Here is a 51154-nt window from a genome sequence, read left to right as displayed (position 1 = left end):
GAATGATAATTAAATATATTGATGCATCTACATTTGATTTTGTGCCTCTAGACTTTGTATTTATTCTCCAAATTATCGATTTTGTTCTTGTACTGCCGTAAGTAATGTAGGACATTCTGTTAATTATTTAACTTTGATCTCACAGTAAAATTATATTAAAGCTAAATAATTTTTTTTATTCAAATAAAACACTTTAAACCTTAAAAACTAAAATAAGATTATGCTCAAACATAAAAAAACGAATTAGTACCTTATCCTTTTTTTGTTAGGATTTGAATCTTCTAAAGTTTGAATTTTACTTTGGAGAGTAAGGTGTGATCTTCTATCCTTGATTAGTTTTTCTTTTATATTTATTCTTAGTCTTACCTATAAAATAAATAGTGAGAGATCACATTTTACTTTTTAAACTTTAGGGGATCTAAATTTTTTTAAAACTCAAAAACTGAAAACATTACGAGCCTCGAAAACAATACTTACAATAGGCAGCTAGTCAACAAATCATGCCGACTAAGTGAGAGAGTAGAGGAAGGGAAATAAAAGCATGTGCAGCACGGTGCTTCATGGACCGGTTATTTATCAGACTCACAATCTAACAGCCCAGAAACAAACAACGAGGTAGGGCCCAATGGATATTACTTTTATTTCTTTTGTTTGTGTGACCCTGGCAGCTTGGAAAAGAATAAGACATTTTTTCCGATCCATTAAATTGTTATCTGTTTTTCCAAGTTATAATATTTTGTCCAAAACTGCTCGGTGAATCTTGTTTGTACTTTGTAGTTGGCCTAACACTATTAATGGAGATACACGTGATTGTATGATGATGATGTATCACTGATGTGTGGTGACTCTCGGCGAAAATTTTTCTATCGTATATTATCCAGTTCAATAGTATAATTGAAACAACAAGGATAAAATATAGGACCATTCACATAAAAAAACAAAATGACAATTAATTTTACGTAAATCTCTTAAATCTGTGCATGTTTTTATTCATAATTATATATAAATCGAATTTACTAAATTTAATTAACTATTTTAATAATAAATTGAATCAAGTAAATTCAAATTGTTAGATATATACATAAATTGAATTTATCACCTTCAATTTAACAAGGTTTGAAATTTACATATAGTAAATTCATAGTTATCAGAACCGAACCGGTAATCAACCCGATCATATGACCGAGTTACTGAATTATTGGTTTAATCGGTGGCACGAGTCTCGTCTTCTTTTTTCTAATAGGATCAGTAGTCCGCTAGTGGGCTTGGGGTCTTTCTGGATGAGCTTGAAGCTTAGGATTGTTTTAGGGCAGTATCCGGTTTTAGCTTTATTGAGAGGGGTACTAGGGGTCTGTAGAGGTTGCTGCGAGGGGGGAGAAGCCGTTTCCAGCTTAAGGTCGTCATAAAGCTCTTGGAGGACATGCCCTGGGGTCCTTCTGCCCCTAATTGTGTAGAAGACCTTTCGAATTAGGTCTTGTAACTCAATAGGATAATCCGGTCATAACTAAAAAAATATAAAATTATATTAATAAAATTGAAATAATGTCTTAAAACTTAAAATGCGAGTCTTACAAATATTAATAATCAAATATCAAGTCTTAAACATAATTAATAATCTAAAAGAAGAGTTAATAAACTTATTTCTAGTATAAAATATGTTATCAATTTAAATCAACAAGAACAAGTTAAAGATAACACAATCATTAAATCAAGTCCAAAGGGTGAGTTCAAAGTCGGCATCATCTTCATAGGGCAAATTAGGAGCTTGATCAACATTTTCCTCATTTTGATTTGTATCCATATCTTCCATAGCATTGTTACTTGGTCCATCATTATCTTGATCATCTTCCAAATTTAATTGATCTACATTTGTGTATTTTTGACAAATCATGAAATCAATATCAAGAATAATTCGTCATAGCAACTGACAATTAAAATATTCAAGCAATTGAAGAATTTACCAAGATCATTCAAAGTTGGTTCAATGGACATATTTGCCAAATCATTTCGTAGAGCATCAACCTCTTCAGGAGTTAAAAACGGTAGTGAATCTTCCAATATCCAATCCGAATGGTCATCAAATGTATCAAGACAAATTGGATCATAACTTTGCTTTCTCATTAGATTCCTATGTTATCAAGTTATGTAATTACTAAACTAAAGATTAAATTTTAATGAACAATGCTTTTTAAAATTAAATAAATAATTATAGAAGATACCTTTGTTGTAGCATCAAGTTATAATGAACGAAAACAAGATCATTAAGTTTTTGATGTTCTAACCGATTCCTCTACTTTGTGTGGATGTGTTCAAAAATACTCCAATTTCGCTCACAATCAGAAGAACTACAAGTTTGACTTAAAACACGAATGGCTAACTTTTGTAAATTTGGTGCTCCAGTTCCATAAGATTCCCACCATTGGTCTTAAAATCAAAAGAGGCAATGCATTACAAATAGCTTTTTTAAATAAATAAACGAATAAAGAAAGATAGAACTAAATAAAATATTTACCTGGCATCACTGTGCTTTGTTCACGCAGTGTAGATTGTCTTCCAAAATCATCTTCAGCATTAGAATATATTCTCTTCTCACTTGTCAACTTAATATTCAATTCTGGATCATCATATGAATATTTCTCAATTACATCTAGGAGGCCAGAAGTGGTTTGCTTATGTTTTTCAAATTCAGCAGCATTGAATCGAAAAACAGGGTTTAACCAATAGCCAACAGCATGAAGATTTTTTTTAAGTTGTGAATCCCAACGAGTAAAATACAATAGCAATTAGCAGTAACTAGCAACTAAAAAACTATATATCAAATTACTAACACAGCAACCAGCAACAGCATCAGGGAGAATACAGCAACCAGCAACAATTCAACAGATTTTAACCAGCAACATTACAAAGATTTTAACTAATATACCAACCAGCAACCAGCAACAATACAATTCAAGAATAATTTTAACTAAAATTCAAGAACAAATTAAACTAATATATCAACCAGATTTTAACTAATATACCAATTCAAGAACAGATTTTAACTAATACCAACCAGCAACCAGCAACCCGCAACAATACAATTCAAGAACAGATTTTAACCAATATCAACAGATTCCATAACAATAGTCAATAGATCAATAGCAGAGGCACTGACCTGAGGGAGCACAGGCTCTGAGCTTTCTGAGGACCAGGTGAGGCACCGAGAAAGAACAGAAGCAAAAGCAGCGAAGCAGAAGCACAAGAAGCACAACCCACAAACGACCAATATAGCAACGAACACGGCGAGGTGAGGGAAGAAGCAGTGACGGCCGGGAGAAGGAATGACGCCACGGAGAGTGACGACGAGGGTGACGGAGAGACGAGGTTGGCTGAGGGGGGGTATCGGCGATTCGGCGGTGACTGGTGACTTCGGCGTTGACTGATGAGGCCGATTGATGAACTCAGAGCACGGCGAGGTGAGGGGAGAAGCAGTGACGGCCGGGAGAAGGAACGACGCCGCGGAGAGTGACGACGAGGGTGACGGAGAGACGAGGTTGGCTGAGGGGGGTATCGGCGGTGACTGGTGAGTGGTGACTTCAAAGATACTGCATTACTGCCATTAGGGAGATCAGAGATGTGAGGTGAGGGCAATGACAGTGAGCCAGTGAGGCAATGGGGGAAGGGGGGATACCTAGGGTTAGGTTTCTCATTTCAACGAAAAGGGGGGGAGATATTAGAACGACGCCCGTTTTAGCATCCAAAAAAAAAAAAATTTGCACAGTCCGGACCGGGTCAAATAACCCATCCGGGTCATCGGTTTTTATCAAGATCCGACCGGGTGAACCGGGTTCCTCCGAGTCAATTGCATTTTCGGTTCAATGTATAGCTCGGCTCGGCCAGGTGACCGGGTGACCGGGTTTTCGGTCAAACCGGCCGAATCGAGTCGGATCTGATAACTATGAGTAAATTAATGTTATTTGTTTCGAATTACATCCATGGTATGTGTTTGTAGTAATTCGAATTGAATGGATTCGAATTAGACTAAAGTAAATCAAATTGAATAATTTCGATTTACTTATAACGGATGCTTCAAAATAAGTTGTTTCGATTTAATATATATATATATATATATATATATAAAAAGAATTCGAATTTACTTGTTTCGAATTACATTTCACCAAAATCATCCACCTCCAAACCCACAGAAAATTTGCACCAAAAAACTATGCTAATTTTAAATTGCAGATATAAAAGACGATCCAAATCGTATTTATCGGTTAGTTGGACGGCATTGCTATATTGTTGGTTCCATCCATAAAGAGATTAGTAAATAAAATTTAATATCTTTAAAAAATAAATAATATTTTTTTATATTAAATTGCTTAGAATTTCATTATATGCGCTATTGAGATTTTTAAATTACAAATGGTAGTTAGAACAATAATTTATTGGTTTGTTAAAATTTTAAAAGTACAAATACAAAGTGAAAAAGTGATAAACAACGCTTAGCTAAGTCACAAAAAAAAACTTAATTAAAATTGTGATTAACTAGACTAAATTTTTTTTGGAGATTTGAGTAAATCTAATAAGGATTTAATTTTGTTTAATTTTTTTAAAATTTAATTTAATTCTTAAACATTAAGTTAATGGATCACGAATCTAGTTTAAATTTAATTTATTTAAAATTAATGTAATTAAACCCTTAAATGTTAGTGTTTAAATTAATGTAATTTAATTTAGTTTAAATTTTTATTTTACATCTTGAATATTATATTAATTATGTACGGTTAGAATTTAATTTAATTAAATTATTAAATGTTAGGTTATTTATATCCAAGATTGCAATATAATTTACATAATCTATTCTTTGTGTAAATAAAATTATTTTGATTCAAATTACATATATCAATCTTTTTTAATGCAATTCGAATTATATGATACTCTAATAAATCGAATTTCATTACTTCGATTTACATGAAATCATACTAAATTGAATTAGATTGTTTCGATTTAAATAAAATAAAAATAAATTAAAATAAGTTAATTCGATTTATATAGAATTAAGACACTAATATTTACTTTTTACATTTAAAACATCTATATAAATTTTAAACTTTAATAATTTATTTATCTGATTTGTCTTAAAATATATTAAAGCACCGGATTTCAAATAGTGAGAGCCAAAGTCTGATAGTTCTCACAAAAATGTGAAAGATGTTTTTAAAAGACCAAAATTTTTATGATTACATTCTTCAAAAATCGGGTTTCAAATATATAAACATAATAGAAACAACTTTGTTGGAACTTCAAACAGTAAACTACCAAAAGAACGCTAAATTTAAAAATAAACACAATTTGCAGAATTTAATCCAATTTTTCCTTGAGCAAAATTGATAATAAATAAAAAAAAGACAAAGATTGAAATTAGATGAAAAAGATAAATTGAAATTAAAATAAAAAACAAAAGGAGTGAATTGAAATTAAATACAAAAAGAATTATTCTATTTTTTATCCAATTTTTTGATACAACAAAAAATCGACTCTAACTTAATTTGTTCACATCATAGTTTAAAAATTAAATTAAAAAGACTCACTCAATCTTTTACCTAATTCCGTGATGTAACAAAGGAGGGACTTGATCAACCTTACTTGTCTATAGCATGTGATTTCATCATCAAACCAAAAATTACTTTGATAGTACTCTAATTATTCTATATAACGACTACAATAGTTTATGAGGTATTTTATAACCTCTTATTACGTTAAAACAAAAAAAACTCTAAATCCACAAATATAAAGTCAAATTTAGTAATTAAATAAATAAAATTAAAATACATGAAATTAAATTGAACATTTTTAAAATATAAACTAATAACTTCTAAATAATACTTAAACTCTTCATATTACGAATATTTAAAACACGTATCATTATTTTTCTCTTTAAAAAAGATTCATTCTCGAATTTAGTGTATGTAAAAAACAAATATAAAAAAGATAATTTTTGTTTTTTTTTATCTTTTTACACAGTATTTTTTATTTTTTTTAATAATAAAACCAACAAGAACGACAAAATAATAATGAAACATAACAAAAAAGATAAAGATGACAAAAACATAAAGAAATAGACGTGAAAGACACTGAACTCTTTTTTTTTTCTTTCTACACCGCATATATTTTTATTTTTTTTAATAATAAAATCAATAAGAATGACAAAATAATAAGAAACATAACAAGAAAAACAAAAATGACAAATACAGGATGCAAAAAATACTAAACTCTTTTTTTTTATACCAAAAGAATAAATATAGATTATTAATAAAAATTAATTTAATACCCAAAATTTGATACCAAATGATAAAAAAATAAAGGATAAACCAAAAGATAAAATTCAAATTGAATAAAAATATACATTAAAATTGAAATAGAAACAAAAGAGATAAATTGTAACTGAACAAAAAAAAAATATTTTATTTTTTGTCCAATTTTTTGACACTCCTTAACTTAACTTGTCTCAATTTTCCAATACAACAAGAGAGATTCACTCAATCTTACTTGTCCACATAATGGTCTCATCACGAAACCAAAAGCGAGATTTTCACATCTCTAAACATTGAACGACGACTAGCATAATTTATGAGGTATTTATAACATCTTTAGGTTAAAATAAAAAAAATTCTAAGTCCATAGCATAAAGTCCAATATATTAACTAAATAAACAAAATCAAAATATATCAAACTAAATTGAACATTTTAAAAATATAACCTAATAACTTTTAAATAATATTTGATTTCTTCATATCACAAATATTTCAACCATGTATTATTCTTCTCCTTTTCAAAAAGATCTATTCTTGAATCTTGTTGATGAAAAATTAGTGTATGAAAAGAACAAATATAAGGACATAAAAAGAATAAATATAGATTAATAAGAATTAATATAATATATGAAATCTGATACAAAATGATAAAGAAAAAGAGGATAAACAAAAAGATAAGAATTCAAAAGGAATAAAAAGATACATTGAAATTAAAATAGAAAATAAAATAGATAGATTGAAATTGAATATAAAGAGAATCACTCTATTTTTTACTCAATTTCTTGACGCAACAAGAAAAAGACTCCTAAATTTTCTATCCAATTTTTCGATGTAACAAGAGAAGAATTAACTCAACCTCACTTGTGCACAAAGAAAATCACTTTACTTTTTACCCAATTTCTTAACGCAATAAGAAACGGACTCCTAAACTTTCTATCCAATTTTCCGATGTAACAAGAGAAAGACTAACTCAACCTCACTTATACACATCATGATTTCATCACGAAAATCACATCTCTAATCACTGAATTACGATTATCATAATTTATGATATATTTATATCCTCTTATTAAATTAAAATAAAAAAATTAAATCTATAATATAAAATTCAATTTAATAATTAAATAAATAAAATTAAAATATATCAAACTAAATTAAATATTCTAAAAATATAATTTAATAATTTTTAAATAATATTTAATTTTTTCGTATCCCAAATATTTAAAGCACGTACTAAATATTTAATGAAACACTTGACATTTTCATGGAGAGAGCTCATCTTTTTAGCTAAAATTAGGTGAACCAAAGGAAATAATTCTCTTCTATATCACACTGATATCATTTTGTAGTGGATTTTTCAGATTGAAATTTATTGTGTTTTTATCTATTTTTATAATGATAAATAGAGATTATTATTGTTGTTGTGGAGAGAGCGCATAAGAGATTATTGTTGTTGTGAAGAGAGCGCATAAGAAAATAGCAATGGATGATTATGTAAAGGTGAATTCTATTATACTTATATTATGGTGCCTAACTTTTGTCTAATTTATTTGATATAATAAGTTTTGAATATTTAATAATTTTTTATTTTTATATTTTTAAAATTAAATATTAATTTTTAACCCTTTTAAGAAGTTAGACAAATATTTATAGATACCATAGCAATCACTTTATGTAAATTACCAATTAGTCAATTACTGTTCCATACTATTAATGGATGATTAAGTACATTAATCATTAATCAATTACAATAATATAAGAGAGAGAGCGAGCGAGCTTGATTCACAAGACATGGCGGCGAGCTCAACGACTAGTTATTATTTGAATTTGTTGTGCATGGACTATATTGCCCCCTGTGAGTCACTATCTTGCCATGTGCACACCTTCGTTGATATCAATTATTGTATGTATATTAAAAGTACAAGGACAATTTAGTCATTTAAGATTTGAAGCTAAAAGGAGATTTCTCATTTTTCATAACGGTAACGTTCACCTTAGCCACTTCCTCACTCTTGAGTTCTTCTTCCCTCTCTAATTGTTTCACATCAAAATTTGAATCCAAACACTTACTTAGTTCTTCTCCCACTCATACAAACACACAGTTTCTCTCACTCTCTTCATAGATCCACCATTTTTGCAAGCTCAGCAAAGAAGCCATGAAGCAAAACAAGGCAGCAACAACAGAGAATGGTTTCTTGGGGAGCATTTCTTCCTCCTCAATCAGAAACCTCATCATTCCAAAATCATTCTCTTCCACTCGAAACAAATACACTTCAATTTCTTCCTCAAATTCAAATTCAAACCCTAAAGTCCCCAAATCCAACGCTGAAAACACTCCCCCAGCAGATCCAAACATCATCAACCATCAACAATCTCAGATCAAGGCTCCAATTTCTCACACCCAATTGAACGACGATCCTACCGTGAAGGTTCCATTTTGAACTTTGAAGCTGTGATCTGTAACCCTAGTAGTGATTTGCTGTGATCAAAGAAGCACTCATAGATTTTTGACACTCATATTTTTCGAGCCTTTAATTATTTGAACTTCTTGATGCAGGTTGTGGTGCGAATTAGACCTGAGAATAAAAATAACAATGCGAAAGAAGGAGATTCGAAAATTGAGAAGGTTTCTTCTGATACATTGTGTTTGGGGGATGCACTATTCACCTTCGACGAGGTTTTTGATACCAACTCCAGCCAGGTAAAAAAAACTAGAACTTTTATGTGTAAAATTGTGTTTAGAATGCAGGAATTGCTTTACTTGATTAGCTTCAGTGTGACTTATTTGTAAGTTGAACTTCTATGTGTTATGTTCTTATACTATAAATCTGTGTTAAACGGGTGGTTAATTTGTACTTAAATTGCATGAATTGTCGGTTAGAATGCAGCAATTAGTACTTAACTTATTTGTTGCATTTTCAAATCAATCAAGGACTTATTTGTTGTTTGTATCTTTAAGGGCTATTTTTGTCACTATGAACTTTCGGATACTATTTTAGTAGTTTACCCAATATAATAATACAAAGAAAGAAATTAGGTTATCCTACCATGGAAAAAAGTATGAAGTGGCACAATAAAATATTAAGTGTTTGAGAATGAATATCAAACTGGCTTGGTAATAGATAGATAGATATGTGCTAAAGGTTGTTTAATTACTAAAAGCTACTTACGTGAATTGCCTGTTAGAATGAAGCAATTAGTACTTTTACCTTCCTTGCTTCAATTATATATATAACATTCTGATTTATGTTTTGATTAATCTGAGTTAAAAAAGGGTAATAAAGTGTACTTCATGAATTTCCTGGTATAATTAATTAGCAGTAGTAGTAATTTTTCTTCTATACTTCAGTGTGATTTATAAGCTTTTTGGTTGTTTAGGAGGATGTTTTCCAGTCTGTGGGTCTACCGTTGGTTAGAAGCGCTTTAGCTGGTTACAACACTTCAATTCTGACATATGGCCAGGTATATGTTATCGATGTTAGCTATGATTTTTTAAACTTTTGTGGAAAAAGAAAATGTGTTGCAATTGCACAAATATTGAGGACTAATTTTTCACCTCATCTGTGCTTTGTTTACTAGTCTGGAAGTGGAAAGACTTATACAATGTGGGGTCCCCCAAGTTCCATTGTTGAGGAGCCTTTGAGTCAAAGTCAACAGGGAATTGCTCCTCGGATCTTCAGAATGTTATTTACTGAGCTTGAAAGAGTATGTTTCTGTTTTCTACATTAACTGATAATTATCAAAGGTGAAGCATCTTGGTTTTCAAATTTTGAATGACTATTTCAGGAGAAACGTATGTCAGATAGGAAACAGTTCAACTATCAATGTCGTTGTTCTTTTCTTGAGGTAACTGAACCTGAATTCTTTATAAAACCCTCTCAATTTGCTCAGGAGATTGTTCCTTCGTGTTACTAACTTTTTCTTTTTTTTTTTTTGGGTCTCTTTTTGGTGTTTGCTAAACAGATTTGCCACGATCAAATTAAAAATTTACTCAATCCAATCCAGCAGAACCTTGAGGTAGGTATCATTTTAATCACCAGTGGTATTAGGGAATTTACTCAATCCATCTTTTATAGAAAACACTTTTTCCTAGTTTCTGTCACTTCAGTTTCTGCATGCTTATGATAATTATGCCTTGGTCAAAACTATTGCAGGTGAAGGAAGATTCAAAAAACGCACTGTATATTGAGAATTTGATTGAGGAATATATCACAAGCTACGATGATGTAGCTCAAATCATGATCAAGGTAGAGAGAAGCATTTAAGGAGTATACTCAAATTTAGATGTCTACATATTCATAAAATAAATGCTTATGTTAACTGAGATTTTGGTCAAAAATTATGTTTTAGTCTCAGTCAGCTAAGTTAATTTCTCAATATATGTTGCAGGGCCTTTCAAACAGAAAATATGGAGGCTTTAAGTCTAATGGGTCCAAATCACACATCATTTTCACCTTTGTAGTTGAGTCTTGGTGTAAGGTATTGCCAAATTCTTCATTTTTAGGTAACAGCTCTAAAATTCGTGTTGATACTTTGGTTCCATATTGTTAATTTATCTCTATTATGCTGCTGCAGGGAATTTCAAAAAGCTCCAATGGCTTAAAAAGTAGTAAGATCAGCCTTATTGATCTTGCTGGGCTTGACAGGGATACAACTGATGATGCAGGCCAATATCATACGGAAACCATAAATTTAAAGAAGTCATTATCTCAGCTTGGGTAAGATGCCATGACTAAATTGTCAAAGATGGTCAAATATTAGGGATTTAGAATATCAACAACTTAAACAACTTTAATAGAAGACTAAGGATTTAGAACACCAAAATGTAAAGAACATCAATATATTTGTACATAACTCTTGAAGCCATATTACTATGCGAAATCAATAGCAGATGTATATACATCTGGTACATCAAAGACTAATTCTACCTATCAAAGGTTTTAGGTCATCCAGGGTTCTTACGCCATTCAAAATTGATTGGATTTTTATCTTTTATCATTTTGGAAGTTGAATGTAGTATATTATGTTAATTTTGTCAGCCTGTTGTTACATGCTTGAATATTTCATACTGCAAAAATAATGTTATTTTCTTTGTAGAACACTGGCCATCACTTTTGAATCAGTTTCTTGTTTCATGCTAATGACCAAGTACATGAACATAAAATTATTTTTATTTCTGACCACTGTATAAGTTATTGGTACAGCCATTTTGTGGATGCTCTGATTAAAGAACCTCAATTTGCAAAAGATGAAGCCAACCCACACAGGAAATCTTGTTTAACACATTTACTACGAGACTCACTTGGTGGAAATTCGAAGCTCTCAGTAATCTGTTCGATCTCCACTGATAACAAGTATTTTTACTTAGATCACAGTGTTTACTTGGATCACAGTCTTCAATTCACTAGTTTATTAAAATTGAATTCAGATATAAATATTCTATTTGTTGATTGTAGGAGTAATAGTGAAACACTCAGCACACTCAGATTTGGACAACGAGTAAGATCCGTTAGAAATGAGCCAGTTATCAATGAAATAAAGGAGGCTGATGTTGATTTCAGTGATACAATCAAGAACTTGAAGGTATATTCTAGGACTTGTTATTGCAGATAGCTTTTGAATGAACACAATAGTGCAAATTATGAGGGTCAAAATGTCTTTCCTTTGGTTTAGGAAGAACTTATCAGGGCAAAGGATGATGGGGGTAAAAAGGGATCCTTCCAAGGGTGTAATGCACAGGAAAGTCTTAATCATTTGAGAATCAGCGTAAACCGCTCATTGATCCTTTCTAACATGGAGAATGACACCAATGAGGTGGTAAATGTCAATGAGGATGACATAAGGCAATTGCAGCAGCAGATTGATGAATTGTACAGCTCATGTGAAGGGAGTCCTAAAGACATTTCTGTCACTGAAGATTGTGTCCAGTTTTCTTCTGTTGAAAATTGTGATGCAGACATGCTCAATGACAGGGACATTGTGATATCAGCAGATAACATTGATTGCATCGAAAACACTTCAGAAGGCATTAAATCAGTCCATTCGTGCAGTCCATCTCCAATACTTGATGGACCAAAGTTGTCTGATTCCCCAAAATTTAGCAATAACCTAAGGAAAAACGTGACTTTTGCATCAAGTAATCTTGGACGTTGGAACAATGTGGCAGAGAATTCAAATTTAGATGAAGATTTGTCAAGAAAATCATTTAAAGAGTGTCAGCATATGCAATCCTCTTTACGGTCTAGCAAGGCTGAATCGTTGGCAACTAGCCTCCAGAGGGGATTACAAATAATTGACAAACACCAGAAGAACTCAGCATTGAACAAATCCACAACCTCCTTCTCATTTGAGCACTTAACCTTGATGGCATGCCCAGAAAATGACCAGGATGAATCTTCTGATCAAACAATACCGAATAAGCCTTCCAGTGATGGAGAATACACCTCCCTTTGTGCATCTTGTCGTACAAAATTATGCGATAAGGATTATGCTGAGGTCCAAAATAGCTTGAAAGTCCCAAAAGTATGTTTTCACATGATTTCCACATAGAAGATTCTTTCTTAATTTTTTTTTTCTTCTCTCATTTATTTCCTTTTTTCCCCCCTGAAGCACTTGGATAATGTGTGCATGGAGCAAGCAGCTAGAATCAAGCAGCTAAATGAAATGGTATTAAGATTCTCTAACCTTAATGAATTATGTTTGGGATGCACTTTACATTATTGATAATTATTCTGTTTGTTTCCAGGTGGAGAAATTGAAAGACGAAAACAAGGTCAGTTGGTTTTTTAATATAAAAATATGAATTCTATTCGTTTCATGGTACTTAAAATTCCCATTCTCAAATGTTTTCGATGTCATTTTCAGATTCTGAAGGGGACATCCTCAATTGGTCATTTCCCATATATTACAGGGGAAGAATGTGAAATTAAAGAAGTACAGGAAGAGTGTGCCAAAAAAGATAGCTCTTTTGATGCTAATGAGAAGGAATTGCTTCTTGAAGAAATTAAGAATCTAAGGAGCAAGCTTCAATCATATGGTGATGCACCGGTCAAAAAGTCAACAGATATACTTAGATCTTCTTTAATGTCAAGATCCATACAACTGCAGAAGAGTGGTGTGTTTTCTCATGAAAATGATGGTGAAGAGCTAGAGAATGAAAAGCATAGATGGACCGAAATGGAAAGCGAATGGATTTGTCTTACGGACGAACTTAGAGTTGATCTTGAGTCCCAGCGCCAGCGTGCAGAGAGGGTGGAGGCAGAACTGAGATCTGAGAAGAAGTGCACAGCAGAGTTGGATGATGCACTAAATAGAGCAGTCACTGGTCATGCTAGAATTGTGGAGCACTATGCTGAGCTACAAGAGAAATATAATGACTTGGTTGTTAAGCATGAGGCAGTAATGGAAGGGATAGCAGAGGTGAAAAGGGCGGCAGCAAAGGCCTCAAAAAAGGGACATGCTCGCTTTGCCAAATCTCTTGCTGCCGAGCTTTCTGTCATGAGGGTGGAGAGGGAAAAGGAATCAAAATTGTTGAAAAAGGAGAACCAGATTTTGAAAAGTCAACTCCGAGATACTGCGGAAGCTGTTCAGGCAGCCGGAGAACTACTTGTTAGACTAAGAGAAGCTGAACATGCTGCATCTGTTGCAGAGGTAACTTTAGAGACCATTAAAATTTGTTAAAATGGTGGCTTTCATAAAATAATAATCACTGGATGCAGAATAAACTACTTAAGAGAGTATATATCCTTCTATTATCAAATACTTGCATGTTTTAGTTTAGAGCCTGTTCTAGAAACATTTATATTATCTCCATTAGGCATATATAATAATTAACTGAGTTGAAAAGATTCAGCACTGTGGTATTCATGTTCTAATGTTATGATGCAGGAAAACTTTGCAAACGTGCAACAAGACAATGAGATGTTGAAAATGCAAATTGAAAAGTTGAAAAGTAAACACAAGACAGAGGTTAGTACCATGAAGCAGTACCTTGCAGAGAGCAAATTACCAGAATCTGCACTGCAACCACTGTATCAAGAGGATTCAGAATTGGCACACAACAATGCCACTTCATATACTTATGATGATCAAGCATGGAGAGCAGAATTTGGAGCATCATATCATGATCATCATTACTACTAATTCAATTTCTAGCATCAGATCCTACTTGGATCTAGGAGCTCCCTATACTGTAACCCATATATGCATATATTCTTTGTATTCCTACAAACTATTTTTTGTGTGTTGTAACCTTGCTATTGCTTTATCATCACCACCTCTGTACTAAATTCTTGAATTTTTTTTACTGTTGTTTAGCAATGTCGTCTTTTGTCATTTTTAGGGTAAAGTAACAAATTGGTCTCCTACATTTAGGCGTAATCCTCTTTTGGCTCTTAAAGTTTAAAGTGTCCTATTTAAATCCAAAAAAATTTTATTTAGCTTCAATGTAGTCCCATCGTAAGGTCAAAGTTAAATAATTAACGGAATGTCCTACGGTTGATTTTGTGCCTCTGAAACTTGTACTTGTTCTCCAGATTATCGACTTTGTTCTTGTACTGCCGTCATGTAGGACATCTTGTTAATTATTTAATTTTGACATTACGGTAGGACTACATTGAAACTAAATAAAACTTTTTTGGATTCAAATAAGACACTTTAAACCTTAAAGACCAAAATGGAATTACACCCAGGGTACTAATTTAGTATTCTAGCCGTTATTTTTTTCTCAAAGATAGATATTATTTTATTATTATAAAATAATAATGTTTCCATAAGGAAGTACAAAAAAAGTTGGGTATTTCCAATTATCACCAAATGTGATTGGAAGACAAATAGCTTAAGAAAGAGTAAAGTACGAATAAAGAGAAATTGTTAGCATTCATCAGGTATATTGCTGGCTTCTTGCACTATCTCCGGCGATGGGCTTATTAGCTTCTCAAAGACATACTTATTCCTCGCTTTCCAAGTGTTCCAACACACAGCCGCGATAAAGAGGATTTTTTGTCTACTTTCAATTTGAGCCGCTACCCAAGATAAGGCTCGTTGCCACCAATTGATGAAGGTCTCCTCTTCTCTCTGCCATAAGTCAGGGGTTATTAAGTTTAGACTCCAGATTATTGAAGATAGAGGGCATTGGAACAAGGCATGAGAAATTGATTCATCTTTCAGCATGCATCTTGGGCAAGTGGCAGGGGTGGATGCAAACCGGCTATGAATTTGTTGCAAAATCGGAAGCTTTTCATGAAGACTCTTCCATAAAAAGATCTTAATTTTATGAGGTAATTTCAATTCCCAAATGCTAATCCATACTCTGTTGTTCTGTATGTTCTGAGGCAATGAAGTAGGAGAATTAAAGAACTCATAAGCAACTTTGTATCCTGACCCAACTTCGTATATACCAGATTTTGTCCAGCACCAATTAACTTCATCCTCCTTCTCTATTGGTTTGATGGAAAAATTTTTATTGCATATAACAACTAGAAAAATTGATTCAATCAGGTTTCTGTTCCAGCTTCTATCAGGATTTAGTAGCGCACTAACATAATACACTTACATATTCGGTGGGATTGTCACTGCAGCTTGAGGGACATTAAAGGGTAATAGTGGTGGGAGTCAGGGATCATGGAAGATGCGGACATTAGCACCAGAGCCTATTTTCCATAACAAGCCCTTTTCAATCACCTTGCGGCCTTCAAGAACACTTCTCCATCCCCACGACGGTATGCTTCCTATCTCTGCATGTAAGAAATCTGTATATCTCTGAAATATTTAGCTTTGAACATTCCTGACAGTGTAGAGTTAGGATATTTCATTAGACGCCAACATTGTTTGCCCAATAAAGCCAAATTTTGTGTCCTTAGATATTTGATTCCCAACCTTTCATCTTTTAGTCTAATAATTTAATAACAGACTTTTAATCCACATTTTTAAATATTGTTGATTAACTAATAATAAAAAATAATAAATTCTACTCATCTTCAAACATTCTTCATAAAAAATATAAACAAAATCATAAAAAAAAATCGTGTAAAAATTTTTATATTAAATATTTTAATTTTCAATAGATTTTTATCACACTAAACAATATTTAGATAGATTGATTTATCGGTAAGGAGTAATTTGTCTTATCCAGTCCGGCTAGTACGCTACGGTATTATCACAAACGGATAGATAGAGTTATAGAATATACAGATATTTACTCCTCCCTTCGCTGGATATTTTTCTTTCACTTTTGATTAACGGAAAAAAACTAACACCGTTTTACCGTCGAAAACCCATGGCGACGGCGAATAATCCCGTTACCGATTCCGAGTACGAGTCCGACTCGGACTCAGCCGTTAGGCCCGCTTCTGACGTCACCACCAGCTCTACTACCCCTTCTTCAAACGCCGTCGTTTCCGCTTCCCCTCCGTTCACTGCTCCCACCGTTTGCCTCCTCCGCTTCGCCGCAGACTCCGCCAGTGGCGCATTGTTGGGCTCCATCTTTGGCTATGGTCCTCTTTCTCTCTCTCTCTCTCTCCACACTCAGAGTTTTGAATTTCTTTAATCAATTTTCGAAATTACTAATGATGGTTAATGTTTCAGGTTCTGGATTGGTTAAGAAGAAAGGGTTTAAAGGATCCTTTGCAGAAGGTGGATCTTTTGCAAAGGTTACACTTGAGATTTGAGAACTCTCTCTCTCTCTCTGCATATTTATCTTTTTACTAAATAAATAATATATTTTTTTAATCTTGTGGTTGCGTCAATAGACATTTGCAGCTTTGTCTGGTGTTCATAGTTTGGTTGTATGTATCTTGAAGCAACTTCGTGGAAAGGATGATGGTATTAAAATTAAAATCTTTACCTATTATAGGAAAATTTTAAATTGCTTTCATATGATTTTTCTTTTTTTTTTTCCACTGATTTTTTTTTTAAATTATTATTATTATTTATGTGCAGTCATTAATGCTGGGGTAGCTGGATGTTGCACTGGCCTTGCTCTAAGTTTTCCAGGTTTCATTTTCTTTTTCTCTGTATTCAGTTTATGAATTACCATTTTTCTTTGAAACTGATCTTCTTAACTTATTTGGAACCTCTTCAATAAGATGCAGATTATTTTTTATATTGGGGTGGGAATGGTATTTTTCATATCATGGGCAGTTAAGGGTGTTAATCTCAGATGTGGCCCAGTTTGATTTAGACTTAAAATCAGTGATGTCTGTGATTGGGTTGATAGGAGGTTTGATGAGGGAATAAATGTTCAATTTGGTGCTTGCAATTGCAAACGATTTATTCTTGAAATTCCAGAAATGAACTATTGAGCTCCTAAACTTACATTTACCAAGTTATTTAGTGTTTAGCTATAAAGTACGGACATTTCGTTGAGTTACCACGACACGACACTCATCCGACACGGGTGTTTGCTGTATCCAACGGTATTTTAATAAAAAATAAAAAATTCTTCTCGAGACACGCTTGGACACACCTAAATACCATCACTGTCAATGTGTCCAGCCTTATTCTTAACATGTATTCTTAAAATAAATTTAAAAATAGTATATATTATTATTTATTATAACAAAAAATATTTTAAATATTTTATATAATTAAAATAAGACATTAAAAATAATTAAAAAAATTAATTTATTTTTTAATATCAATAAAATATCAAAATATTATTACGATTTATCAAAAAAATATTTTATATTTTATATATGTGTGTCCCCGTGTCTTGTAAAATTTTAAAATTTGTGTGTCGACGTGTCCTGTGTCGTGTCATGTCCCGTGTTAGTGTCTGTGCATCTTAGGTGTCACTATTTTTCTACATGGCATGTCATGTTAATGGTTGACTGGATAGGGACCAAATAGTTACTTTTGAAATTTTAGTGACTAAAAGTAAAACACAGTTGCAATTTTATGAACAAAATTGAACCTTTACACTCTTTTGGCGTGTGGATTTTTCATCATTGAATGGCTTCCCAGAATCTTATGACTCAGCATTTAGACGACAATGGTGAAAATATGAATATAAATGATAAACCACTATGGAGTTGCTTAATCTATGTAGCCGACCCTGCTCTCTTTTCATGTACTCAAATTTTCTTTTTCTTTGTTTGCTTGTTTGATATTTGTAAAAGTTGAAGCAATGCTTGCTTAAATTCATGTTCCAATTTCATTTTCTGTGCTTGGTATTTGCTTTCTTGGTTTATTATGTCTCATCTTCAAGGATTCTCTAGGTGCACCACAAGCTCTTTTGCAGAGCTGCGTCACTTTTGGGGCATTTTCTTTTATCCTCGAAGGGCTAAACAAGCAGCAACCGGCAATAGCTTTTCCCATTTCAACGAAATCAAGCACACAAAACAATATACGTTCTCCGTTGTCACTCCACCTTCAGTTTCCTCTTCCAGATGAAATGAGGAGTGCCTTCTCCAATTTCTATGAATCTCTTAGAAAACGCGGAAAAGGAACTTTCCCTACATTATAATTTTTTCACCCCTTTTTTTTCGACATAGTAACAAGGACCATGACTTCTGTACATTGCTCATTGAGTGTCAAATGCTGCATCATGGTTGTATCTTGTACTTCATTTGTGCTTAGTTTGAAGGTTTGTGCTATAATAAAAGGGTAGAGGATGATTGGTTGACTCAGTGCATATGCTGACTCAAATGTTGGCGCCATGATTGAGTTAGAAAGTTTTGTGTAGGAAGGTCTGCCATTATTTGTAGGCAATGATGCCGTTTGTGTTTTATTTGTAATTGTAATTTGTACTATCTTTTAGCAGTCAAAATTTCCCGGTGTTTTTGCCTTTAATATGGTTGATCAGATCTAGATCATTTTACTATCTGTTATATGCCTAATACTTGACTACCTCTTACCTAATGGTTGGTTGCAGTGAAAATATACAGAAATTTCAGGTGAACTTCAACTGCAATGTTATTGTTAAGAGTTTGAATTTATGAATTTTGAAACTGCCACTTTAAAGAGTTTGTGTTCAAATCCATGGTTCTAGCCTAAAAATTAGGGGAAAAAAGTGAAAATTTAAAGAAACGCGAAGTGTCTTCCTTTTTGTTTTACTTATAATCTGATAAACTCATGAATTATTAGTCTACTAATTAACTCACTTTTCAATCTGCAAGTCTTGTCAAGCTGGTATGATCATCAGACTAAGCATGAATTTCTACTACTTCACAAACTCAGTCTCAGACATTCAAATATTCATCAAATATGAAATCTAATAAATAGCTTAATGATCCACAAATTGAGATGAGATAACCACTTGGGTTGACCTATTAGGAGCACACAATTAAAAGTAGTTAAGGTCAAAATTTTCACCATCATTATTAACTTGATAATATATCATCAACGCATTGTTTTGATCATTTTTTCCTCCAACATATAACTAAAGAAATATCAAAATGAAATAAAGCAAAGTAACTACCTGAAAATGAAAGAGAGAATATTTCAATTTTTAACGGAAAAAGATGCCTCACAATCCTTGAAAGACAAACTCCCATACATGGGTACATAAATCACAAACTAATTGAATCTAAGAGTTTAAAAAGCTTAAAAATATCTGCAGCCAATTACATTCATTTTGAGATTTCATGTGCCTTGGTTAAAGAGCTAAACTCAGAAAATATGCTTAATTCGCACTCACCAAAGCATTTAAGAAGAGCAGCAATGCCATTGTTGTGAAGGGGCCTCGTGGAGAATCTGAAATTTCTGGACAATTCAGACAAAATATTATTACAGAGCTGTATGCCTGTATATAAGGTTCAATTGTTTATATTGAAAAAATTACAAATAAATAGCTCTTCAGAACCTTCTGCTATCTAAGTCATGATTAAAAGGAACATGAAGCATAAAAAAATAAATAATATAACCAAAGAAACTGAAATGCAAAAAGAGAGAAAAACTATTCCAGGAGTTAGATGAAGCTTGCATACTAAATTATAAACAGTGGCAACAGAAAATTTCAAGTTATTCGGAAGAAAGCCGCTTGCACCTTCTATTTCCAGAGTTGGAAGTTTAACGATTTAACTGCGCCTTGAATGACGAATAACGCGAGTGTCAAATACAGCGAACTTTGGACCAACTTTGTGTCTGACATAAACTATGGGAACATGCTCTATGATCCAGTGCTGTTGACCTCCAATAGGATCAATGCTTTCAACAAGCTCATTTTGCATGTCAACAAAATATAGATCTTCAAGATTGACTAGGTGGCGAATACCAAAAGGAACCTTCTTCATTTGAGGGATATTTTCTAACTTGACCCTTTTGAGATTAGGCAGGGATCCTTTATCAATAAGAATTGAATTCAAACCATACAAGTTTTTGAGTGTCAGTTCCTTCAACTTTAGAAACCTTTTTTCTCGAAAGTGCAAGCTTTTGCCCTCATACGCAGCATCATACATCAAGAGGTGCATCAAATTTGGCATATCTTGAAGCGCCTTCAATGGATCATCACCTAACTTGGAGTATGACAAGGACAACCTGACAAGATACCAAAGCTGTTGAATACCATCTGGTAACTTCTCTAACTTCCCCCTTAGGCGTAGATGCTGAAGTTGAGGCACAGATGACACAAGAGGAAAATCAATGACTTCATTTTCGTCTATAGCAGTTATTTCTAGCGTCTCCAAGTGATGCATCTCACGTATCGAGACATGTAGCACACTTCCATATTCCTGCTTCATGCGACTCAAGGCCAATGATCTCAACTGCTTCAACTTTCCTAGCTCGGAGAGTAGCTCTACTCCACCATGATTTGCCTTCACTAAACATAGTGTTTGCAGTGATGTCAAGCTTCCAACAGCACCATTAATCTGAACACCCTTTTCCCAATCCCACGACATGCGAAAGTCAACTTTGAAGTTTAGATGGTATGCTATGAGATGTCTAAGCTTTTTCAGCTTGTTAATCTCTTTCGGTATCTCTCGGATGCGTGTTTGCCTTAGATCCAAGGTCTCTAAGTTCTGCAGCTTGCCAATGGATTTCGGAAGAGTTCTTATGTCTGTGTTGCGCAAGCTTAAATACCTCAAGTGGAGCAATTTTCCCAAATTTTCAGGAACTTGACCAAGTGGAGCATCCCTGAAATTTAGTACTCTCAGCAGCCTGCACTTTTTGACAATGCTCTTCACAAAGGTTTCTGACAACTCCTCAACTCTAAAAACATGCAGCGACCGGGTACTTGAACTTAAACTTCCGATGAAATCATCGGGACTATTTGCTATCGCCAGGCGCCGAGTTATGCCAACAATGGGTGATTGATCTTCTTTAGTAACAAACCTAGCGAAACTTAAATCCTCCATATTTCTCACAATCAAGTCACGAAATAAATCATGAACTTGACAACTTTCAACTTTGCCATCAACTTCAATTGAGGCTTGGACCAAACTTCTGTGGATCAATTCTGTTAAATATTGTTCTGCAACTTGTTCCAGAGTTTTTCCCTTCTCATGTTTAACAAATCCCTCTGCTATCCACTGCCAAATGAGTCTCTCTGAATTGACTAAATAGTCTTCGGGATATAATCCAAAGTACAAGAAGCATGCCTTCAAATTGTAAGGTAAATCATCATAACTAAGAGCTAGAATCTTCGTTATCCCACTCAAATGGGGATTTTTCTCAAACTCCAAGCTCAGATTTTCACTCAACTTTCTCCATTGAATTGCCTTCTTTTCTTTTGTAGATAAAAGACCGCCGATTGCCACGATCGCTAGCGGTAATCCCTTGCATTTCTTAACAATCTCGAAGGAGATATCTGCGAGTTCCTCCGGACAACATCCATCCAAGTCGAATCTAAATGCCTTCTTGCAGAATAGCTCCCAAGATTTTTCTTGACTTAAAGGTCGCAAGTTGTGTAAATTAACAAAGGAAGATCTCTTACAAAACTCAGCAACATTCATGCTCCTAGTAGTAATCATTACCCTGCTTCCTTTCTTATTATCATACACAGCAAACTCAATTTGACCCCAAAAGTTTACATTCCATATATCATCAAACACCACCACATACCTCTTTTGTTGCAAGTAACTCCTCACTTCTTCAATCAACGACTCTTGATCCATTCTCGAAAGATCTACAGCAGCAGGAACAGGAGCCTCTCTTCTTTCTTTGTAAAACTGGTCTAGCATGTTCCTCAACAATTCTTCTATTGTGTAAGACTGAGACACTGTGATCCAAGCACGACATTCAAAATTCGCAATCACATTAGTGTCGTCATAAACCTTCTTGGCGAGAGTGGTTTTTCCCAACCCTCCCATTCCCACAACTGAAATAACTGTTCTGTCTGTTGTCCCTTCAACTAACCAACCAACCAGTTCATCTCTCGCGGCTTCAACTCCCACGACCTCAGCTTCCTCCATGAAAAGGGAGGCCATTCGAGTGTCATGGCACTTCGCACTATGGCTCTCTCTTGAGCTGCAATGGAAGCCATATCTTTCGCTTCTTTCCTTGATCCCGCAAACACGTGATTTGATGTCTTGCGCATCGGAGGCTAGTCGATGGCTACGCTTCAGATTCTTGATCAAGCTAGCAGCCTTGCATAGAGAGGCTGCAACCCCAGAATGACTTGGCCACTGTTGTTGGTAGATCAGATACTCATCAACTAGATCTTCTATCTGGAAAGCCGCTTCTCTTAACTGCCTCACCCATGATTTGATCCCATCGTCGTCAAGGGCATTGTTGTCTTTTGCAGCCCTTGTGTCTGCATCCTTGAGGAAGGCGCATATGCTCTCTAGTTCATCTTTCACGTCTTCAAACTCTTTGTGGGCACCTTGGAGAGTTCTTGCTTTATCTCTCAGCAATGGAAACAGTTGATCAAGGACAAAAGATACTGCAATTTCTGCCATTTCTTTTTTTCCTAATGACCTAATGATCTGCAGTATATCAGCCACACCTTCTGAATTATATGAATATGATCATATCCTCCACGTTCCATACTTTATCAGTTTACTTTATTCTTTTCCTTTCTTTATTAAAAAAATTTAGATATGTTCGAAAGAACGTTAACCCTTACCAAATAGTGATTGACTTTTGGTACTTAAAAAAAGTTATTATTTTAGTGGTTTATGGTTGATAATATGTATATATATAATGCCGCTAATGTTTGATAGCTAGGCTGGCTACATACGACCCATGTATCATACATTGACACTGACACATGGAGGAAAGCCACACATTGACCATGTTAATGATTTTCCAAGAGCCTTAACAAGGTGCAGTAATTTTTTTAACACGGCACAGTAATTCTCTTCCTTTGCTTAATTACTTCCAAAAAAAAAAAAGGAAAAAGAAAACGAAAACCACAATTTGTAAACATTTTGTTACTCAGGTCCAAATAGCAATTCAAAGAAAAATGTTAGGAAACCAACTTTTTTCAGCCAACATCAGTCAATTCTTTTAAAATTATTTTGTTTATTTTAAATTCTGTATTCTAAATTATAAACTCTAAACCCTAAATCCTAAATTATAAATGTAAAACCTAAAGTTGACTAACTAAAAATGTCTATTTCTCCCAAAATAACAACTTGGACATTTGGAGTCCAAAAACAAACTGTAAGGAAGAAAAATAGAACCAAAGAAGTTAATGGGAATCATGCTGAAATTAACTCGCAAATTAAATCCGCTAACAAATGAGGAAGAGTTAGCTGGTGGGAATGGACAGGTGGCAACCAATCCACCAATTCAGAAGCCAAGGAGAAGCATGAGAGAGTGGACTAGAAGGTAGAAGGTTAAAAGATTAACTAATGAGTGGAGTGGGCTCCTTCCCTTCTGATAGATTGTGTTACCTACTTTCCTTCTTAGATCTTCTCTAAATTCTTCTCCTGTGAACCTTTCTCTTGTTCTCCACGTACAGGTATCTCATGCAAGTGGAAGGCCTCTGCATTCGCCTCTTCTATTCTAATTTTCCAGCATGATACTGCATATCACGCATCAGCAAGTATGGACACAAGCATGTAAAACACAATGTCTATAACATTGCACAAAGTATGGATTATGGTCTCAAGACAAAGAATGATATCAATATACGGTTGTAAGCAAAAGTAACAATAAAACAATTAGTATATAAACCAAAGGGGCAAGAAATTTAACGTGGGATGTAACAAAATGACCTCAATCATCTTTAATACATGCATACAATGAACAGATATCAAGAATCAAGCCATGGCTTACAATTATAGAGAGTATTAAACCACACATTCTAGGCTCAAAACCTCACTAGGCTTATGTTCTAACTACAATCATGTTCCTCAATTAGCTTTATCAGGCAAATTATTCGTGATTTTTCATTTTCTGGAACACATGTTAATGGGATTCTCTAAAACTCACATCTTGAAATTTGATCATTTTAACCTGATTTGCCTCTCCCTTTTTTTATGGGGGTGGATGAAAATAGAGTCTTCAATACCTAAAATTGAAAACCTAAACCATAGTCAATAGACACTTTATTCAAATACAACTTTTACAATACAGATGAATGTGAAGATATTTTGTAAGAACTTGGGGTGACAACAATAGTATGGCTAAGTAATATTACAACAACTTACCAGAATGTTTTCATGATCGAGCTATGTTGAGAAGAAGGAAGGAATCACTTAAAGGAAGAAAAGGGGGAAAAAGGTGCTATGTGGAGGATGATTCAACTGTGCTATGCAATTTCGTTAAATTACTACTTTTGTTGCTGGAAGAAAAGCCGTAGAAATCCACCAGGTAAGCCAAAGCCTCAGGGTTGCTGTTACAAACCTTCCATAATGATGAAACTTCTCCCTTAGAAACCGTGCCCCAATCCTCACAAACATCAAGAAAGTCAAGCAGCTTCGAATAAAATGAATCATAATTCATCAAAATGAACGGAATAGGAAGCTCTGATCCAATCCGTTCGAGCTGAATCAACGCCATTATCTCAAACACCTCATCAAGAGTACCAATCCCACCGGGAAGAGCAACAACAGCAGTCTTATCGAGTGAATTATTCCTTACTACAACATCCACCAGCCCATGTTTCCTTGCAGAGAAAAACCTGAACTCAAAAGTCAAAACGATATAAGAAGCTACTCGCAATCAAATCTATTGAATAAGAAATCAAGCAATGGTATTACCTGCAAGTGAGGTAATTTTCTGATGGCAAGTATGGATGGTAGTTGGATGCAGTCCATTCCCCAGCTTCTTTTCCAATCTTGAATCCGCCAACTGGTTTTCCTGCTTGCAGAGCACCTTGAGTAACTGCGTCCATTAACCCTGGTCCAGCCCCTGACCATGAAGTGCAATCCAAAAGATTTGCTATCTGTGCAGCACATGTATAAAACAGTAAATAATTTAAAAAGAAGATTTTATCAGAAAGAGATACAGAAGATGATGAGACATCTGCATATAAAAACAAAAAGATATGATTAACACCTAAAGTGATAAGCCATGTAACAATGCTAGATTATCCCTTTGCATAAGTTAGGGAAGAGCAGGCCAGGAGCTTTTCGTCATAGGGCAGCCAAAATGGTAATCCTATCCCAAATAAAATCAATATTTGAAAGGAATCATTAAAAGCCCTAGGGCTCCTTTCCACTCATTAAAACCCTTTGCCAATATAACATATTCACAATTGTCTATGCCAGAAAGTAATGATGTTTTTCGGAATGCCAACTTACATTATTCACAGAAAGCAAGCAAGAAGCAGGCAGGAAGTTACAGTATGAATTACTTGCCTCTTTAGACAGCTCCTGTGCTTGCACATAATGGGGATGGCCAGGCCCCATCCTTGAAGATCCCAAATACACAACTCCTCTACCCAATCTGTTTATGAGTTCGTAACATCGTTTGATCTCTTCTCTAACCTGTAATATAACCGAGCCAAAATTAAGGAGTCAGTTTACTGGCCACGGAGAAATTCCGAACATGTTTCTTGAGATATACACATATGAGGGGAATGAGGGGGAAAAAAAACCCATGCACATTGCTATTAACTTCTTTTCAAGGGAAACTATATATGTAGAATAGAGAACCTGTTATTACACATTTACACAAAGAGGGTGATCTATTATTTTGTTATTGTTTCTTACTTCATAGAGCTGCAACAAGCACCAAAGGATTGCGCTAGGATCTATGGGTTGAATGTTAAGTCCAAGAATTTTAAGGTGACAATTACCCAATTAAATCGACTTATTTACCCTTGTACAACACCCCCCCCCCCCCCCTTCCCCCCTTTTCCCCAAAACCACACCACAAAAACAACCAAAAACAAAAACCCAGCCCATGGCATTTCCCATTGCTCATCCTTGATTCTCAAATGTGGTATTTACCATCACCGATACTACCATATAGAATGAATAAAAAACCATACAAAAAATTGAAAATGACAACCAAATCCAGGAACGCTAAACCTAATGTAGGCAATTAGCAAGTTCTACCAAAATACTAGGAGACCACACTTATTTCTTGCTCTAATAATGTAGTCATTAAGTCAAACTACCGTGTTTCTGTTTCTATTGGCATATCCATAAATTCAAGGTTCAAGGCAAAAGGTATTATTCCATCAAAATGTTGAAATACTATCCACAATACCAATTTTAAGCATACAAAAGCCACTAAAAAAGAAAGAAGATAGTAAATGTAAAGCATGGGTGTGAGGTACCTCATTTGGGCTCTTCCTCTCATCAAACTCAACTGAGTCTTGCTTGCACAGAAAAAGTCTTGTTTGAATGGCCTTATGATTTTGCTTTTGAGAGTGCTTGAAACTAACGCTATCAAAATTCGGTGCTGTGCAGAATGAAGAAGGGGACCTGATTCTTGCTTCATTAGAACAGCTTCGCACTCTCGGTCTCAGCATAATATTAACATTTGAATCCAACGATCCTGCCACACAGAATCCCATCCAATTCCCTTGACACACTCACTCCTAAATGCCTCAAATATTGACGATCAATCCAACGAAGGTTTTCTTTCTTTTGTGTCTCCTTCAGAACTCAGAACCGTTCACAGCTTGTTTGGATGCGATGTTAGAAAGAGGTTTTTTTTTTTTTTTTTCCGGGTGGAAACTCGGGTGAAGTCTACAAGTTGATAGTTAAGAGGCGTTAGATGATTTGATTGATTTGACCAAATCATCTAACGGTTTCAGATATTAACTTTACGTAAAGTCGAGCCTGAATTTTCACATTTTTTTGTAAAATTAGTTCCTAATATGTTATTTTTTAAATTCGTTTTTCAAAAATTTTATCAATTAAATTAATTTTTAAAAAATTATAATTGTTTTATTTTTTTATCATTTAATTAAGAATTTTCATTCATAATTAATGATATAAAATATTAACTAATAGCATATATAGTACTTAACATGTATAATTGTATGTTGAATAAATATATTTATAAAACTCAATCAATTTAATTATTTTTTCAAGTATATAAATTCTACTTTTTTTTAGAAGAAAACTTTTATTTAAGAAAATAGCTAAACGACACTTACATATTGCAGAAGAAATATTAGATCTGAAACTAAATAAGAAAATAAAAAAAATTATGTTAAACTATTATCTCAGAGGAGGTGCAAAGTTCGTTTACAAAAAATCTAATACAAGAGAAACAGAGACAGTTATAAATAAAGCCGTGAAAATGAGTTAAATCCATTGAGCCAGCCCGTTTATCCATTTAAGTGAGCAGATTTTGTCTCTAAAATTAAGCCTGTTTAAATTTCGGGTTGAGCCTGATTGACCCGAACAAAAAATAACGGGTTAAACGGGCTAGCCCGCAGGTTAAATGGGTGACCCGTTTATTTTTTTTACAATTTTTTTAAAAAGTAGCACTTTTAGCCAATATTTCTCCTTATCCGACCTAAAAATCTGACCCATTAACTAAAAAATATTATTTTTTAAAGATTTTTTGACCTAAAAATAATATTTTTTTATCAAAATATTTTTCAAAAAATAAAATAAAAGAATAAACAGATTAGCCCGTTTAACCCATCAGACTGACCATAAACGGTCTGGGCTAAAAAATTATGGTCCACGAATGAAGTGGGTTTAAACAGTCCAACTCATTTAACAGCCCTAGTTATAATCTCTTTTGTTTCTAAATCTACACAAAAAGTGCTGCACCACAGAAACTTATATTTTCTTATTCTCAAAATCGGCCTAAATGCTATCTGAAACGGTAAATATTTCCATAGATAAAAGACCCTCGTTGTATATTCACTTCGGACCTACGAAAACATCACCAACACACTCATAAAAAGGACCAATACACCACAAAAAAAAAAGAAACACCAAAAAAGGAGATTATTTAATTTAAATCTAAATCTCAGATTTAAATCCCTAGAAATAGAAAATGACAAAATAAACAAGCAATAAAACAACAGAATAAATAAAGAGAAACGAAAGAAAAAGATTGAAAAAAAAAGAAGAGAACACAAGTAATAGCAAGAGAAAGATAGTGAAAAGTTGTGGTTGGCGAAAAGAGAGAAAAGAGAGAGGTGATGAGAATGTGGTGAGTGAGAGTGAGACAGTGAAAAAAAATATATGAAGGATTTGAGAGAAAGAGAAAAGAAGAAAAAAGATAAAAGATTTCACAGGGAAGAGGGGTAGTAAACAAGAGGAGGAGGACCACCTTAGCCCTGACGACTCTCAAAAGGCTTCAACCTGTTTCTATATAAATCTTATTCTTAATATAATCTAAGGACACTAATTGATAAATTTTTATAAATATATTTGTTTATCTAATTAGAAGGTGTCATGTGTGATGTGAGTTAACGTTTTTACGTTATTAATCGTTTATGAAAATTATATTAAGTGAATAAAAGACGAAAATGATTATAATATTTGAAAGACTAATTTGATTGATAAAATTTTTTAAAGACAAATTTAAAAAACGAATAATTTTTTATAGACTACTTTAACTATTAATCTATTTTCTTAATGAAAAAATCATTTTTTTAGTGTGTTTAAAATAATTTTAATATTAAAAGTAAAAATATAAAAAAATATAATTTTAAAATTATAATTTATATATATTTTAAAAAAACTTTATTTGAAAAATTATTTTTAGTATTATAAATAAAAAATATTTTTACATAAAATTATTTTTATCTTTTTAATTTTTTTTTAAAATAAATTACTTAAAAAGAAAACCTTTTCGCAAAAGTTCATCTAAATAAATGCATTCTCATTCTCATTACTCCATCATTTTATTTTTTTGGGTATTAATCAACTTTTCCTAACAACCAACGTGATGCATGGTTTTGCATACTCCAGTACAATTAAGCTAAGCTAAAAGAACATTACGGGTTAAAGCAACCCCCACGTCATCACTGCCTTTTGCAACCCGATAAAGACTCCCCAGGCCCGGAGTTCCGCTATTATTATTGTTCCTGTTGGGTTATCATTGATTCTTTAGGGCCTGATTGCTTGTACAATGGTTGGACTATATGAAGAATTGGGCCTCATTTTGATCTTTTGAGCCCAATTGGAGCTAAATATACCACAATCCTAGATTGCACCATTCTTTCTCCTTCTCCGTTGTTATTCTGCTGAGTAGCCAGCAGCGGCACCTTCGACTTCCAAAATGGGTGCATTCTCTCTCTCTCTCTCTCTCTCTCTCATGTTCTTTGAAGTGTTTGGATGGTGAGTGATTGAATGATGTGAATTTGGTGTGCAGGTATCTCTCGTGATTCTATGCACAAGAGGCGCGCCACTGGTGGCAAGAAGAAGGTTTGGAGGAAGAAGAGAAAGTATAGCTCTTCTACCTTTTCCTTCTCTCTCTCTCTCTCTCTCTCTCTTTTTATATTTAAGGGTTTTCTTATATTTGAATGAATGTCTTTGTTTTTGCTTTATGTTTCTTCTTTCGTCGAGTGTTGATTGGTTTAGTTGAATAGTTGAAGGTCTTTGACATGTATCTGACTTGAGAAACCCGTTCCATTTGTTGTTTAGGATTTTTTTTTTTCGATTTTCAACTATATCCCCAGTTAGGTAATCCAACGGCTTATCTGAACCTAGCGGATCTGAGCTACATTTGAGCTATGTTCAAGGGTTTGCTACGAGCCAATAAATTGCTTCATACACATAGGGATTCAAAAAATTGACACTTGACTAAAAGCACCAGTGAGTTCCAAATCGAAGGAAAAAAAAACATGAGTGAGCTGACCCCAACCCAAGTTGTTTATGTTTAGAAGACCAAGTCATTTCTTTGATTCAGATTCTTGATTCTTGAGACATGTGTATCAGACTATTAGCACTAACTAGTATAATCCCCTTCCCCTTTCACACATGCGTGGCTTTGTTATTGGGAGAATTGGTGATGAAACTTAATTTAAGTTCACCACGATACATCAACTAATATATGATGACAATCTAATATTGAAGACAATGAGTTATAAATTGCAGTTTATACGATTATAATTACTATATCTAATGTGATGTCTTTATTTATAGGTATGAGCTTGGAAGGCAACCAGCAAACACAAAGCTCTCCAGCAACAAAACTGTTAGGAGGATCAGGGTTCGAGGTGGGAATGTAAAATGGTGTGCTTTGAGGCTTGACACTGGGAACTACTCTTGGGGTAGTGAAGCTGTGACTCGCAAAACGAGGATTCTTGATGTGGTGTATAATGCATCCAACAATGAACTTGTTCGAACTCAGACTTTGGTCAAGAGTGCCATCGTCCAGGTTGATGCTGCACCTTTCAAACAATGGTATCTCCAGCATTATGGTGTCGACATTGGTCGCAAGAAGAAGGGTGCAACTTCTGGCAAGAAAGAAGGGGAGGTACAAGTTAAACAATGTGCTTTTCTTAGATTGAGATTCTTTTTCAATCTTGAATAGTGTTGTGAAATTTCATAGCAGTTACTTTGATTGCCTGAGGGCATTTCTCAACATAATTTGGTTGCGTCTGCTCTAATAGGATGCTGAAACTGCAACTGAAGAAGTGAAGAAGAGTAACCATGTCTTGAGAAAGTTGGAGAAGCGTAAACAAACCCGGGTGCTTGATCCTCACATTGAAGAACAATTTGGAAGTGGTCGCCTCTTGGCTAGTATCTCATCCCGCCCCGGTCAATGTGGTCGTGCTGATGGGTATGTAACATTCCATTATCTATGAGATGTATCAAGTACATGATCTTTTGACACCGATATTAGTGTAAAATTTATAATTTGTGTTTCTCTTTTCTAGACTAGAAAATTTCTATCTTCTTGTGAGTGTGTGTGTGTCCATGCACGTGCGGCGAGTTAGTCATTGATTTTGCATTTTACTGGCGAGTCTTCTGGCACTTAATTTATTTGGTAGTCAACATTTATTTCTTTTGAACTAATGGCAGATATATATTGGAGGGCAAAGAGCTTGAGTTCTACATGAAGAAGCTTCAGAAAAAGAAGGGCAAGGGTGCTGCTTAAGATGTTGTATTTCCTCCTTTTTAGTTTTCTTTGAATTATCTTGTTGAAACTATTACATCTTAGACAATCAAGGTGATCATTTTGCTAGAATGTCTACTTTCCATGGGTTGTTTTGGTAGTGATGTTGGGTTGTAAACAAAACCCTGAACTTTGAACTGTTTAATGATATTGATAGTGATTCCTATTTAAATTAAATTAGCACTGCCATTATAATTTTCTAGTGCATTAACTTCCATGTAAAAGGTTTTTTTTTTTTTTAATTCTGTTCTTGTGCTTCATTCTGTTGCATCCAACAGTTATACGGACAAAACTTAAGTAGCATGATTGATGAGCCAAAATAGGCAAATATAGAGTTATTATAATAAAGTTTTTAATTTTATACAGCAGATGCTTTAGAATTATTATTACAATGAAATTTGAAACCAGGTTTTAACTTTTTGTACACTCACAAGCTGCAAAAACCAGTATAACCGGCTTGTCCCTACTTGTTACAAGCCAAAGGAAATTAATGCAGCTGACAATTATATAGGTGTGAATGGTGTGCATTATTAAATATTCATGATAGAAACCACTATGGGAGAATCAATATACATTTGTTTCACTATTTGGAATGCTGCAACACTATTATCAAATTTGAAGTAGTGCAAACCCTCACTTCACTGGTTCTAATGTATGCTTTTGTTTATCAATTCTCAAAAGCCTTACAAAGATTTTAAGGATGATAAATGCTAGATCTGTAAGTTGACATGAGCATTCCTCCGAACAAGGGAATTTGAAGCTTTGCAAATAGAGCAATTGGGACACAAGCCATAATAGCTATTGGTATCCACACCCATTTTAGTCTATTGCGAAGAACCAAAGAAAGAGCAGCAGCAAATGCTACCATGGTAGTAACAATGGCAAAGAACAACAAAGCAAGACCCCATATTAATCTCCGAGGTAACGCCTTGAGAAAATCTTTTTCATCGTAGCGTGCTGTTAGGATTGACAAGAACATCAGAAGAGAAGCCATGGAAGAAAACAAAGCCAATGCGACCGATGCAGCAAACACTAGGAATGTGTTATCTGGCAAGAATATTGGAAATCCTTTTTCCTGGTTGTTACCTCCAGGTACTGTGAGAACTGCGGCGAAAACGGCCGTAACGATAAGAGCTGCCACAATGCTACAGGAGTTCGCTGTATCTTTCATCCATTTCTCACTTTCTTCTAGCAAATTCTTGTGTTCTTCCTTGAATAGTTGCCATGCTGTTTTTCCATCTTGGTTCTTAATTTCCTTGTGAATAGGGTGATCCAATTGCTCAACTTTCTGGTGGAGAACATGCAATATTATCAATATCTATGTATAGTTTAGCTTCAATAATAGGCAGAAGGTAGCTTTAAGACTGTGTTTGGTAAGTGTATTAGCACAATAGACACCGAGGCAGAGACAAAACAGGATAAGATTATTCAAATTTAATCTTGGGATAAGACATTTTCAGAGATGTTTTGTATCTCGCAATATTTATATATTTCTGTCCTAAAACCGTTACTAAACAGTGTCGAAATCTAAACTAACCTTGAACCATTGTAACTCCTTCTGCATTTTAAATGCTGCACCAGAAACTGATAACAGTTGAGAATGAGCAGATCTTGCTGCTAGATGTGATGTTGTGTTGTGTGATTCGTCTAATGCTAAGATTAAAATCTTGGAAATTATTGGCATCTTGCATATGAAACCAAAAACCTTCTCTTGTCTATATTTAATGGCGATTTGAGCTATATATCCTTCATTTGGAATGCGAGTCCAAACCAAATCCGGAAAAAACTGGAAACATATCCTTAAAATCTCGACTATGCCAGACGATGTGGCATTGTAGATAATGTCCATGCTCACAAAAGACTCCCAAAATTGAGTGTTGCTCATGGTTGAAGCTTGAGAGCAAACATGTTCTACCAATCTCTCAGAAAACACTTGTCTCAGCTTTACATCTCTTAAACGCTTTATGCTAGGAGCTGCAATTGAAGCTTAATTATTGGTTGTGTAAGAAAAAAATGGGAAAAGAAGCAGCTAAGAGAATAACACCACACCAAAAGTTTGAATTGCATTCCATATTTTGCTTCCAGAATATGATTGATGATGGCTTGATTGGTCATAAGAATCTCTTAAATCACCATGTGGTAAATGATCAAGTTGAGCTGGAACACCTAATATATTGAACAACAGGAATGTTAGATTTCACTAAGGTTGCGTTTGCGAGTTAAATTTTTGGAGGGAAAGGAAGGGAAGGGGAAACAAGTAATTTAACAACCATAATTTTATGTATGTAACATCCATAATTACACACTTATTACATCTAATATTACTCGATTATTCTAGAAAGACTGCAAAATAAGGTAAACCATAATTAACAAATGTAAAATAAGATAATTTTGAGTTATTTTTGGACTGGTTTTCTATTATCTCCCAAATATTTTTGTGAAAAATTATGCATAAATACTTACAATGGTAAATGCATCTGTGCAAAATCCCAAACTTATTTCCACTTTGGAAATCAGAAGTTTTCTTTGACAAAACATTAAGTATAATGCTTCCATTTGAATCTGAAATAGTTGCCAAGTTGGGGTAGCGCTGAAGAAGATACATGGTGATATCTGCACTTAGGAGAATCAAAAGGAAAGTTATAGAGAAAAGGATAAAATTAAACAGAGCAAGTAGCAGCATATGAATGAATGATAACAAGTTTATGTGTTGGAAAACAGGCTACATATCATTATTTGATTTTAGAATTGGTATAAATAAGATGTAGGGAACTTGATTCAAAGTTACTCTTCACCAAAAAAAATTCCTTTCATACAGATACCTACTTGAGCCAAAAATTTTCTTTACCATGAAATCCTGCAGCAGTAAGCAATGCAACAAGTTGACGAGACGACTCACTAGAAAACGGAAAACCAGGTCTTTCATCTACAGTATTCATTGCAAGGTACCATGCCATCTCTTTACATCTGGTAGAGGTAACACTATACAAAAGTGGTGTAAACCCTTTAAAATCAGTTATCTGAGTCAAAGAATGATTCTTAGCCAACAATGCCTTTGCAGCATCAATGCTTTCTCCCATTGCAACATAGTGAAGGCAAGTGAAACCCATGGAGTCCAATTCAACTAGTAATTCTGAAGGCACATGATGCACTAACTTCTCAAGTATCTTCCACTGAGCTCCTACGGCGGCAACGTGCAACGGTGTTCTGGCCAGTGAGGTGATCTTTGATGTCCATGCACTTGGATCAGCATCAAGGAATGACTTTGCAGATTCCCAATCTCCTTTTAAAATTGCCATGTGAAGGGGTAGGTAGTAACTGTGGTTGAATCCCCTAGCTTTTTGGCAATAATAATGGTATTCACATGAGTTCAAATGGAACATTACAATATTTCTAAGAGAGTAATGCTAGGGAACTAACTTTTTTCAGTCAACATTAGCCAATTCTTTTAACATTATTTTGCTTATTTTAAATTCTAGACCCGAAATCATAAGCCCTTAATCCTGTACCCTAAATTATAAACGCTAAACCCTATACTTGATTAGTGTTGGTTAATTAAAAATTGGTTTTCTATAATTTCTCTTTGTGAGAACATGAATATACTTTTAAGTGGTAATTCAGACAAAACCCAAAAGATTACAAATTAAATCATCATTAAACATTGCTAAGGTTACCTAATCCGAGAAGAATAGAGACATAGAAAATCACATACCAAATTCATTAGTAGCAGCCATGACATCATCCATAGACATAACTGGACTTGATTCTGCAAACGACATTTTCCTTTGCAAATTGGGTGACACAAGTGATTCAATGATGGAAGAAGAAGGAACAGAACCATTTGGGGTCTTCAAGACTTGGGGAATATGCTTTCCTTGTTCACAACGCAAAGATGGAAAACACTTCTTTGCTTGCTGGCTTTTAAATCATAATATTATTAGTGGAAAGAATTGAACAACAATCTCAGTAGGACAAGCTATACTATTACTACTAATATTATTATTCTTCCATCTTCTTTTGCTTCCTCTTTTGTATTTGGTTCCTCTACTTTTTTTGCTTTTCTTTTTTCATATGAATTCTAAAGAAGTGATGTAGAGGGATGTTGATGATTCGTATTTCCACTTTCTTCTGTTGCTTTTTCGATGCTATAGATAACAATTGATCTCTTGTGTTGTATAAAAAAGGTAAAATATATACGTTTCATATGCTCAAGATGATAATCTTCATTTTCGTATTTACCTTCTTTTATTTTCTTTACTACGAAGCTTCCACATAAAACACTTTTGACATGTGAGATCAGCATAAAAAGAATGAATATTTTATGATAACTAAACTTATTTAAGCCAACATCCTTTAATAAATTTTAAATTGATAATTCCTATAGCAATGTTTTTGGAGAAATTTGTGTGGTCCATACGAGTGTGGATAATTCATCACTTGTGATATACTCTTTTTGTTCTTCAATATATAATTCCAAACTGATAGAATGTTTAATTCTCTGTTTGTAATTCCCATATCATGGTTTGAACAGAAACTACTACAGAGAAACTTTTCTCAAAACCTTAGTTCGAGTTCGCCTTTCTTCTTCTTTCTTCCTTCTTCTATCTGTTGCTACATGCCACTTGCTTACTAACCAATGCACAACTAACAGACAACATCTTCTAATAACCAGGTCTAGTAATTCTAGAAGTAATCAAATTAAGAAGGAAGTGAAAAGTAAAGGAGAAAGGATGAAAACCAAAACTTTCAATAAGTGTGTTTTTCTTCTATTTGTTAAAGCTGGAGTTGCCAATTGTGTCTTTGACCAAACCACTCTGAGCCATTCTCCTTGCTTCGTACGGGGAAACGTAACCGTACTTTCTTTTCAACGTCTCTTTAACAAAGTCGTTGCGAGCTTTGGTTCGAGCTTGTTGGGGAGCAACGTTGACATAAGAAAGGTGTGCCCCGAAAGATAAAATAGCAGCACCAGAGAGGAAGCACGCAATGGTCATGGCCAGTTTCTTTGGTGTTGAGGGGAAACACAGCACCATTAGCTTCAAACAGGTTCAACTAATAAAGAAGATCAATTCAACCTCCTAGCATACAAGTTAAATGCACCATTCATCAGATGTGTGAAAGAAGATCATATTCATAGTGTGCTAGTAAAATAATCTTTTTAAGGAAAAAAGAATGAGAAAAAAAAAGGGAAGTCATCAACCAGTTTATTCTGATTGGAACATGCACAAAGTGTCCATTCTTGATAGAAGTCTTGTACATTTGGGACAACAGAAGTGACCACTTTTATGAAGAAGTGGTAGATGGACACCAGTTTTAAGACTCTGTTTCTTATGTATGTTTGCTAGATAGAACAATTAAGGAATTGATTCTGATATACTATCTATTAAAAACGATTATCCTATCACTCAATTGGGTATATTATATCACTGAAACTGTTTGATTTTTATGATATTTATCCATAAACCAGAGGCTTCCAATTCAAGTATGAGAAAAAGATCAAGTGTTGAGAAACCTCTACACTCAACCCAACTCAAGTTTGATTAGTTAGAGTCTGTTACAATTCATTCTAGATACTGGTGATTAACTGATGGTGTAAATAACCTTAATCTATAATTAAATATTAGATATAAAGCGCAAAATCATGTGGAACTTAATCTACAACCACAAAAAAAAGGGCTAAACTAAACTGCCACAGAGCTTAATATTTGCCGCTGAAGCTTAAATGATGTTTATGGGAGGAAATTTCAATAAACAGTTGCTAGTGGTTGCTGATGCTAGACCTTGTGCACCACGGTTCGACCCTAGCTAGCTAACACAGGTGATTGTACAAAAACTTAGCATTCAAATTCACTCTATAAATCATCGTATAAATGTTTGTGTTACAGTGTCGGTGTATAATACTTAAAACTCAAATGGAAAATGATACAACTCATACGAGTATAAATACAAGAGAAATGCTCCGAGGCCATCAGAATTTATTATTTTTGGCCATCACTTTTAGCCATTAACTCAATTCCTTTAATCTACTAATTCAACAACACACCATTAATCCAGTTTTAAACATTGATGGCTAATTAATGGCGAAAAACAATAAATTCTAATGGTCCTCTAGCATTCCTCTAAATACAATTACTCAATCATGTACTGTCATGGAAAAAAAATGGTTTCTTTTCAAAATAGTGGGTAAGTGAGTCAATCTCTTTTTCACTTACCTTATGTCATAGCACATTCCAATGACAGAGTTATAGTGACTCAAGTCATAGATACATAACAAAATTTTACTGATTAATCTTCAATGATAATGGAGCAAAAGCGAGTGAATACAATATGAAACGACAAAGTGGCATTTTATCAAACAGATAGGGTGCATTTAGAAAGAAACAAAACGAAATTGACCATGAGCAATTCTTTCTTACGAATTTAAATTCTGTTGGATCGGATTATAACACATACCTTCGAGCGTTCTTGTGTGTGCAGATATCGAAGAATTGGGAGCACGGAATCAGAATTTGGAAGTTGGAACCAACCGCCTTGGCAGTGGGATTCTGTTCTTCAATACCGAAGCATAACCTAATCTGATCTTAAGCTTCTTCCTTGGTGATGATGAAGATCGGTTTTCTCTTTCCCTCGTGCAGCTTCAAATGAAGATCGTTTTAAGAAAAAATATGAACTTATCTTTTTTAGGAAAGATATGGAGACTCAAATCTAGGACCCTTTTAACGAGTATGGAAAGATTTGCACCATTTGAGTTATAATTTATTGGGGCGTAATTATTTTTTAGTGTGTCTAAATATGTAAGATTTATATTTATTTTGTTAAACACTCACGTAATTATATAATAATTTAGTTAAATATATTAAATTATTTAATAATTTTTAGTTAATAGATTTATATAAAGATAATTGTATATAAATTTTTTATTTTATTTTATTTATTTAAAAAAATATGTTTAAATTACTTATTTAAATTTTTATTATATAAATATATAAATAATTGACATTTTTTAATAAAATAAATATTCTCATAATAATATCTTTACATAAAAATAGTATTATAGATCATTATATAATTTAATATATTTTAATTTTTAATCATATATGTTTGATTAACTATCTAAAAATTTATAATGTCATCTTCGTATAAAGATGACATCACGTGAATATTGCTCTTTAATAAATAGTCATAAATATTAGTATGCAAAATCACCGTAGAATGGTAGCAGACTGGCAGTGAAGGCTTGGTTTACAATATTCTATACTAGAATATAAGGTCATGAGGCACCAATGTCCATGGTTCGAATTTCCATTCTTGTTCAAGAAGATTAATGTAAGGTTTATTATTCCTTATATGCCCCTATTTGTTGCATGTTTAGGCGGAGCCTATTTGTCCTTAGTTAAATAGATTTTGCTGTGTCTTTAACTCCAGATATGAACTCAAACTTTCTGTAAACACTAAACACTTAACCTACTAAAAATAAAGCATCCCTAACTAAATATTGCCTCAGACAAACGCTTTTGTGCTGGTAAAAATGCAACTTAATGTTTGCCTTACTCCAAGTAATATAAATTAACTATGAAACCATCGTCTCTTGTGGAGAAATACTCATTTTATTTTAATCGCTTAGGCCTCACTTTTTTACCATAAAATACAGTGTGATTTTCGTTTTAAACGTGACTTACAATCCTTTGTGATCATAATCCCAAATAACCACACAAAAATGAGTATTTCAGTCACGGCTCTATTCTTTTGTGACCAAACCACAAGTGAATTGAGTCAAATCTATTGTACAACAAACACTGCCGTGTAGGAGTGGGAGAATAAATTTACAAGGAGCAAATCTTTGATACCGCATCTAGCTGTATACAGCTGTATACTCTGGTGCATGATATAATAGACATGGAGCAACTGAAGGACACAAAATTGACCTGCAACATTACTACTTTACCCCTTCAAGGGCAAACCCAATCCAGTTTAAATAATGATGTTCAACTGCCACTGCAACTCAATGAAACTCCCTTCCAATGTCACTGATCTGCAACCTTAATAGTTAATATAACATAGGTGTGGCATGAAATCAGTTATGTCAGACTCAAACTCTTATGCCTTGCAATTGCCAAGTCGCAGTAACCAAATTTACGGCAATTAGAGGTAAAAAAGATTGCACTCGCCATGGATTAGGACATATCAACTTCCATTCCATTACTCAAGCTCAGAGAGAAGTGGATTCAAGATCAAATCTAAGAACTCAGCACCCAAGGCTTTTCATTATATTGGCCAGCTCATTGATCACAGTTCCTGGATCAGCATGCGACCCTGCAAGGTTGATTGCATGATACTCCAACCCTTTCCAACGGGCAATATACGCAAAATGTGGGCGTCTGAATTGGCTGCTGATAATCTCCAGGATCACAGTTTTGGGCAATGCGGATACTATGTGAGTGAGGCCGGCACCGTGTGCACCAATGATGACTGATGCATCTTGAATGGCTCGTACCTGTTCCTTCATAGACATGTGTGCAAACAATCCATTGACCAGGTTGATTTTACAACCATTATAATTAGATACCCAGCTCTTGAAGGATTCAAATACTTCTGCCTCATTGCTTAACCTTGATTCGACTTTACCACGATGACGTGGATGAGCTAAGTAATCTTCACGACGAACAAAAAGAACATTATGTCCAGAGACTGGTTTTGTAGAATGGTATGCATTTAGTGGTAGCCCAAATGCTGCTCTGATCATTTCTCCAAACTCAGAAATGCGTGCAGTTTTGTGGTTATCAGGGTTTTGCCACAGTTCCTGTGCAGAAGCTCCATCACAATTTACTTCTTCTGTTAGTCCTTTAAACATTGCGGTTTCATATCCCAGAGGTGAGAGAATGGCATGGTGAAAACAAACTGTGCCAGTGAAATTTTTAGCATATCTAACACTTGAGAATAACGCTTTCCATGTCTCTTCAAGTTGAGTCTGTAAATTCACATTGGATTAAACATAAGTAAATAAAGACTTTGTCAACTACCTTAGTTACAACTTGAACAAATAATAATTAGGGAGTGGCAATACCCACTCGCTAATAAATAATAATGATTATCTAACTTGCAACATTAACCGAAGACAGCAACATGAATTCTTGTGTAGCGAAACAAATAAAAGAAAGAATCTTGCAAAGCTCTCAATATGGATGACAGCAAGCAACTTTTACCCACATCTCTAATTATTATGTATAGAAAAATCAATTAGCTAACAGACTTTCATTTAATGGTGAAGGAACAATTAGCCCCATATGACTTCACATACAAATATGCTAGTTGAAGAGATGAACTTACAATATCTAGCAACCAATATGCAATTCATACATTTCAAGTTGGACACAGCTATAACATCTTTTTTTTTTTGTTAAAAGTATTTGGACAGAGCTATGCTGAAAATGATTTCCTCCAGTCAACAATAGTTTATTACTGTGACACTAATAAACTTTTCAGGCATAAAGTTCAATATATAATAGACATTATCTGAAAAATGTAAGGAAGTTACAAAAAAAGTAAATTAATAAATTGCAGAATTCTGTTATAGTATGTAAACCTGTGTGAGCAACATTACAATGTCGGGATTATCTCAATACAACACTGGCCTAGCGACCAAGTAGAGGATACATGCAGTTCTTGGAATAAGACTCAAGCAATATATGTCTATAAGGCTTCTATATTCGGTCTTTCTGTTGGACCAAGCAGAGGTTGCTTCTTTCTAAACAACCAGATGGACAAGAACCAAATAACACACGTCATATCAATATGAACCTTTATTCATAGAGTGTCACATGTGCAGTCTACCAAACCCTCTCAAATTAGAGTTGCTGGACAGGATTAAATTCAATACATAATGTTGAGTTCCTAATAAGCATCTAATCCTCTCAAGGGGCATCACACAAATTCGCAGGCCATGATGACACTATACATTTCTTGCCTGGTTACTAATGCACATTGTAATTTCCCTACATCTAAAATTTGTAAAATGGTGGATCACGAATAAGATCATGCCCATATATTCCTCAATTTGGACTTTTATAAAAGTGCCTTGTGCTTCTAAAGCAAATTACGCATGCATTTCAGCTTAGATGTAAAGAGGCATCAAGAACTTTTCTAAACTTCAATCCTAAGAAAAAAAATGAAGTCAGCATTCTTAGCTACAACTGTTCATCAATTCAAGAGGCTTTATCTGGTGTCAGTCCTTGCAAACATGAAGGCTGAATATGAGGCTTTAAATAAGAATCAATGCTGTGGGATCACCTCCTCAAAGAAATCCAATCATTTGTGTACAGGTAAATAAAAGAACCAACCTGGACTTATCCAGATACATATTCCCCAGTTAGTGATAAAAGGGGTTCATTAACATGCAGTCTTCTAGAGACCTTCTCTCAAGTAATCACACCTCAAGCACCATCATTGTGGCATGTGTTTAACTTCAATTTTTATTTAATCCCCCGGTAGTTCAAGAAGCAACCCGGCATATGTTAATAACTGATCCCAAGCCCAGAAAACGAGGGCTGTGTTAGAGATGCAACAACCAACGTAAAACTTTGTCGCATTTCAATGCATGGCCAGAGCGCAATAACGTCTCTTTTTTCTTTTGGTGAACTCAATATTTCTTTTGGTGAACCGCAATAACGTCTTTAGCCATGTAGGAATGTGTTAAGCTTGCGACAACCAAAGTAAAATTTTATTGCATCCCAATGCATGGACAAAATGCAATGATGCCTTTTAGATCCATGTAGCCGATCCCACCTAGTAGGAAAAGGCTTTTTTAAGGTTAAGGTAGTTCAAGAAGCAAGTGCTGTTTGCTAGTTCCAATAGCAAAACTAAATAGAGAATCCATACAGTAGGGGAAAAAAATCATATAGCTTCCGTCGACCTCTATTCGGAAAGTTTCCATCAATGTTATGCAATAACCTCAGCACATAAACATTAATTCACAATCCATGCATTAAGAGGACATTCTAAAACCAAAATGAAACTTGGAACTTAACAAAATTACTTGTCATAGAAAACCCTTAAAAAACATATTATGCGCCTCCCATATTCCCACAATCAATCAATCAAATGGCCAACTCACTAATGTTCTGTTGATTTTAAAGCTTCACTCTGCTTAAAAAATAAGTCAAATTCTAACGATCTTAACCAAAACCAAATACAATCTCATAAGTCTACCCCCTCTCCTTCCCTTTCATTCCTTTACTACACATGCTAAATCCAAGGCTGGCACTTGGCAGGTTCGCCAACATCAAACAAAAGACACTTTTGACTGCTCAGGAACAAGAACAGAGATAAGTTTATTAAAATTATACTTGTTAAGGCACATGTAATATATATTTGTTTTGTTAGCAACTTAATCTACCATAAACGGTGCCAATTTTAAGAACTATTATTTAAGGTACCTATTCAACAGCCAATAACTACAAAGGCCGAAATATGCAAACCAATTGCATTAGAATCTTGAAAGCATGAAATTAATAAAACTGATCATGCATACCTCGCAGTGGCCATCTACAAAGACAACATGAGGTCGATTAGGAAGGCCTGTGACTCTAGAAGAAACATATGCACTATACCAGTCTGTAATAGTGTGAAAAAGATTAGCATACTCAAAACGCGTCACCAGAAGCGTTGGTTCTTCAAACCACTGCAATCAGAAACCCTCATGTCAGAAGCCAATAAAAAGCATTAGTTACAAAACAAAAGAATGATAACAATAGGTTTGTAGGATTGTATCAAATCAATTAGGCTAAATTTCACTCACTTCCCTTGGAATCAGATAGTATTACACGACACCCTCGATTTGTAAAAGTACACAGACTTCCCCAAGAGAGTTAGCGTAAGCATAACAAATAGAGGGGTAATTGACTAATATCATATAACCTATTAACCTTGAAAAAGGTTTATGCAATTTACCATTCAATTATATAAAAAAGAGGAAGTCATTATTCGAATTCAAAATATAAGCAAAGAAAGAAAGCACAAAGGAAAAGCAAGGCTTTAAACTTCGGTGGTGGTTTGCATTGCAATTGATGAAATTACAAACAATGGCAGGAAAAGGCAGTTTATGCTGTCACGGCTGTAGATTCGTAGCAGTTGCAAAGACATCTAAAACCACTGTAGGCCTCAACTGCAAATGTATAATGCAATTTAAAATCCTGAACTCAAAAGGTATTATCGGTTGAATCTTTCATACACAACAAGGTTTTCCGCCAAGCTTTGTTATACAATAAAAACTATGTTGTGCTTCTCATTGGCATTTCTACTCATGGTTGATTCAAGAAAGTTGGGGCCTTGCTATGTTGGAGCATTTTCTCATCCTCCTACCTTTTATGCACTTTCACTCTTAAGTCTTATCTCTAATTAAATAGCCTTTTCGCCCATCAGTTTATGGCAGCTCATTTTTACTTAATACGTATGTCCTAGAACCACTACAAATCAGGTATTTGGAAACTGATTTACTGGGATTTCTATTATCAAAGAAAGCAAACAATAACCATTATCACATTGCCATTACAAGCCTCAATCAGAACCATTCATATGAGGAAACTTTGCAACAATTTTATCTACAATTCCAGTATTAGCCAGAAACTCCCCAGATGATCAGAATTTAGAAAGCACAAATGAACCAACAATATCCCATCTTCTCCCCCTCACCCCTCTTCACAGCAACTAAGATAAACACCGCACATGATCAAATTCGTAAGCATAAAAAGATTCAAAGTTTACAGCAATTCCATCCAAATCCAAGCACCAAGATCCACATCATCATATCATCAAATTCATAAGCATATAAAGCAAAGAACTCAAATAATAAAATCTTCAAACAAAGAAAATTAAAGAATCCTATCTTTACAACAATTCCATCCAAATCCAAGCATTAACAGTAATCAAACAAACTACCACGTTAATGTGCGCCATTATCATGAACCATGTATGAACTCAATTCAACTCAACCCAATTAATGTTTAAATTAGCAATAATCAAAATCTTCACCTCATCACAAGCAAAATCCTTCTCTCTAACAACTCGGATCTTACTAATCAAATCCCTCATAGTATGCCTCTGGATCCCACCCGCAGGCAAATACCGATCCAAGAACTCACGATCCACCAACGTCTTCCCCTCCACCGCTCCAACACCGTCACCGCCATCAACCTCAAACGCACCGTTTTGGAACGCAGGAAGCTCCTCATCCTCTCCCCTTCCCATAACGTCCACCAACGCCTCCCCGCCCTTCGCCATCCGGATCCTGTCAGGGACCATCCTAACCCTCCCGCCCTCACAAACCGAGCTCCGTAGCGTCTCGCTGTACCAGCACCGGAACCACCCGGGCCCGTGGAGGACCTGGACGCGGCGCGTGAAGCCGTTCCCGAAGTAGCCCTCGCAGGAGCGGGTTATGGCGTTGGCCTTGGAGTCTTCGGCGTCGGTCCAAGGAAGGTAAGAAGGGAGAATTGGCCATGGCTTTAAAGAGTGATGGTGCGATTGTTGTTGCTGCTGCGATCTTAGGAGAGGAATTTGATTGTTAAGGTTGGTGTTGGAGCGTGAAGAATTGGAAGAGTGTGTGAGGAAGTAGAGGAAGAGAGAAATGGAGTTGAGGATGAAGAGGAAGAGGAGAATCTTGAGGAGTAACGTGTTCCTTCGATTCATGGCGCTCTTTCCTCTTTTTCCTCTTCTCTTCTCTCTCTCTCTCTCTCTCCTCCTCGGTGAGTAGTGTTGAAAGCGGGTCAAATAACGACAGGGTCGAGGTCGTCGTCGCCTCAACAGTGAAAGAGGTAAGACACATCACAACGTGAAAAATGTTTTGACCGTAAAAGAAAATTGACAAATTACGTATTGCCACGTGTAAAAGATAAAGACTTTTTTGTGACTACTGTATATAAAAGATAATTAAAAATATATATTTTACTGAAAGATATAATATACTATAACAACATCCTTGTAAAAAATCAAATCTCATAGAATGATTTTGTAGAATAATTTATATTTATATTTTAGAATATTAAAATTAAATTTATAAATATAAATTATCCTAATTTATTTTGAAGAAGTATGGACTATGGAGAAACAATATGAGCAATGGATTAAAAAAAAGTAAAACTAAAATTAAAAATTAAATTATGAATTAATTATTTAATTTTAAATTTTAAATTTTAAAAAATTAGGATTAACATTTAAATATATTCATTACCTATGATTATTCTTAATTTATGTAATTTTGATAGTTATTGGTGAATACTAATTTAATTTAAATTATTAATGCTCAAATATTAATTAATTTTTTATAATAATAAATTGTAATTTATTCTACTAAAAAATAATTATGTTAAATATATACTAAAATTAGTCATTAAAATTAATATAAAATATATATTGTAATATAAATTATATATTTAAAATAAATTAAACAGTATATGTATGTATTAATACATGATAACTAATTTTAATATAAATATAATATTTTTTAATAAAATATCCAGGTTCTTCATGTGTACATAACATAACAACAGGTTCACTTGTATTAGAGCCACTCATCAATGCCTAAGACCAATCTATGAAAAACACATGTCAGTTTTTCGCAGGTTGTAGAAGGAAAAAACCAACCCATACAATAATTGATATTGCACAGGCATGGGTGTTTTACTCACAGATGATTTAATATGGTGATTTCCATATTAACGAAAAAGAAAATATTTCTTTAACAAGTTCTGAGTAATGATGACAGGAGGACTGAAAAACAAGTGTGTTCATGAGTCATGACAGCATCGGTCACAAATCTTATTCCTCTGAAAGATGGCGGAAAACAGCATAATGTTAGTTAGCACTTAGCAGATGAACGTTCAGTTAATTACACCAAAAAAGAAAAAAACAGACATAGCAAACTTGTTATCAGTGATACATTTCTCATCAACTTGTTTATATGGTTCAATAATACAATCAGAGAACCACAGTTCCATCCTTCTGTACTATAGAGGCAATATGAGAATATTTGTACTCCATTTTGAAGTCCTCACTTCTTTCTCGCTTGCCTTCATTCCATATCTGGTTGCATGAAGCAAAGAAGCACATTAATGTTAACTAACATCCCTGTATTTTCTTGTCAAAAAGTATATTAAAATGACAGAAACTAAAAGCCAGTAATACTCACTACTGTAAAGCTCTATTAATAAGCAATTCTGGTTCATAATTTCTCATGATTTGCCACTGCAAGTGCAAGCCCAATAAAATTTCTCAAGAAGCTCTGTCCAACAATTTTGCAGTTGTACTATTGACATAACTATCTTCAAAGTTAAAACTCGTATATAAGTTGTAGTTATTTAAAAGTAGTTTAATTATTCTGTTGGTCTCTATAGTTTTGCAAAATAAGTTGTAGTTATTTAAAAGTAGTTTAATTATTCTGTTGGTTCCTATAGTTTTGCAAAATTTTTAATTAGGTCCTTATACTTTTTTTTTCTTTTAATTTGGTCCCTGCATTAAATTTTTTTTTTCAATTAGGTCCCTTGTGGCAGTAATTAGTTTAATTGTATAAAGACCCAATTAAAAAATATTGGTGTAGGAATCCAAATAAAAAAAAAAATAGGGACCCAATTAAAAAAAATTGGTACAAGGACTCAATTAAAAAGAAAAAAATTATAGAGACCTAATTAAAAATTTTGCGAAACTATAGGGACCAACAGAATAATTAAACCTTTAAAAGTGTAAAATACCTTAAAATTGCAGAATAAAATTAAACCTAATAAAAATCATAGATAATGGATTGGGGGTCTCAACATAAACCAAATTAACTCTACGGTTGAGGGTTTCTATGTTAATAAAATTTAAAAGTACTTATAAAAATAAAATCTCGTTGTACTAATCAATGGAACCTAATAAAGCTAAAATTGTTTAAATTGTTGACTAAGTATAGAACTCTGAAAACATGTTAAATTTACTTCATTCCCCTATGACAACATTGTGCATAGCAATTTCAAGGAGGACTTCCATTTCTCCATATCTATTTTGATAGCTGTGATGATTTGCTCAGTGCAAATGAAGCTGGTTATCCTCTATGCTAACCTTCAAAACTTCTCTCTGAATCTGATTGATCGATGGTGCTTCGTTATCTGGTTCCTATTCATTGATTCATGCCAGCATTTAACCAGAGAAAGAGCAATGACTAATTAAATAATAATCAGTGGATCATCCTCCTATTCATGCTACATGCTAGAACAAACCATGAGTTGTATCCCTTCACTGTCTTCATGATCTACATGGAAAAAAAAAAAACGTAAATTAAGAAACTCAAAAGTAGAATAAAAGCTAGTAAGACGTGTAAGTAATGAATGGGAAAAATAGGTTCAAAGATAATAAAACTGGTTGTAGAGCATGTGGATTAATGGAAAAATAAGAAGTGTAAGTAACACCTTTCAAATCATTTCTGATAGTTGCAGGCAATGGATCTGAAAGAGGTTGATATCCTTCATCTTTCATCAATTTGGTCAATAACCTTAACTGTGACCGTATTTCATGAATCTTTGGATGCATATCATCTCCAACAACAAATACATGAACCAAGTTCTTCAACTCAATCCAACTACACCCAGGTTCTTTAGTCACCCCTCGGTCACTCATCATTCTCCTTACACGTTCTACATCATCCTTCTTTCCTAAAGCTATATATATGCTTGATAACAATACATAAGCAGATGATTCTGGTGAGCCTAGCTCCATTAGTTTCTCACCAGCATAGACACCTATATCATAGTTACGATAGTTCCTACAGGCCCCTAACAATATGCGCCACAAACAAAAACCATGATCAATTGTTGCTGTTTCAATGAATTCCTTTGCTTCATTGAGTTTACCGGCACGGCTCAAGATATCAACCATGCAGGCATAATGCTCTACTGTTGGATCAATGCTGAATTTATCAGACATCATTTTGAAATAAGCCCAGCCTCTATCCACTAGACCCATATGGCTGCAGGCAGAGAGAAGATTCACAAATGTGACTGTGTCGGGCTTTGTTCCCTCCTGGCACATCATCTCAAACAACTCCAAGGCTTCTTTACCACGACCATTTTGAGACAGTCCAGATATCATTGCATTCCAAGAAATTACATCTCGGTTAGGCATCCTCCAAAATATACGGTACCCATCATCCAAACTTCCGCACTTAGCATACATGGCAGAAAGAGCACTTCCAATTGGAACTTCTAATTTGAAACCATACTTAATAATGCGAGCATGCATTTGCTTCCCCTGATCTAAAGCAGCTAAACTAGAACAGGATTTAAGAACACTCACCATAGTTAGCTCGTTGGGGTCAACTCCGTCCATCTGCATATTGCAGTACAGATTCAGAGCACCTTCAAAATCCCCATTTTGAGCATATCCTGTTATGATAGAGGTCCAGAGAACAACATCGGGCTGTTCTATATACTCGAAACCCTTCCGAGCATCCTCTATGCTACCACATTTTGCATACATGTCCACCAAAGCCGATAAAACGTACAACTGCAATTCATACCCCAACTTCACTGAGTAACCATGCATTTGTTTCCCTTCTGCAATAGCACAAAGGTCACTGCAAGCATTGATCACCCCCACAAGAGTAAACTCACTTGGCATCACCCCAGAATGATGCATATCATAAAACAACCTCAGAGCCTTGTCAGAATCCCCACTCTGAGCATAACCAGTAACCATGGCCGACCAAGTGATCGAATTCTTCTTCCCGCACAAATAAAACGTCCTTAGCGCATCATCCAGGGTCCCACACTTAGCATACATGGTCACAAGAGCATTGCCCACGGAGATAACCGAGAGCAACCCCTTCTTGATAGCAAGGGAATGAACCTGCCTACCAATGTCCACATACTCACCCTTAGTCAACGCACTAAGAACACTTGTAAACACAAACTCATTAACAATCTCCCCTTCTTCACAATTCATGGCCCCAAAGAGCTCCACAGCCTCATGAACCATCTCTAACGAAGCATATCCGGAAATCACCGTCGACCAAGAAACCTCGTTCCTCACAGGCATTGTATCAAACACCTTGCGCGCATCAAGTACAAGACCCATTTTGCAATAAAAGTTAAGCAGCGAGCTCCCAACATAAACATCACGAAGGCATGACGTCTTGACGGCGAGGGCATGGGTCTGACGGCCAGCGACGAAGTCAGAGGTGTTGGCAACGGCGGTAAAGACACCGGCGAAGGTGTGGGCGTTAGGGAGCTCCATGTGATGAGTTCTTGTCATGAGGCGGAAGAGTGAGAAAACAGAGGAGGAGTGAGACTTGTTCCTGGAGAGGGCATTGATGAGGGAGTTCCATGAGACAATGTCTCTGGTGGTGGTGGGGATGGAGTGGAGGATGAGGGTGGCTTTGGAAAGGAAGCCGGACTTGGCGTAGAGGAGGAGGATGGCGTTGGCGAGGTGAGTTGAGGAGAAGAAAGAGCCGTTACGGAGGGTTCGGGCGTGGAGAGCATGGCCGCGTCGGAGGTTGGTGTGGTGGGTACAGTGGAGGATGTCTCTGAAAACCGTCGCATGTTGCGGAGAAAGAGGCATCAATCCAATACTCTTTGATATTCATTCATCGTTTCAAGAAGGCATCCGCGAAGATTACCGAGGTTAACCGGAATCCGCAAAATTTCTGCCGGATGGGATCCACTCCCGTTAATGAATGGGGAGGGAGTTGGAGATTGAGATATCCACTTCAAGGAGATTCATAAAATTTTCGTAAAAGAGAATTTAATTAAGGAAAAGTTTAGGAACCACCAACTTTTGTATTTTTTTGTCAATATTTAATTATTAAAATAAAAGTGAGTAATTTTTTATTATTAGATATAATTTTACACCATTAAAAATATTATTAATGACTAATAAATGATTACAAAATATCAAAATTACTGATCTCCTAACATTCTTCTTTAATTAAATGTCATTATATATAAGTAACTTTAATTTATTTTATTTTAATTTATAGAATTTAGTTTTAAAGTGTTGTTAATATAAAATTATTTTATATGTGTATTTAATTATATAATTTATATTAAAAGAATAATTATTTTTTATATTGATTGTGTAAATAATTATTTAAAAAATAAGTTATAATTGTTTGATTATATAAAATATTGTATATTATCAGTGTATAAAAATTAAATTTTAATGTATATGTTAAAAATTTTATATGAATATTATTATATTAAATTTGTGTTTGAGTTAATATATTTGATTAAAATGCATTGGATTTATTATAGTTGTGTTAATTCTTTTAAAAAAAATAAAATTTAATATCCATAGATATTTGTAGGTAATCGCTTTTCTTGTGACAAAAATAAGGTAAAAACAAAGAGTATTTTATTAAATAGAAATAGGAGACAGAAAAAAATCGTATTATGGAGATTAACTGTCATCTTTATTTAAGATGCTCACTTTTTTAAAAATTAAAAATTTTTTATTTCAAAATTTTTTTAATT

General features: G+C 34.3%; 9 protein-coding genes across 16 annotated transcripts; 3 read left to right on the top strand and 6 right to left on the bottom strand.

Annotated features, from left to right (window-relative positions):
* Positions 1-1591: 1591 nt before the first annotated feature.
* On the bottom strand, positions 1592-3690 carry LOC130961627 (uncharacterized). The gene is made up of 5 exons (XM_057887600.1): positions 3155-3690; positions 2513-2614; positions 2220-2424; positions 1962-2128; positions 1592-1863 (listed from the first exon to the last, which is right to left on the bottom strand). The coding sequence occupies exons 3-5, from the start codon at positions 2231-2233 to the stop codon at positions 1709-1711; spliced, it is 336 nt and encodes a 111-aa protein (XP_057743583.1). The 5' UTR covers positions 2234-2424; positions 2513-2614; positions 3155-3690; the 3' UTR covers positions 1592-1708.
* Positions 3691-8381: 4691 nt separating this feature from the next.
* Positions 8382-14568, top strand: LOC130961875 (kinesin-like protein KIN-12F). The gene is made up of 16 exons (XM_057887916.1): positions 8382-8725; positions 8854-8997; positions 9675-9758; positions 9876-10001; positions 10083-10142; positions 10260-10313; positions 10451-10543; positions 10686-10775; positions 10872-11014; positions 11501-11650; positions 11753-11879; positions 11970-12818; positions 12906-12962; positions 13042-13068; positions 13161-13946; positions 14184-14568. Exons 1-16 carry the CDS (start codon positions 8453-8455, stop codon positions 14436-14438), a joined length of 3318 nt encoding a protein of 1105 aa, XP_057743899.1. The 5' UTR covers positions 8382-8452; the 3' UTR covers positions 14439-14568.
* Positions 14569-16442: 1874 nt separating this feature from the next.
* Positions 16443-19085, top strand: LOC130965377 (chloroplastic import inner membrane translocase subunit TIM22-2). The gene is made up of 5 exons (XM_057890145.1): positions 16443-16789; positions 16881-16945; positions 17045-17117; positions 17235-17288; positions 18512-19085. The coding sequence occupies exons 1-5, from the start codon at positions 16573-16575 to the stop codon at positions 18757-18759; spliced, it is 657 nt and encodes a 218-aa protein (XP_057746128.1). The 5' UTR covers positions 16443-16572; the 3' UTR covers positions 18760-19085.
* Positions 19086-19719: 634 nt separating this feature from the next.
* Positions 19720-23507, bottom strand: LOC130965361 (disease resistance protein RPM1-like). The gene is made up of 2 exons (XM_057890131.1): positions 20281-23507; positions 19720-19997 (listed from the first exon to the last, which is right to left on the bottom strand). Exon 1 carries the CDS (start codon positions 23129-23131, stop codon positions 20312-20314), a length of 2820 nt encoding a protein of 939 aa, XP_057746114.1. The 5' UTR covers positions 23132-23507; the 3' UTR covers positions 19720-19997; positions 20281-20311.
* A 261-nt stretch (positions 23508-23768) lies between these two features.
* Positions 23769-27262, bottom strand: LOC130965367 (uncharacterized). 3 transcript variants are annotated; one of them, XR_009081218.1, is made up of 5 exons: positions 26908-27262; positions 25925-26110; positions 25382-25566; positions 24830-25302; positions 23769-24201 (listed from the first exon to the last, which is right to left on the bottom strand). XR_009081218.1 is itself a non-coding variant. In XM_057890137.1 (4 exons), exons 1-4 carry the CDS (start codon positions 27145-27147, stop codon positions 24906-24908), a joined length of 1008 nt encoding a protein of 335 aa, XP_057746120.1. In that variant the 5' UTR covers positions 27148-27262; the 3' UTR covers positions 24713-24905. The 3 variants fall into 3 exon arrangements, 1 of the variants encoding a protein (XP_057746120.1); XR_009081219.1 differs by lacking the exon at positions 23769-24201 and adding an exon at positions 24256-24690; XM_057890137.1 differs by lacking the exon at positions 23769-24201 and having other exon boundaries at positions 24713-25302.
* A 2503-nt stretch (positions 27263-29765) lies between these two features.
* LOC130964471 (40S ribosomal protein S8-like) lies at positions 29766-31844 on the top strand. The gene is made up of 5 exons (XM_057889882.1): positions 29766-29829; positions 29919-29991; positions 30692-31025; positions 31162-31331; positions 31574-31844. The coding sequence occupies exons 1-5, from the start codon at positions 29826-29828 to the stop codon at positions 31647-31649; spliced, it is 657 nt and encodes a 218-aa protein (XP_057745865.1). The 5' UTR covers positions 29766-29825; the 3' UTR covers positions 31650-31844.
* A 195-nt stretch (positions 31845-32039) lies between these two features.
* Positions 32040-38410, bottom strand: LOC130964445 (uncharacterized). Of its 2 annotated transcripts, none has more exons than XM_057889880.1 (7): positions 38118-38410; positions 35380-36742; positions 34516-35004; positions 34131-34280; positions 33717-33833; positions 33205-33641; positions 32040-32955 (listed from the first exon to the last, which is right to left on the bottom strand). In XM_057889880.1, exons 2-7 carry the CDS (start codon positions 35444-35446, stop codon positions 32362-32364), a joined length of 1854 nt encoding a protein of 617 aa, XP_057745863.1. In that variant the 5' UTR covers positions 35447-36742; positions 38118-38410; the 3' UTR covers positions 32040-32361. The 2 variants fall into 2 exon arrangements, with proteins under 2 accessions (XP_057745863.1, XP_057745864.1); XM_057889881.1 differs by having other exon boundaries at positions 34567-35004.
* Positions 38411-39384: 974 nt separating this feature from the next.
* Positions 39385-45415, bottom strand: LOC130964727 (beta-1,2-xylosyltransferase). The gene is made up of 3 exons (XM_057889898.1): positions 44691-45415; positions 43192-43341; positions 39385-40632 (listed from the first exon to the last, which is right to left on the bottom strand). The coding sequence occupies exons 1-3, from the start codon at positions 45342-45344 to the stop codon at positions 39910-39912; spliced, it is 1527 nt and encodes a 508-aa protein (XP_057745881.1). The 5' UTR covers positions 45345-45415; the 3' UTR covers positions 39385-39909.
* Positions 45416-46255: 840 nt separating this feature from the next.
* Positions 46256-50377, bottom strand: LOC130935512 (pentatricopeptide repeat-containing protein At2g33680). 5 transcript variants are annotated; one of them, XR_009067923.1, is made up of 4 exons: positions 48098-50377; positions 47751-47940; positions 46843-46975; positions 46256-46736 (listed from the first exon to the last, which is right to left on the bottom strand). XR_009067923.1 is itself a non-coding variant. In XM_057865322.1 (2 exons), the coding sequence occupies exons 1-2, from the start codon at positions 50241-50243 to the stop codon at positions 47891-47893; spliced, it is 2196 nt and encodes a 731-aa protein (XP_057721305.1). In that variant the 5' UTR covers positions 50244-50377; the 3' UTR covers positions 47013-47890. The 5 variants fall into 5 exon arrangements, 1 of the variants encoding a protein (XP_057721305.1); XR_009067929.1 differs by having other exon boundaries at positions 46843-46935; XR_009067927.1 differs by having other exon boundaries at positions 46843-46898.
* Positions 50378-51154: the final 777 nt, after the last annotated feature.

The sequence above is a fragment of the Arachis stenosperma genome, chromosome 1, assembly GCF_014773155.1.
Source record: "Arachis stenosperma cultivar V10309 chromosome 1, arast.V10309.gnm1.PFL2, whole genome shotgun sequence".
NCBI classification, from domain to species: domain Eukaryota; kingdom Viridiplantae; phylum Streptophyta; class Magnoliopsida; order Fabales; family Fabaceae; genus Arachis; species Arachis stenosperma.
This window is presented reverse-complemented; position numbering and strand designations above follow the sequence as displayed.

What these genes read in the sequence shown, in the direction of transcription:
- LOC130961627 (XM_057887600.1), bottom strand. An exon ending in ACCAACTTTGAATGATCTTG is followed by an intron (nt 1,864 to 1,961) that starts GTAAATTCTTCA and finishes ACACAAATGTAG; the next exon opens with ATCAATTAAATTTGGAAGAT.
- LOC130961875 (XM_057887916.1), top strand. Translation starts at nt 8,453, where the DNA reads ATGAAGCAAAACAAGGCAGCAACAACAGAGAATGGTTTCTTGGGGAGC. An exon ending in TATTTACTGAGCTTGAAAGA is followed by an intron (nt 10,002 to 10,082) that starts GTATGTTTCTGT and finishes TGACTATTTCAG; the next exon opens with GAGAAACGTATGTCAGATAG. An exon ending in AATTGAAAGACGAAAACAAG is followed by an intron (nt 13,069 to 13,160) that starts GTCAGTTGGTTT and finishes TGTCATTTTCAG; the next exon opens with ATTCTGAAGGGGACATCCTC.
- LOC130965377 (XM_057890145.1), top strand. Translation starts at nt 16,573, where the DNA reads ATGGCGACGGCGAATAATCCCGTTACCGATTCCGAGTACGAGTCCGAC. An exon ending in AAGGTGGATCTTTTGCAAAG is followed by an intron (nt 16,946 to 17,044) that starts GTTACACTTGAG and finishes TTGCGTCAATAG; the next exon opens with ACATTTGCAGCTTTGTCTGG. An exon ending in ACTTCGTGGAAAGGATGATG is followed by an intron (nt 17,118 to 17,234) that starts GTATTAAAATTA and finishes ATTTATGTGCAG; the next exon opens with TCATTAATGCTGGGGTAGCT.
- LOC130965361 (XM_057890131.1), bottom strand. Translation starts at nt 23,131, where the DNA reads ATGGCAGAAATTGCAGTATCTTTTGTCCTTGATCAACTGTTTCCATTG.
- LOC130965367 (XM_057890137.1), bottom strand. Translation starts at nt 27,147, where the DNA reads ATGGGATTCTGTGTGGCAGGATCGTTGGATTCAAATGTTAATATTATG. An exon ending in AGAGGAAGAGCCCAAATGAG is followed by an intron (nt 26,111 to 26,907) that starts GTACCTCACACC and finishes GTTATATTACAG; the next exon opens with GTTAGAGAAGAGATCAAACG. An exon ending in GCTTGCTTTCTGTGAATAAT is followed by an intron (nt 25,567 to 25,924) that starts GTAAGTTGGCAT and finishes TGTGCTGCACAG; the next exon opens with ATAGCAAATCTTTTGGATTG.
- LOC130964471 (XM_057889882.1), top strand. An exon ending in GTTTGGAGGAAGAAGAGAAA is followed by an intron (nt 29,992 to 30,691) that starts GTATAGCTCTTC and finishes CTTTATTTATAG; the next exon opens with GTATGAGCTTGGAAGGCAAC. An exon ending in CTGGCAAGAAAGAAGGGGAG is followed by an intron (nt 31,026 to 31,161) that starts GTACAAGTTAAA and finishes CTGCTCTAATAG; the next exon opens with GATGCTGAAACTGCAACTGA.
- LOC130964445 (XM_057889880.1), bottom strand. Translation starts at nt 35,446, where the DNA reads ATGTCGTTTGCAGAATCAAGTCCAGTTATGTCTATGGATGATGTCATG. An exon ending in GCACAGATGCATTTACCATT is followed by an intron (nt 33,834 to 34,130) that starts GTAAGTATTTAT and finishes TCAATATATTAG; the next exon opens with GTGTTCCAGCTCAACTTGAT. An exon ending in AGGAGTTACAATGGTTCAAG is followed by an intron (nt 32,956 to 33,204) that starts GTTAGTTTAGAT and finishes GTTCTCCACCAG; the next exon opens with AAAGTTGAGCAATTGGATCA.
- LOC130964727 (XM_057889898.1), bottom strand. Translation starts at nt 45,344, where the DNA reads ATGAATCGAAGGAACACGTTACTCCTCAAGATTCTCCTCTTCCTCTTC. An exon ending in AGGATTTTGCTTGTGATGAG is followed by an intron (nt 43,342 to 44,690) that starts GTGAAGATTTTG and finishes TTCTGATTGCAG; the next exon opens with TGGTTTGAAGAACCAACGCT. An exon ending in TTGTAGATGGCCACTGCGAG is followed by an intron (nt 40,633 to 43,191) that starts GTATGCATGATC and finishes GTGAATTTACAG; the next exon opens with ACTCAACTTGAAGAGACATG.
- LOC130935512 (XM_057865322.1), bottom strand. Translation starts at nt 50,243, where the DNA reads ATGCCTCTTTCTCCGCAACATGCGACGGTTTTCAGAGACATCCTCCAC. An exon ending in TATCAGAAATGATTTGAAAG is followed by an intron (nt 47,941 to 48,097) that starts GTGTTACTTACA and finishes TTTTCCATGTAG; the next exon opens with ATCATGAAGACAGTGAAGGG.